Below are 72,089 nucleotides of genomic sequence, written 5' to 3' on the forward strand. Positions count from 1 at the left end.
GCCTCATTCACGAAGCCGGTCTATAAGGTGGGTATAAGGTTGTTGCCTATAAAATGGCGACTTAATGGGTGTATACTCTCACCCACCGCTTGCTTGATCGGTGGAGGGTCGTTAGCCGAACGGGTAGAACAACGACTTTAAATCCTCATTAAAAGTATAATGAATATTATAAAATAACTAAACTCTTTTAATTCCCAATCTTAGTTATTTTAGGAAAATGTGAACATGGTGCTAATCCATGGAATTCACACTTTGTACCTTACCAAGTCGTTAGTGGAGCGTGTGTGGTTAACCGGCACACTAATTAGACTAGTAAGGATCACGAAGGGTAACTTAATGTTGTCATAGATCAATGGAGCGTGTGTGGTTAACCGGCACATTGATTAGGTGATAATATTAGGAGTACCAAGTGAATTAGCATGGTTATTCACACCTTGTTTTGTGATCCTCGGCATCCCAGTCACAAAACTTGAAGGGCACAATCGAGATTGAAACATGCCATTGAAAAGTTCAATGAATCTCAAAAGAATCTAGGAATTTCAAATCCAATTAAACCTAATTAATCATTTCGTTTTCATGGTGGAAATTGGTGAATCGTCATTCGCCTACCTTTCAAATATATTATTACTTAGATTACGGCATCCCTCTTCTAAGTGTAATATATTGTGATTGGATCCTAGCCTTAATATTACATTTGGGTGTCTTATTAAGGATCCTGAATATCTAATCTAAACTTACTTTCTTCTTTCAGATGTCTTCCAACACTAATGCTTCAGGCTCTAACCCAACTGGTTCTTTCTCTCTCATGAATCTTTGTGGGAGGGTCATCTTTGATGGTTCCAACTTCATGGATTGGATTAGGAACATCAGGATGGTTACTCGTTACGAGGACAAGGAATATGTCCTCGATAAGGAGTTAAAAGAACTTGATGAGTCTACTGCTACTCCTGAGGAGATCGCTGAATTCAGGACTCATGAGAGAGATGCTACTAAGGTGGCATGTATCATGATGGCCACGATGACAGCCGAGCTCCAAAAGTCATATGAAGATTTCTACCCTTTTGAGATGCACCAAGACTTGATGGAAAGGTACCATCAGAGTGCTCGTCAGGAGCGGTATGAAATAATCTCCTCCATAATAACTACCCGCATGAAGGACGGTGAATCCGTCACGGGCCACATGCAAAAGATGCAAAGGTATGTGGACCGTTTGCTGAAGCTGAATGTTAACATCCCCGAGGAGTTAGCAATTGACATCATTTTGCACTCCTTGCCTTCTTGTTATGATCATTTTCGAATGACATATCATATGAACAAGGAGGAAGTTACCCTCAGCAAGCTTCAAGGACTCTTGAAGACCGCTGAAACCGGTCTTAAGGGTAAAGCGGTTGTTACCTCTACTACTCCTACTCCAACTTCTACCCCTGTTTTAGCTATTGGGCAAGGCAAAGGGAAAAAGAGGAAACACCCTTCGAAGGGTACCAAGGGAAAGTCTCTTGAAGGCTCCTCATCCAAGACTAAGAACGGTTCTGTCACTCCTTCTGCCATTCCAAAGGATGCTGAATGCTTTTATTGCCATGAAAAGGCACACTGGAAGCGAAACTGCCCTAAGTACTTGCAGGATCTAAAGGATGGGAAAGTGAAACCCACCTATGCAGGTATTTACACTATATTGTCTAATTACTCAACATATTCTAACTCTTGGGTGCTTGATACAGGATGTGGTATTCACATATGTTCTGATTTGCAGGGCCTAAGAAGAAGTGAGGATGTGGAGCACGGGAAGATAAACTTAATCATGGGGAATAGGAAGGCTTCACCTGTTTCCAAGATTGGAGTTTATACTTTGTTGCTTAATAATGGGTTAAAATTAGATTTGAATAAATGTGTATACTCGTCTGAAATGGCGAGGAATATTATTTCTTTTCATGCTTTGTACAAACAAGGTTTTACCTTTTCGTTTGATAATGAATGTGGTGGTATTAATGCTTTCTTTAATAATGTGTTTTATTTTAAAGCATTACCTTGTGATGGCGTGTATGAAACTGTGTCGATTGTAGACAACTTAGGAAATAATGTGTTGTATATTGATTCTTCTGCTAGCCTAGATAAAGCATCATTGTGGCATTGTCGTCTTGGACATGTAAACAAGAAACGCATAGACCAACTCCAAAAGAGTGGAGTCTTGGAATCATTTGACCTCAAATCAGATGATAGTTGTGAATCTTGTCTACTTGGAAAAATGACAAAATCACCCTTCACTGGAACTTGTGAGAGGGGTGAAGGTTTGTTGGACCTAATACATACTGATGTATGTGGGCCATTCAAAACCGCCACAAGGGACGCTAATCGGTATTATGTGACTTTTATTGATGATTATAGTAGATATGGGTATGTCTACTTGATCAAACACAAGTCCGAAACCTTTGAAAGGTTTAAGGAATTCAAACAGGAAGTAGAAAATCAATTGGGCAGGAACATTAAGATGCTTCGATCCGATCGAGGTGGTGAGTATCTTAGTACCGAGTTCCTTGACTATCTTAAGGAGTGTGGGATTGTCTCACAATTGACTCCTCCCAGGACACCACAGCTGAATGGTGTAGCTGAGAGGCGTAATCGTACCTTGTTGGACATGGTTCGCTCTATGATGAGTCGAGTTTCGTTACCAATCTCTTTTTGGGGGTATGCCTTAGAGACTGCCGCCCATATCCTTAATCTAGTCCCTACAAAGAAGGTTACCAAAACACCTCATGAGATGTGGACTGGGAAGGTTCCCAATTTGGACCACATCAAAATTTGGGGTTGCGAAGCCTTCGTGAGGCGTGAAACTCATGATAAGCTTGAACCCCGAAGTGAAAGGTGTATTTTCATCGGCTACCCACAGAAATCCTTCGGTTACCTTTTCTACAGACCCAGTGAGAATGTGGTCTTTGTAGCACGAAGAGGGATCTTTCGCGAGAAAGAATTTATAAGCCAAGGAGACAGTGGGAGGCAGATTGATCTTGAAGAAATTCAAGAATCAATTGGTGAAGGAACCTCAGACACTAGCAATCAACCTGAGGTAGAAACTCCTGTTGATCCAGCTGACGAGTCTGTACCTCCGAGACGTTCCACACGGGTTAGGAACACACCTTCGTTTTATTATGGTTTTCATATTACTACGGAAGGTGATACGTTTATTAGTGATAGTACACTAGTAAATTTGGATGAACCTAGCAGTGTTAAGGAAGCCATGGCAGGCCCGGAGTCTGCTAAATGGAAGGAGGCTATGGACAGCGAGATACAGTCCATGTATGACAATCAAGTTTGGAACTTGGTTGACAATGTACCAGGCCGTAAAACAGTCGGGTGCAAATGGATCTTCAAAAAGAAGACCGACATGGAAGGAAAAGTGCATACTTATAAGGCTCGACTGGTTGCGAAGGGTTTTACTCAAACTCAAGGTATTGATTATGATGAAACCTTCTCGCCGGTGGCCAAGATTAAGTCTATTAGGGTTATGTTAGCCATTGCAGCATTTCATGATTATGAAATATGGCAAATGGATGTCAAAACCGCTTTCCTTAATGGAAAGTTGGTTGAGGATGTGTACATGAATCAGCCAGAGGGTTTTGTCAATGCAGAGTACCCTAATAGAGTATGCAAGCTTAAGAAATCCATTTATGGATTAAAACAAGCATCTCGTAGCTGGAATCTTTGTTTTGATGAGAAGGTAAAAGAGTTTGGCTTCTTGAGAAGCGAAGATGAGTCTTGCGTGTATGTCAGAGCTAGTGGGAGTATAGTTAGCTTCTTGGTACTGTATGTGGATGACATACTACTCATAGGAAATGACATCCCAACCTTGCAGGAGGTTAAGTCCTGGCTTGGGAAGTGCTTTGCTATGAAGGACCTAGGGGAGGCTACCTATATCCTAGGGATAAGGATATTAAGAGAAAGGAGTAGAAGACTAATTGGACTTAGTCAGAGTATCTACTTGGATAAGGTGTTGAAAAGGTTCAACATGGAGAATTCCAAGAAAGGAGATTTACCGATCCAAAGCAATACCAAACTGAGTAAGACTCAGAGTCCGAGTACAGAGGCTGAGATAGCTGAGATGAGCCAATTACCATATGCTTCCGCAGTTGGCTCGATCATGTATGCTATGACTTGTACCCGTCCTGATGTGGCATTTGCTTTGAGCATGGTCAGCAGGTATCAGGGGAACCCTGGCAAGGCTCATTGGACCGCGGTAAAGAACATTCTCAAGTACCTGCGGAGGACTAAGGATTGGGTCCTTACCCTTGGTGGCAGTGATGACTTAAGAATATTAGGGTATAGTGATGCTGGTTTTCAGACTGATAGGGATAATTTCCGCTCTCAGTCGGGCTGGATCTTTACCTTAAATGGAGGGGCAATTTCTTGGAAGAGTTCCAAGCAGGAGACGGTGGCTGATTCGACTTGTGAATCAGAGTATATAGCAGCGAGTGAAGCAGCGAAGGAGGCGATATGGCTAAAGAACTTCATCGGAGACCTTGGAGTTGTACCAGCTATTAAGGAACCTATAGAAATTTTCTGTGACAACAATGCTGCGGTTATCTTAGCCAAGGAACCAAGAGATCATGGCAGATCCCGACACATTGACAGAAAATATCACTTCATAAGGCACAAGATTGAAGAAGGACTCCTTGTGACAAGGAGGATATCGTCAGATGAGAATCCTGCAGATCCCCTTACGAAGGGACTGACGAGGGTTAAGCATTTTCAGCATGCGAGACGCATCGGGCTGAGGGACGATATTAGTTTTACAGATTAGATAGTTTTCCTAAAACTTGTAAAATGTAATCGACGTTTGATGATGAATAAAATTTGTGATTTATTTATGAGTAAAGTGTTACTATCATTGTCAATTATTTACTATTGTTTCAGTTTTGCATGTTTTGACTTCCAGAATAATTAATTTGTTCAAACCTCCACAATCGATCATACGTCGGAAGTAGGTATGAATCAAGATTGTCATGAATTGGGTTTGTAGATGCCTTAAAGGTGTTTAGGCATGGCAATGGTTGCTGCAACATTCATGAGTACTCATAAGTTATGAGTATTGGTATAAACCCACGCTCACTTGTATCACTTCATGGAATTTATCTCGAGTGATCGTGAGACGATAACATCATATAAATCTTTAAACCTAGAGATATGAGTTGTTACCTATGAGTTGGTTGTGCATTGATTGCACGTAAACGCATCAGTAACTTGATGTTATAAAACGTGCTTTTGTGTACAATTCAATAAGTAGTAGAACAAGCATATCAGTCGAAGTTTATCTGTTCCTTCTAGAAATAGAAGCGATATCCGGGCCCCTCGATGATTTTGTGTTGATCCATATACCAGGCCTGGTCAGAACTAAACCGATGTGTTCAGTGAAGTTCTTCGTCAAACAAATCGGATAATCGAGAAACAACTGCTAGACAATAAGCAAGACATAGTTCCATGTGTTTGTCCGGCTGATATCATGAGAACAGAGGATTATGTGATCACTTATCTAAAATGGCGCTTCATAGTTCGACAGAGTCTTCATTGTTCGAGGGAGTTTTCGAGAGCTACGATTGTTGGTTGGTTCCTGAAGTTATAGGCAAATATAGTTATTAGACTTATCCAAGTGGGAGTCTGTTGGATAAGGTGTCTAAGTCCATAACTTATTTGGTATATACTTGACCCGACCGGCATGGTCCATTTGGGTTGCATCTCATCCAAACTATTATGGATAATTTTATGAGAGTTATACACATATGTTTATTAATATATTATGAGTTATAATATATTAATATGAAGTTACGTTATTTAATTAGTTTTAGTCTTAAATTAATTATGGATTAATTTAGAGATTAAAAGGAATACTAATTAAATTATGGGCTATTTGTTTTATATAGTGTGGGCTAATACTCATTTGTTAATGGGCTAGGCTTATGTGGAAGTCCATGGATGATCCATGGAGCTTTTAACCCATGGATCCTTGGAATAGGAAAAGACATGGGTTATTAGGGTTTCACCCTAACCATGCATACTATATAAGCATGCTTATGGAGCATGAAAGATAGCCTAAGATAGCCTAAGAGAAAGCTAGTGTTCTAGTGTGTGTGTGCATGTGTGTGGCCGAAAATACAAGAGTGTGTATACTCTCTCAAAGTTTTCCAAGAGTTTGTGGTGTTTGTGATTCCATTTGAGGCATTCACACTATTGGTGCTTGGCCCTCAAACTCCTAAGAACCCAACACAACAAAGGTATGTAATCTCTTCTAACTCTTTTATGTTGAAATGTTCCCCATGCCATGTTAGATAGGTTATAAACCTTGGAAAATTATTATTTTGCATGTATTTAGACAAACATAGATCCAAGGTTTATTAGGGTTGCATGCACACTTAGGAAGTGTTAGATTGCTCAAAACCCAACAAACCCTAATAGACTTAATCTTGGCCAGTGGTGAAAAGGTTTCATCATAATCAACTCTCGGAGTTTGAGAATAACCCTTTGCAACCAGTAGTGCCTTGTAAGTGTGTACATTACCATCCATGTCGGTCTTCTTCTTGAAGATCCATTTGCACCCAACTGTTTTACGATCAGGTACATTGTCAACCAAGTTCCAAACTTGATTGTCATACACGGACTGTATCTCTTCCTCTTTCCATTTAGCAGCCGCAGGACCTGCCATGGCTTCCGTGTAGCTTTTAGGCTCATCCAGATTTACCAGTGTGTTATCACTGATAAATGTCTCACCTTCTGCAGTAATATGAAAAATGCTCATGTGCATACTTAACTCTGGTGGAACGCCTCAGAGGTATAGATTCTTCAGTCGGCTCAATAAGAGTTTCCTCCTCAGGTTGAGGGCTAGAGATTGAGGTTCCTTCACCACTTGACTCTTGAATTTACTCAAGATCAATTTGCCTCCTACCGTCTCCTTGGCTTATGAATTCTCTCTCTCTCTCGAAAGAATCCTCTTCTTGCTACAAAAACCACATTATCATTGGGTCTATAGAAGATGTAAGCAAAGGATTTTTGTGGGTAGCCGATGAAAAGACACCACTCACTTCGAGGTTCGATCTTATCGTGAGTCTCGCGTCTCACGAAAGCCTTACAACCCCAAATCTTGATGTGGTCTAGATTAGGAACTTTTCCAGTCCACACCTCATGAGATGTTTTGGCAACCTTCTTTGTAGGGACTAGATTAAGGAGATGGGCGGCGGTCTCTAAGGCATACCCCCCAAAATGGGATTGGTAGCGAAGCTTGACTCATCATGGAACGAACCATGTCCAACAAGGTCCAATTGCGCCTCTCAGCTACACCATTCAACTGAGGTGTCCCAGGAGGTGTCAATTGTGATATAATCCCACATTCCTTGAGATAGTCGAGGAACTCTGAACTAAGATACTCACCACCTTGATCAGATTGAAGCATCTTAATGTTCCTGCCCAACTGATTCTCCACTCTTTGCTTAAACTCTTTGAATTTTTCAAAGGCTTCTGACTTATGCTTGATTAAGTAGACATAACCATATCTACTAAAATCATCAGTAAAAGTCACATAGAAGCGATTAGCATCTCTTGTGGCGGTTCTGAAGGGTTCACACACATCTGTGTGTATAAGTTCCAACAAACCTTCACCTCTAGCACAAGTGCCAGTAAAAGGTGACTTTGTCATTTTACCAAGCAAACAAGATTCACAACTATCATCTGACTTTAGGTCAAATGACTCCAAGACTCCATCCTTTTGGAGGTGGCCTATGCGTTTCTTGCTTACATGTCCAAGACGACAATGCCATAAAGATGCTTTATCTAAGCTAGTGGAAGAGTCAATACACAATACATTATTTCCTAGGTTATCTACAACAGATACAGTTTCATACACACCATCACAAGGTAATGCTTTAAAATAAAGAACATTATTAAAGAAAGCATCAATACTACGTACCATTATTATTATCAAAATAAAAGATAAAACCTTGTTTATACAATGCATGAAAGGAAATAACATTTCTTGCCATTTTTGGCGAATAATAACATTTATTAGAATCTAATGTAAACCCACTATTTAGCACTAAGGAATAAACTAGTATCTTGGCGACAGGTGAAGCTTTCCTGTTTCCCATGATCAAGTTTATCTTTCCCTGCTCCACATTCTCACTTCTTCTTAGTCCCTACAAATCAGAACATATGTGAATACCACAACCTGTATCAAGGACCCCAAGACTTAGAATGCGGTGAGTTATTAGACAATATAGTGTGTATACCTGCATGGTTGGGTTTCACTTTCCCATCCTTCAAATCTTGCTTATACTTTGGACAATTTCGCTTCCAGTGCACCTTTTCATGGAAATAGAAGCACTCAGCCTCATTACGGTGAGCAGAAGGTGTGAAAAAACCTTTCTTGGTTTTGCTTGAAGAGGATCCTTCAAGGGTATTACCCTTGGTACCCTTAGAAGGGTTATTTCTCTTCTTCCCTTTGCCATTCCCGATTGCCAAGACATTGGCCGTAGTTGGAGTTAGATTAGGAGTAGTAACAACCAACTTACCCTTTAGACCACTTTCGGCGGTCTTCAAGAGTCCTTGAAGTTTGCTGAGGGTGACTTATTCCTTGTTCATGTGATATGTCATGCATAATTGATCATAACATGATGGTAAGGAGTGCAAAATGATGTCTATTGCTAACTCCTCGGGGAAGTTCACATTCAGCTTCAGTAGACGGTCCACATACCTTTGCATTTTTTGCATGTGGCCCATGATGGGTTCACCATCCTTCATTTGGGTTGTTATCATGGAGGAGATTATTTAATATCGCTCTTGACGAGCACTTTGATGGTAGCGGTCCATCAAGTCCTGGTGCATCTCAAAAGGATAATAGTCCTCATAGGACTTTTGGAGCTCGGCTGTCATGGTGGCCATCATGATGCATGCCACTTTTGTAGCATCTCCTTCATGTACCTCATATTCAGCAAGCTCTTCAGGAGTAGCAGTTTGCTTGGGTACCTTCAACTCCTTGTCGAGAACATATTCTTTGTTCTCATACCGAGTGACAATCTTGATGTTTCTGATCCAATCTGTAAAGTTGGATCCATCAAAGATGACTCTCCCACAAAGATTCATGAGGGAGAAGGAGCCAGTAGGGTTTAATCCAGAAGCATTGTTATTGGAAGACATTTGAAAAGAAGAGGGAATAGATTAGATTAGATATAGAGGTAGTCCTTAATAAAACACCCAAATGAAATATTAAAGCTAGGACCCAACACAATATTTTATAACTTAGAAGAGTGATGTCGTAATCTAAGTTATAAGTGTAGCACCTAGTTCTTGGTACGTATTCCTTTTATTTTTATATCGAAGTGTTTTGCATTTTTTGCCTTGGACTCGGCGAGTCGAAGGACCAACTTGCCGAGTAGAAGCGGGACAGAATGCGGGACTTAAGTGATGGACTCGACGAGTCGGGTCCTGGACTCGACAAGTAGGCCCTGGCTGGATAAAAACCCTAATATGAGGGTTTGCACCCTATTTAAGCAACCTTATACAGCCTCCATCGTCCCATATGCATCCAGAAACCCTCTATAGAAAACCCTAGCCGTTGTTGAAGCAATCTAAGTCATTTTGGTGGATTTTGGTGTTGGTGATCTTAAGAAGGGAGGAGAAGAGCTTGAGGAAACAAGAGTAGACCAGAGGGGTTCGAGTTTGTGCTTCATTTTTAGTCTTCAGAAGGTATAAAGTTGCTAACTTGCTTGTTCAAATTGCTATACCCCATTTTGTGGAGATTTAGGGCTTTTATAAGCCATTTTAGGTAGCCAACCATGAATGCAAGCATGGTTGGGGACAAGGCTTCGGATCTAGGACCTTTGAGGGGTCTCAAGGCAGAAAGTGGGTGCTTTTCCACCCAAAGAAGACTCCATGCAACCCAAGAGCTTGTTTTAGGGCCTTTTGGACTCAAAGTCCCATGCATGCACGTAAATTTTGTAACTTTACGTGCTAGAACGATTGTAGGAGCCTAGATCTACCCTTTGGTCATGAGTGAAGGGTTATGGTCATAAGACATCCTATGTGCTCATACAAACCCTAAAGCTTGGATCTAGGCTTCTCTATTGTACATACTTTGAATCCAAGACTTTGAACCCTAATTCTAGCATATGGAAATCAGAATTCACATGTAAATAGGTTTAAGAACATACCTTGATTGTTATATAGCAATAACAATCCAATTCCTCCTTGAATTGACCTTGGAAAGCAGAGAGTCACAAGTGTCACTCCTCTAATGGCTTACAAACACCATAAGCAAGTGGAGAAGGTATAAAGAGAGAGGAGAGAGGTTAGAATTCGTCCTTAGGACCTCTTGGGAAGGGTTGGACGAATTCCTATGCCTTAGGGGGTTTATATAGGTGTAAAGATTAGGGTTTTAGTCCTTATCCTTATCTAGTTGCTTGTCCACCAAGCAACCATAAGATAAGTCCTAGAAATCCTTATCCTAATCGAATTCTAAGAGATTTACACCTCAAATTCGTTCACCATATATATAAGATAATCCTTACCTTATTTTGTAACTATCACATAATTACAATTCAGCCCCTCTAGTTTAATTAATTACACTTGATCATAAAATTAATTCTTAATTAATTATTGACCAATATTAATTAAACAAATATGATTTCTCCTTTAATATATTATTCTTATAACATATTAATAAATCATATTATCCTCTCTCTCTATATATTTCTCCAATCAAGTTGCTTTGGTGAAGGCAACCCAAAAGGACCATGCACCATCGGGTCAAGTACATACCAAAATAGTTATGGACTTAGACACTAATCCAACAATGAGCTGTTCATCAAAAGTCGAGGATTTAGGGTGTGGACGTGACCAACTCGGCGAGTCCATTCTTGGGACTCGACGAGTCCAAGGCTTTGAGTCCCATATCTGTTGAGGGTCAAAAGAACCCAGTTAGGTGTTAGAAGGGTTGTAGCAGGACAAAAAGAGTGACCCAACGCATTGGACTTAGTGATGGAACTAGAATTCATGGGGCTCGACGAGTGCTAGAATAGACTCGGCGAGTCCAAGGCAATCTTCTTATGTTTGAAGATGAACTTGACGAGTTTCTCATACAACGCCGCGAGTCAAGGTCAGGACTTGTTCATCAGATGAAGGTGAACTCGACGAGTGTTCATACAACTTGGCGAGTCGGATGAGTTTCATATGATATTCATATGTGAGAGGAACTCTTCGAGTCGATGCCAAACTCGACGAGTCGAGACGTGGTTAAGGATGAGTAAAGGGTGAGGGACTCGACGAGTTGACGGCCCAACTCGGTGAGTCGGGTCAACTTGAAGTTGACTTTGACTGACCTTGTTTAGGGTTGTATGTGTTGTGTGTTGACTTGAAGGTTGTCGTGTAGGGATTGAGGAGTCGTAGGGAGTCGACTTGTGCGCTGAGGATAATTCAAACACTGCACCACATTGAGGTGAGTTACCTTCCAGTAGGAGTGGGTCTACGGCCACAATGCCGGCCCACCAAAAAGGGGTACCTAGAAGATGATTGTCTTTGTGATAACTATCTTGGTTTGGTTATGTGTTTCGATTATGAGATTTAACTGTATGACATGTTATGTATGTAGTAGGGATTAGTTTCCCTGACAGTGGTCCTTAGGACCTAAGGGTAGGTCAGTACCCAGATATGCCTGACTGTATGCTTATATCTGTTGTTGCATGCTAGTGGTAGGGGGTGAAATAGTCCCTAGTTACCGGTTGAAAGATACCGACGACAGTTACCGGTTGAAAGATATCGATGATGGTTACCGGTTGAAAGATACCGATGAAGGTTACCGTTTGAAAGATACCGACGATATTGTATGGTATGTGGTATGATGGGGGAACTCACTAAGCTTTGTGCTTACAGTTTTGGTTTTGGTTTCAGGTACCTCTTCGTCGAAGGGGAAGGAGTCGGCGGGGTAGCAGCGCATCACACACACACACATGGTTTCCGCATTGAGTTTATGAGACTGTACTCTGATTTTCATTACTTTTGATGCTATGGTTTGGGACACAACATTATGATTTTGTAATGTGATGTTTTATCGACAATGTTTTTGGTAAAATGTTTATTAAATATAGTAGTTCAAAAATGAAATTTTTGGGCTTGAATTTTGGGTCGTTACAATAAGATATTTGAAGGTAGGTGAATGACGATTCACCAATTTCCACCATGAAAAATGAAATATTTAATTAGGTTTTAATTGGTTTAGAAACTCCTAGATTCTTTCAGATTCATTGAGCTTTTTCAACAGCATGTTTCAATCTCGAGTGTGCCCTTCAAGTTTTGTGACTAGGATTTTGAGGATCGCAAAACAAGGTGTGAAGTAACCATGTAAATTACTTGTTACCCTTAATGTATTACCCCTTAATCAATGTGTCGGTTAACCACACACGCTACATCGATACTATGATAAACATTAAGTCACCCTTTGCCTACCTTGACAAGTACAAGTTAGTGTGTTGGTTAACCACACACGCTCTACTAACGACTTAATCAAAGTGCAAAGTGTAATTTCATGGATTAGCACCTTATTCATATTTTCCTAAAGTAACTAAGATTGGGAATTTAATAAGGTTTAGTTACTTTAGTATATTCATCATACTTAAATGAGAATTATAGTCCTTGTCCTACCTTTTCGGCTAACGACCCTCCACCGATCAAGGAAGCGGAATGGACACCCATTAAGTTGCCATTTTATAGGCAACAACCTTATACCCACCTTATAGACCGGCTTCGTGAATGAGGCCTACTAATGGTAAGATGACTTTGTTCTTATACATACATACATATATATATATATATATATATATATATATATATATATATATATATATATATATATATATATATATATATATTATTAACTTATAATATTATAAAGTATAAGGGTTGAATTTTAATAATTAAAATTCTAAGGGTTGGAACTAAAGTTTTAATATGACTTTACTTGTTCCAAAACTTGAGGGCAAGTTTTGTAAACTTTCAAAACTTCACATTTCTCATAACTTATGAGTTAATTGAGTATTAAAATGAAGACTCCTCATTTTTATAACTCATGTGTTCTTATAATGGTTTTTAATTAAAGTGTGACCTTTGGTTTTCCATAACTTGAGGACAAGTTATGGACTCCATTAGAACACATAATGATCAAGAATTAAACTACCAAGGAGGTTACAAATAGTTCCTATGATCATCTAATCTCATAAGTTCAAGAAAATCATTATCAATAATTTCAAGAATCATAAATAACTTATATAAAACTTGTAATTTTTGATAATAGCCATTGTAAATGGATTAGCATGAGCATTACACCATCTAAAACAAGTTTCAAAACACCAAAGCAGTTTAGGGTAATGTTTCTAATCCATTTCTAGCAGCAAAACTCAAAAAAATGGACACTGCAGCCTCTACTCGTCGAGTGCATGAAGAGAATCGAAGAGTAGCATGCATTTCTTCATGGACTCATCGAGCCCCCCCCCCCCCCCCCCCCCCCATGCACTCGGCGAGTTCATACGTGCGGTGAACAAAAAATTCAATTTTCAAGCTATTTGCATCAAGTATCAAGTAAACAAGCCTAGGCTTTGATACCACTGATGGATTTTGAGCATTCTAACACTCCTATGGTGTACATGCAACCCTAGAAACCTTGGATCTATGTTTAACTAAGATACATGCAAATAATTATTTTTCCAAGGTTCTTACCCTATTTAGCATGGCATGGGGAGCTTGAATCAAATAAAGCTAGTAGAATTACTTACCTTGTAGTTGTATTTGATTGCTCGGAGTTTGAGAGCCTAAAACCAATAATGTGGATGCCTCAAATGGAAGTCACAAGTCACCACAAACTTGGAAACTTGAGAGAATAGTCACAACCTTCTTGAAATTGGCCCTCTTAGTTTACACACATCAACTAGTGTCATTTCATGAACTAAAGCCTCCTTTATATAGTGTGATGGATTAGGGTTACATCCATGTAAACCTTAATACCCATGTCTTTTCATTTCCATGAGATCCATGGGTTAAAACTCCATGGAGTATCCATGGACTTTCCATGCAAGCCTAGCCCATTCGAAATAAGCATTAGCCCACACTATATAAATACAAGAGCCCATATTTAATTAGTCATACTTTTGATCTCTAAATTAATTCTAGATTAAATAAAAGATCAAAACTAATTAAATAATATGATTTTATATAATATATTAGAACTTATAATATATTAATAAATCATAACTTATACTATTCTCAAAAGATTATCCATAAATTGTTCGGGTGAAGTGCAACCCAAATGGACCATGTCGGGTCGGGTCAAGTACATACCTAAAATAGTTATGGACTTAGACACTATATCCAACAGTTCTCAAGTCCATGGGGAACTGTGGTCTGGAACCATAGAGTCTTCTGATATTGAAGACATTCCCTCCATTGTAGCTGCTGATCATCTGCAACCCCATCTACATGTATGGACGAGAGACAACCCACCAGGTCAAATTATCGGCAACCCATCCGCAGGAATCCAGACTCGATCATCCAAGGATTTATCCGATCACTGTCACTACACAATGTTTCTGTCCTCGGTCGAACCCCGGACGATCAAAGAAGCATTACTTGAACCAGATTGGATATCCGCAATGCAAGAAGATCTAGAAGAATTCAAAAGGAACATGGTATGGCAGCTCATTCCAAAACCGCAAGGCCACACCATTGTTGGCACTAGATGGGTGTACAAGAATAAGTTGGATGAATCTGGTGCGGTCGTCAGAAACAAGGCAAGACTCGTTGCCAAGGGATATAGTCAACTTGAAGGTATTGACTATGATGAAACGTATGCTTCGGTAGCACGAATGGAAGCCATCCGGATCTTCTTGGCATACTCAGCACACAAGAACATCAAGGTCCATCAAATGGATGTAAAAAGTTCTTTTCTCAATGGCGAATTAAAAGAGGAGGTTTATCTTCAGCAACCTTCGGGCTTCGAAAGTCTTGAATTTCCAGACCATTGCTACAAGCTTCAAAAAGTAGCCTACGGTCTAAAACAAGCCCCAAGAGCATGGTACGGGACTCTCTCTGAATTTCTCGTATTTTCCGGATATAAACGAGGAGTGATTGATCCCACTTTATTTAGAAAAGCAAATGGTGATCATCTAATGCTTGTACAAATATATGTGGATGGTATCATTTTCGGCTAAACTGATCAAAAGATGGTGAATGAATTCGCTAAGCTCATGACCAACACGTTCCAAATGAGCATGAATAGAGAGATTAACTTCTTTCTAGGACTTCAATTGAAACAAGTTCCTCAAGGGATATTCATTCATCAAGAGAAATATACCTCAGAACTATTAAAGAAATATTCAATGGACAACTGTTCTTCGGCTAAGGTCCCCATGGCCTTCGGATATATGATATCTGCTGATCCCTCAGGCGAATCTGTTGATCACAAAACCTATAGAGGTATTATTGGCTCATTGATGTACTTCACCGCAAGTCGACCAGATATAGTCTTTGCAACGGGTGTACGCGCAAGGTACCAGGTTGACCCAAAAGTGTCACACATGACCGCAACCAAGAAAATTCTATAATACTTAAAGGGTAGCAAGAATCTTAGCTTATGGTACCCTGCAGGGAACGATTTCAGTCTTCAAGCATTCACAGATGTGGATCATGCCGGATGTAAACTTGATCGCAAAAGCACCTCAGGTGGATGTCAATTTATGGGTGGAAGACTCGTCAGCTGGTCATCAAGGAAAAAAAATTGTGTATCATTGTCTACCGCAAAAGCTGAATATGTGGTCGCAGCCAGCTGTTGTTCACAAGTCTTATGGATGAAAACATAACTACTGGACTACGGATACAGAATGCTGCGAATATCAATCTATTGTGACTCTGAAAGTGCTATAGCGATTTCTCACAATCCTATTCAACACTCCAAGACCAAGCATATTGAACTACGGTATCACTTCATCAAAGACCACATCCTGAAAGGTAACATTGAACTAATTTTTGTCCATACTCATGAAGAGATTGCTGATGTATTCACAAAGGCACTTGATTCTTCAAAACTCAATAGCTTCTTACAAATGTTAGGAATGATGAATCCGGACCCACAATTCTTTTTGAATTGATAGGTACCGCAGACCATCCTTGGTCTCTATAGTTGAAGTTATCTATGATAGATGGTTTTGATATATTCTATGTACCGCAACCATATATCATACTTATACTTCAATGGTCCTTATTGTTTGTTATTACTAATCTTTGTTCAAGTGTTCTCCTCAGTTCTTCTACCGCAGTCATCCATCAGATGGAAAATGATCCATCCGCAATGAAGTTTCAATCCGTAGTCACCTTAATTGATTTTCAAACTGTTACATTTAAAAAAAAAACATGGTGTGCTATTTAATGATCCTTCATTAAATAGAGAAAACATTAAAAAAAACATGTTTTGTGTAACTGTCTCATTCTGTTTTAATAAACCTCATGTCAGACCTATTTTAGGTATGATGACAAAAAGAGAGATTTCCCAAAATCAAGTCCTTTTAATCTGTCTCTTCCTATTACCCCAAAATGTCTAATTCGTTTCAACTTCCCTTTTACCCTATAGATTACTCCCTCCCTCACCACACGTTCTACAGACGTGGTTTTTGAGCCTGACATTTCATTAAATGCAAACCCTTTTTGGTAAATCTCAATATATATATATATATATATATATATATATATATATATATATATATATATATATATATATATATATTAAACCTTTTTCTTAATCTGTGGCTAAGATTATTTCTTTTAATCCAAGAAAAACACCCAAACGTTTTACCCAAATTCACTTAGCGTAAAATCGTTTCCTGCTCCAATAAGCCACTATAAAACCCCCTTCTTCTTCCCCAAGAAAATTTTACGCTTTCTTAACTTCAAACCTTTTTCTTGCACTCTGTTTTTCTCTAGAAAAGCTTCTTCAACCTCCTACAATGGTGAAATCAGGCGTCTCCAAGAAACACTCCAAGGCATCTGGATCAGTAAACTCTACTGGTTCAGACTCTGCTTCAAGACATCCAACGCCTACGATTGCCTCAAGCAATTTCAGGGCTGTGTTCGAAGAGCATTCCTTCAACAATGCTCCAACAAAGTTGATGATCAAGTTTCTGTCCAATCACCCTCTGTTTGGACCCTTTGATTCATTCACCGATATAGTTCCTCTTTCAACCCTATTCAAATGTGCCTTCTCAGCATATCGACCACTCGAGAATCCTCAAGAAGTGCATCTGAACCTAGTTAACGATTCTTTGGTCATTCTGACTAAAAAGAGTTTCTCACTGCCATTAACCTCCTTGTTCATCCTTCAATCAAGGTTTTCACTCAAAGCATGATGGACATCATTTCTGCACTTTACCAGATGGGTTATCAAAAGAAGATCAAAGGCATTGGAGAATTCAAGAAAAATCAACTGCCTGGGGTTTGGCAATTTGTTTGCCACTTTGTGATCCGCAGTCTGTCCGGTAGAATCGGAGGCACGGATAATATGAGACTCAAGCTCCTAGAGTTGGTGTGGAGTATCTTCACTGACCATGACGTCAACTACGGTCAGATACTATGGGCAACGACATCAATCTCTTTGTCACCAAAGATCTCAAAAGGTATAATCCCTCATCTGATCAATCTATTTTTGGACCCATTAGAATACTACCAGTCCACATTCTCTCTACTCTTGGTCTTAAAACTGCTGATGTCTCAGACCATATTGAGGCTACGGAAGGTATTGCCCCATACCTTCCTACCCCGCCTCTACAAACCCCATCCGTAATCACTGCCCCTAGTAGTACCGCAGTCCCATCTTCCACCACTCTTTCCAACCTGTCTTTATCACAAAGACGCAAAAAGTTAGCCTCTGCTCATCAAGGCCCCCGCCACACCAAGAAACAAGGCACTCCTAAGAAAAAGGATGCTCCCAAACAAGCTAATCCTTCAAAGAAAAGAAAGATCATCCCAACTGTGCCAACAAATGACGAACCAAGCAAACATCAATCTTCCTCTCCCTATAGTAGTGATTCTGATGAGGACGATCAACCCATATCAATCCTCAAGAAAAGAAAAACCAATCCCACAGGCCAAATGCGTGACCGGACTGATACCACAACCTCTTAAAAGGCTCCGGTAGTCCTTGGGGTGGCCGCACACCCATTCGAATCAACCATCCAATACCACTCAAACGCAGATGGTGTGTCTGCTTCACCGCAACGTGGAGATTCACCCCCAGGTCAATCCCAAGAGGATGGAACTGGATCCTTCCCTAAGATCTCCAGGGCTTCCCGTATACATTTCTTTTCCCCAAAGGAGTTGAAATCCATATTGTTGTCTGTTACCCAAACACTTCAAACACCTTCCCAACCGCAAGGCGATTCTTCAGCCTTTGCTAGAACTGAGCCGAGGCCAGACTTAAACCTAGGTCAAGGAGACCGAGGAAGCTCAGGAAATGCTACTCTTCTTACATCTGTAACAGATGGTTTAGGCATGGTGAGCACCAATGTGCAAGGATCCGTGAAACCGAGAGACACCTCGGTGCAATACCAAGGAATTCACGAAATTGACCTCAATGATTCATGGAGCAAGTATCAACCATCAAATGAAGCCGAAGCCAAGAAATATGCCGCTTTCCGTAGGGCATTCCAAGCAAGAAAGGCACGACAAACAAAGCAGCTTCAACAGAAACAACAAGAAATCCAGTTCGTAGCGAAGTATTGAGCAGACGCAATCAATAATGCCAATACCGTATCTACTATCTGCAAAGTTCAAGCTTTGATGGACAACATGGCTGATACAATTCGCAAAGCTCAAGATGCGACTGCTGATCAAACTCCTTCAAAGCCCTCTCCATCTCTAACTGCCAAAGACTCTCAAGATGCAGGCACCGAAATAGAAGTCAGCTCTACTCCCACCTTCGGTTTTGATGACGTTGATCTAAATGAGGTTAATCAGCCCAGTCATTCAGATGATGACCTCATGATGTTTGATGAAGAAGAGGAATCGAGTGGTTCTCAACACTCAACCTATAAGCCCAATGAGAAAAAGAAAAAGAAGAAGATGATCGTTTCAAGAAAAGAATTCTTAAGTCTACAATCCAAAGTAGATCAAATTCTTGTCGTAGTCAAGTCAACTCAACCGCAATCAGAAGACCATCCGATACCACAGTCCTTGATCGAAAGGATTGAAAGATTGGAGACTAGGGAACGTCTAGCTGCTGAGAGAATCTCTCTCAAAGTAGAAATGGGAATTCGGTCCCTTGACAACAATCGCCAAGTAGATCACAAGGAATTCATGGCTGTTGCGGAGCGCCTCATCTCTGAGGTATCCGCAATCAAAGACAAACTGCAAACAACCATTACGGACCAATCCTCTCTTTCCTATAAACTGATAGCTGAGTCTCATACTGCTTATGAATCCACTATCTCAGTCCTTCATGCAACCATCAACAGACTCCAACAATCCCTATCTTCAAATTTCCATGGCCCTGAAATTCTCCAACTGAAAAGGAGATTCATCGGCTACTCTTCAACACCACCATCCCTGACAATCAGCAACTGGCTGATGTTCTCAAAGCTCATTTTCAGGAGGTGTGTGCCAAGGTCGATGGTCTCAAACAATGGCTTGAGGAGGCTCCGGTTCTAAACTCCTCAAGAGGGGGAAGTGAAGAAGATCATCATGAAGAAGAACACTATGAAGAAGATCATCAATCCAACAGTTCTTCTTAGTAAATTCCTTCACCGCAACCGTCACCGCAACCATCTCCTTACAAGAGTCCAAGCAATCAGTCACCTCCACTGCAACAAAAAATTGTTCCCTCTCCTGAACGACCTGAGACTCCCCCCCCCCCCCACTTCAAGAATCTAGCTTCAGACATGTCATCTCCAAGCTCAAATAACTCTCCCATCACCAAACAGAAGAAAGCTGACTGGAAAGCAGCTAAACTTGCTGAGCTCATATGGAGAGAATGCAGTTTCAACACTTTCATGGATGAATCCTTGATAAACTCTTGGATCAATCCCCACCGCAGACTGTTGGACGATGACTACAAACCATACCTCACCTATGCTGAGCCCCCCTCTCATGGCTACTGGGATGTTCCAATCTCCCCAAATGCTAAATACTTCATAGTATTTGAGCAGTTTGACCGTAGCCTACCGGATCACAAAAGACTGCCCATGGAATTCAAGAGACTCAATCGATTCTATGCCAAACATGCCTCTCCCATAGATAAAATTTGGTCTAACGATAGACCATCCGCAGTCAAGAACTTCAAGCCCCAAAAATTTATGAAGGCTGATTTCATTCAATACACACTCACAAGAAGGAATCAGGACTATGTCCGCACCCAAGCTGACTTTCCCTGTATGAACCCAGAAGAAGTATTTCTTATAGCAAACATGTTCCAAAACAAGTGTGAAAAGTATCCTAAAATGAAGATAGCACTTGAAAGGGCAAGCATTTTTTTAAGGAAACCGTCTGTGACTTCGCAAAGATTGATGCGGACATCCACCCAACTATTGCCAAGAAGTTCGATCTACCACCACTAGATCCTGCACCGATGCCTACCGAAGGTTATCAAGAAAGATCCCTAGGTGAAACAAACTTCCATGAACTTGGAGTCATCTTCAAAAGGAAGACCGATCATGTCAAATACTTCATTCCCATGACCTCCATGAATCGTCTTTCAAATAAGCAACTTGAAATCTGTCGAATTGCAGTAGAAAAATCGAAACACATGACTGCCGAAGTCAAGTTCGAGATTTTAAGAAGGACCACCTGGTTGGAAAATATCAGGAAGTTTTGGTGGATTCTGATCAAGTTCCTTAAACTTGATAGGTGAAGAAAAAGTTAAAGAGGTCACTTAGGGGGAAATTGTTGAAACATGAAGTGACCCTCTTAACGTAATCTACCGCAGCCCACAAGGATCCGCAGTCAAGCTCTCATCAGCAGCCTTATCCGAAGTCATCTATCCAACCGCAGTCTTACTTAATTTACTTAGTTTAATTTTATCTATCTTTTCTGTAATACTCTCTATTGTCCAGTATGCCTTGCATGGCTACTCTTAGAGAGTTGAACAAATGTAATTCTTGAGTCTCTATATATAGAGCTCATTCTTTCACAGTTTATAATCAATCTTTCACATCTATCAATTTGAACTATCTTCAAGTATATCAATTACATTTCTATTATGCATCTCATATCTTTCTTACTCTCTAAATCCTCTCGAACCTAACTGATAATTACTTCTCTTCGGAGCAAGTCATTCATGACTTTATCACTAAGCTTGATCTCACTCACTAACTTGGTTTGAATGCATTCCATGTTATGAATCAACTTATGTGTTTACTTGATATATCACCTGTTGTCATTTATGCTTCCTTACATTTCCACAACTAACTATCTAACTATCTAACTCGTTAACTTATTAAATTTGAGCTTTTAGATCCTTTGAGATTAACTAATTCTGCAACTATACTTGTTCTAACATTTGTTCAAATGTGTCTCAAGTTTTTCTCTCAACATGAATTATATGATAATATATACATTTATTATAACTGCATAATCTCAATCATTTGAATGACTTCTACCCACATGTTATACATGAATAAAATTAAATATAATATATGGTTTAATGTTATTTATAGTTGTTGTTATTGTTAATTACTTTTTTAAAATTTATTTATGTTGACACTGTAATGTTATATTTAAATTAACAATTTAAGTATTTTGTCCAAATTGTTCAAAAGTTGTAGCTTTAAACTGATAATGGTTTACATACAACAACATATTAAATCTAATATGTTAAAAGTTAAAGACATAACTTTATAAGTAGAAGTAAAGATATTATATTAAAATTGAAATTTAGTATATTTATGATTACACTTTAGGTTTGATATTTATTTAACCTTATTAACCAACTTATAATCATTATTAGAAAGACACTACGATTAATCACTTTTAACTATTTACAAAATGTTATTTGGGTTGTTTAAGTTAAACTAAAATTTATATTTAAGTTGACCCCGTAATGTTATATTCAAATTAATAATATAAGTATTTTATACAAATTGTTCCAAAATCATATCTTTAAAATGGTAATGGTTTACACCCAACAATATATTAAAACTAATAAATTAAATATAAAATGTTAAAAGTTAAAAAAACAAAACTTTATAAGTAGAAGTAAGATATTATTTTAGTATTGAAATTTAGTTTATATATGATTACACTTTAGGTTTGATATTTATTTAACCATATTAAACAACTTATAATTATTATTAGAAAGAAACTGAAAAGTCATGAGAGTTTCAAATGAATGTGGTGAAAGGAAAAATGTTTTCTAAATTAATAATTTAAGTATTTTATACAAATTATTCCAAAATTGTATCTTTAAAATGATAATGGTTTACATCCAACAATATATTAAAACTAATAAATTAAGTATAATATGCGAAAAGTTAAAAAACAAAACTTTATAAGTAGAAGTAAAGATATTATTTTGATTTTGAAATTTAGTTTATATATGATTACATTTTAGGTTTGATATTTATTTAACTTTATTAACCAACTTATAATTCTTATTAGAAAGAAATTGAAAAGTGATGGGAGTTCAAATGAATGTGGTGAAAGGAAAAATACATGTGAGTTTCAAATTAATGTGATGAAAGAAAAAATGTTTCTTTTATAATATAGTATGATGATATGATATGATATGATGATATGATACTTTATGAAGTAGCGATCATGAAACTCCTAGCAAGCAATGGACAAGCATTAAGATAGTTTGACCATGTAACAAGGTTCAAATACAATCATAAGGAGAAGAGGAATACATAAAACATGTAACTGGTGCCACAAGAATGAGCATGCCCGTCTCAATTTTCCATCTTTGTTGCCGTAATAGATATGTATATTTACAAAATATAGACAAAAATAGCAACTGCAATAATAATTACCAAAGTTGTCAAAATCGCGATCTTGATCGTAGGATCGTACGACCTTATGACCCTAGGTATGAAAAACGAGTCAAATCGTATTTGGGGTAGTATTGCAAGTAAGATCGTAGAATCATAGATAGGATCGTAGAACTGGGATCCGATCTGATCTAACCCTCCCTTTCTTTTACAAAAAATCAAACAAAAATAAAAAAGAAATAAATAAATAAATTGAATTTACCACTTTACGACTTTTGCTCTTTACCGGTCTACCATTTACCTTTTTGTTGACTAGTTTTTTGATGTTTTATAGGTTTTTAACGATAACAAAATTTTAGAGATATTTTCCATGTGTTGAATTTATAAGTTAAAATTATGTTTTTTTTTGTAGGATCTTAAAATTTGGATCCCGATCTTATAAACCTAAAAACAATCCAACATAAGATCCATATTTTAACGAACTTGGTAATTACTATAAAAATTAAATTAAATATTATAAATTTATACCATGCAAATAAGAATAAATGTTACTATTTTTTGTATTTAAAAAAAAAAAAGGAAGAAAAAAAAAAAGTTATTGGCCCATTGTTGAAAGGTACGTTACGTAGAAGGAAAACAAAGATAATATCTTTTTAATATCCCGTAAATACCCTCAACACCAAAATATAATCTGTTCTCTTTCCTTTTTGTAGTTCACGCATACCTGCATACACAATAGGTAAGTATCTAATATATATGCATGTTGAGTTTTGACCATCCAAACTTCAAAAACGTTACATTTTCATGACTAAGGGAACTCTTTGGGATTGTTTATTTATCGCAAATATTTTCTTTTTGATAAAAGTTTATGAGGAAATAAAAATGATTTTTTAATATATATATATATATATATATATATATATATATATATATATATATATATATATATATTAGTTTTTTGGGATTGATTTTTTACTATATATATATATATATATATATATATATATATATATATATATATATATATATATATATATATATATATATATATATATATATATATATATATATATATATATATATATATTAGTTTATATGGTAGCCTACAAGTTTGGTAAATATATTTTTTTTTAAAACATATGTTTGGATTAGTTTATATATGTATTATAGACTTACATTGTGAAGAAATCATAAGTTATATTTCAAAAATAATAAACATAAACATGTGGCCTTTTTAAAACGCATTTTTAAGGTAGCAAAAGAGTTGTTTAACAAAACACGTTTTCTATTTTCAAACAATCTTTTAATCTTATTTAAAAACCTAATAATTCAATAAACATTTTTTTAAACTCAATCTCAAACGCCCCATATATCCAACTGATAACAAATAAACTAAGAGGATGTTGCTATTGTGTACGAAGATAGGTCTTAATACCCACCTAATTTTTAATTTCATTTTTGATATTTATATAAGAAAGTTTTATGGTCTACCTTGAAAAAAACTTAGTCCCTATCTTATAGTATTATGCAAAACAAGAAACAGATAAATAAGATTTATATTAAAATTTGAAAAGCGAATGATTAATGTTTATCAAAACCTATATCATATCAAAGCTAAAAAGTAAAAAGAGATGTAATTGTTATACAGAAAAGATATATAGTTCTTTGATTTTATAAATGAATAGTAAATGGTTATAAAAGAAACGTAAAAATCAATATATCTCCTCTGACATTGTTGGTTGTACAAAATTATTATCGTAAGTGACCTCTTTAGAAGAAAAAAAACTGAGTCGTGCAAAGTAATTAGTTTTGCAAAATTCATGCATTATGGGTCAAGTAGGCTGGTTTTTACTGGGTTTTCAAGCGTTCGATCAATCCGATTAAACCTGATTTTTTGCAAACAGATCGGCTTTTACTGGCTCGATTCAACCCAACCCGACTAAAGTATTATTGACTTTTTTAGTTTTTATGAATTTCACTTAATTAAAGAATCATGTACTTTTTTATTCCAGATGTAAACTAGTATTTTATTTTCTACAAAACTTGATCATTTTTAATATTTTAACTAAAAGCTTACAATGTTAAAGAATTTCGTAGCAATCACATTTAAAATGCTTTTAAGCATAAGTATAATTTGTCATGGCCTTTTTGTCATTCATATTAGCTTTAGCCACTGAAATCAATAAGCATGACTAGTTCTGGTTAGGAAGCAGAAAAGCATTACTAAATCATGATCGTTACCATAAGGATTAATAACGACTTTTGGTCATTATTTTCCATCAGGTCATATGTACTACTTGCTAATTATAGTCTTTACATGACGACATCAAATCTTTGTCTACAAAGTAACATGTACATTATGTGAGAGCTCCTAGTTCTTAACAACATATCACTACACTCTACAAAAAGTCTATCTTTAGCGACTAAACTTTTGGAAAGTCTTCTCGAAAAAAAATATTATTCGGTTGGGTTTGCTGTATAGGATTTAAATTATTTGAATTTTTTGATATTTGTCAAGGACATGTGATCGACAAATAAGGGGATATTTCACCCCAATAAATGTTTGACTGTGAATTATAGATGACTATTAAGACAGGATGGTATGTATGCGAGAAGGGTGAAAAAAAGTGGAAACCGTATCCAGGAACACCACACCCTGGGTGCGGTTTAGTGCATACGGTTTAGGGGTGAGAGGTATCTTCTCCGCTCCCTCTCTATTCATTTCATTGGCCGGCGATATATATATATATATATATATATATATATATATATATATATATATATATATATATATATATATATATATATATATATATATGCGAATTATTTTGAGAACTTAAAGATTTGCGAGAAGTCGAGAACTTCAAATTCGCTCATCATTTTCCAAAACCAATACTACTATTAGTCTTCAAATGGTACGTCTAAGTCATATATCTGCTCAAGATAGTATTTTGATAGAGTACCTTATGATATGAAGAAGATAATATGCAAAAAAAGAATTATATCCATTATATACACACATTAGTTGGTTGAATTAGGTTACTTTAGGCCAAAAGTTTTGTTTGTTCCAACTTACACGTGTTTTTTTTATGGGAAAATAAACAAACGGATACATTTGTTGAATCATGTTTCAGTAGGATCACTCCCCCCCTCTCCCCCCCCCCCCCCCCACACCCCCCCCCCCCCCCCGAAGGGTGACCCCTTGGTAGCACAACTGTGGCCATGAGCTCTGCCTATGTGACCCTGCCAAAGGTGATGTCCATTGGAACCTTACTAGGGGTGTTGCCTCCAGACCCCCCATGTTGCCAAGTTCATTTTAGCTTAGAGTGCACTATGCACCTTCAATCTCGGGTTATAACTACAGATGAACTTATCATGTCTCGAGTTAATCACGACTATACTGAAATGATTGATGACACTAAAATCACTAATATTCCTCCGTCATTTAGTATAATCCTTGATTAACTTAAATGTGTTGTGTAGAGAGCAAGGTGTCAGGAACACGTGATTTGACTTAGTCAAACTGCATAACACGCAGATAGCCATAATAAGGTTGTCTTCGTCAAAGTGTTGCAATTTTGAGAGTCTCTTAGGGTTTCTGCAACTATAACTACAACCATCCTAGAACCGTATTCAAAAATCCCTAAACCGAGAATTCTCCTTACTTTCCCTTTTGTGACTCTGCATTCTTTGAAAAAATGATAATATGTATCGGTTCATCTATAGCTATTGGAAAAATAATAATATGTATTGGTTCATCTATAGCTATTGGAAAGAATACTAATATGTATTAAATCTTGGGTTTTAAGCTGAACGCTTATTTTCTTTGATATACATTAAAACATTTAAGAACACGAGTTCTTCCATGTAGTTTTACAATGCAATAATACGTGACTTCAAGTTGGTTTTAATCTTATGTCTCATTGTTAATTGTAATGATAATGTTACAAGCTTCTTCTATCTTTCTTATAATCAGAGTCAATATGATTAATAAATGAAACTTGATAATTTAATAATAATAATAATATGATTTATTGTTAGCTACAATTCGATATTTAGTTCTTAATATCATTTTCTCGAATTGTTTGCTTTGATATTAATAACGATTTGATATTAGTTTACAATACTAATTCGATTATTTATTTTTCAAAGTTAAAATACAACACGAAAAAAAAATATTTTTATGTTAAATATTCCATCAAATCTAAAGGGATGATTTCTTGTCTTTAATCCCCTAGCACATCCTTATGGTTGAGCACAAATGAGAGTTAGCGTTGTTGGAGAAAGCAATTGACTAGAAAAATTGTAAAAGGGCAGAAGAATTTATGTATGATTTTTTATAATTATTTGAACAACCATACCTTCTAGCCTATTTTGTTTACTCGTTGATTGGAGGGAGGGAAGGAAAGATGATGTAAGGATAAAACATAGGTTGGTGGAGGAGATGAGTATGGACGGCTAGTGGGAGGGAGGAGCTGTCCACGTCGGACGATGGTCGGCAGTAATTTTTTTGCAATCATAGGGTGGACCTACTCATTGTCACTATTCATTTTATATACGATTTCTTTGTCCCCACCACCACAATCCCCCTCCTCGTTTGCTGGTGTTTAATTCTTCCTACCACGTGTCTGACGGTCGTAGATCGTTACAGCAAACCACATATGTAGTTAAAAGTGTTTTAGTTGCTTATCCTTTGTAATAAATAAAAATAATTTTGTCATATATTGGATAAATGTTATTTTTTGATATTTTTGAATAATTATTTTTTTTATTTATCATTTTCTCATTTTTTTTTCTATTTTCTTAATTAACACATCATATTTACACCTCAATTAATAATTGTCTTAATTGGAAATAAACAACAAATACAATATTAATACTCATATAGTATTTAATATGTATCCTTTTAAATTCAAATTTTAAATTTTAAATTTCAAATTTAAATAAAATTTTATTTAAATACATGTTAAAATTTTTGTTTTGTCAAACCCGTATAACATACGGGTGTCAAACCTAGTTGATTAATATAGGGGTTTTCTATAAGTATCACATTTCTTTTCCAATTCCACCATTGATTTGATTTTTTGTCTTTTGTTGTTTTTTTTGTTTTTTTTTTTCCTAATTTGTTTTTTTTTTTTTGCTGTTTTTAATTCTTTTATTATTATTATTATTATTATTATTATTATTATTATTATTATTATTATTATTATTATTACTATAAATTTCGCACAAAATTTTAACATTCGGACGATATTATAAATTCAAACGGCTATATAAAATCGGTTTTTAAATATTTTTTTATATTTTTTAATTACGGACAAAAAAGTCGTTCGAATTTTATAATGTCGTGTGAATTTATAATGTTTACCGAATTTTAAAATGTCATCCGAAATTTAAAATGTTGTTTGAATTTTTTATGATTATTGAAATTTATAATAATAATAATAATAATAATAATAATAATAATAATAATAATAATAATAAAATTATAAAATAAAAGGAAAAAATCAAAAAGAAAAAGAAAAAAAAAGATAAAGAAAAAAATAATGTCAAATCAAAAGTAAAAAGTTGATTTGATTGATGATAGAAGAGGTAAAATTGGTTAAGGGGGGTATTTATAGCACAATCCTTAATATATCATTTTTAAGTGATAGGTTTGTTAGTTAGTACTAGCTTGGCAGTAAGTTAGTAAGTTGTTGCAACTCATTTTTGTTTTAGGGCAAAAGGATATTTAGTGTCATATAGGTGTCACGTAGGAAGTAGTTACGTAGGGTGTGGTGTCATTTTTGTTTTAGGGCAAAAGGATATTTAGTGTCATATAGGTGCCACGTAGGAAGTAGTTACATAGGGTGTGGTGTCATTCGACTTTTCTCATCCCTTAGCAAATACTCATTCCTTTGCTAACGTTCCTCCTGTAACATCCGTAAATTTGGGTTAATCTTTTAAAATATTACTTATTTTATTGAAGAATCTAAAATCTTTGAATATGATAATTGCTAATATATAAATATGAATTCGTTGTATACGTTACGGACTATATAATATTTAAAGAAAATCTTATTATAAACTAGAGAGTTACATCCGCTTCGCGGGGGCAGAATGTCAAAATATTGTTTCCTTTAAGTTATAAGTTGTTTACAAAGTTATCATTTTTAAAATTTTTTTTGCATCTATTATAAAAGGGCCGAATTAATAGTTGGCTGCTACAAATTTCTCACAAACTGTTGTTGCAAGTTCAAAAGCTCTGAAACATATATAGTTCTTGCAAAAAGTAGGTTGTTATAAATGAGGAAACTTTATGAGTAGGTTGTTACTAATGCTTTATTCTCATCATTGATTTTTTTTATTTGAAGATTTTATATTACCAAAAAGGGTATTTTAGGTATTTGATGATGTACAAACAACAAGGTGCATAATTGTGAACAAACGAATACCAAGGGCATAACAATAAACATTACAACACCCTTGTATAGTTGGGAGTTTTTTTTTTAAAGTTGATTATTATTTCTGTTCAATGGATTATATCTTCTTATTACAACAATGTACTTTGGAAAAGATGTTACAGTCACTAATTTGTATAAACTAAAAGTACAATGCTACAATTGATCATACCCGATCTTTATAATACTCTCCATCTTATTATCATTTAAAACAAAAAACTTAATTTCAACATTTGCAAATTGTGAATGTATTGAATAACCTTAAAAACCAACATAATAATATTGTGTTAAATACTAATTATAAACTGTAAGAATCGAAGGTTTCTAGTATGCTAAGAATGTATCATAGGGAAATAATGGAGTTGATATAACTAAGTACCAAAATGGGTGGTCATATTAATAAATAGTGGTAAATGTAAGAAATAACATCCTTCTGATTAAAAATCAGAAAGATTAAACTTATAATCTCATCTTAAGAGCCTGTTATATATTTGATTGCATATGTTGCGTGTTGCAACAACACAGTACAACAAATAGAGAATGGAACAAATGGTACCATAAAATTTAGATACCGATCTCTGTGACAACAAAGAACATATAACCTAAAAAAACTCCAAAAACATACCAAATACAAAAAGAAAAACGTACACAATATGGACGATAGGAAAAAAGAAACTATACACCAAATAACAATATACTGTTAAACCATACCTCAGACAACATAAAGAACAAAAAGTACAATTCTTAAATGTGAATGACCCCAAGGAAATAATTTTCTAATATTACTAAAGAAAAATATTGTAATTCCTTTCACATTTGATTCACCCAACATGTATAAAAGACCCCTCTATGAATAACATGCTTCCCATGACAATATATGAGAGGTTATGCTAATTGTAACGACCCAATTTTTCAAAGAAATTTTTTGTTTTGAATAGTCAAATACATTTCCATATTTTAAGAAATCCAACCATAATTGTTTTCAAAACACATGTCAAATACAACTTTCATTTCAAACATCATAGTGTCCATAAAACTCCTAGGAGCGAGTGCACGCCGCGCCATCACACCTTACCTTTGCCCTTGGGATCTGAAGTATTTGAAATAAATCCACAACTTGTAAGTTAAATGCTTAGTGAGTTTCCCAGAGCATACCACACACACAATACGCATATCACACATCCTGTTAGCTATAAAAGCTACCTATAACACATAAGCCATGCATACATAAACATGTAAGGATATCATAGGCTCCCCTAGGGTCTTACACCTTCGTGTCATGGGCTACTCCACATGGTCTTTACCTAGAAATGTCATGGGCTACTCCACGTGGTCTTTACCTAGGAATGTCATGGGCTACCCAACATGGTCTTACATCCAACGTGCCATGGGCTACCCCACATGGTCTTTAGCTAGGAATGCCATGGGCTACCCCACATGGTCTTACATCCAATTGCCACGGGCTCCCCACGGGGTCTTCCATGCAATAACATACAATCACATAGCATATCAAATCACATAAATGACTAACACATATACCATAATCACATAATGGGCTGGCCTTGGTGTTGGGTTTTGTGCATTCTAACACTCCTAAGTGTACATACAACCCTAAATACCTTGGATCTATGTTTTCTCTATTATACATGCAAATATGAACATCCAAAGTATTATCCTAATCTAGCATACATAAACAATGAATATAACAAGATAGAATACATACCTCTTTGATGTAGAATGTATTCATGAAGCTTGAGTGCCTAGTGCCCCAAGTGTGACACCTCAAATGGTTCACATAACACCAAATACATTTGGAATAACTTGAGAGAATTCTACACTTCATGAAAATCGGCTAGCCCTCTCTAGAATGATACTAGTGCCGATTTTGGTCAAGAATAAGATGCATATATAGTTAGGGTTACACCATGTAAACCCTAATTGACATGGCCTTTCATTTCCATGATCCATGGGTACAAAAACACCATGGAGCATCCATGGAGCATCATATGGGTTTTAGCCCAACTAGATAATCCATGGAGCATTAGCCCACTATATAAGTATGGATGATTTACACAATCAACCCATATATTTAATTAGTCTTCTTTTGATCACTTAATTAATCCTAGATTAATTCTTGATCAATACTAATTAAATAATCTTATTAATATTATTAATATACTAGAACTTATAATATATTAATAACCATAAGTGTCTTATTTCTCTCATTTATTCTATCCAAGTGCATGATGCCATGCAACCCAAATGGACCATGCCGCGTCGGGTCAAGTCTTACCAATTATAGTTATGGACTTAGACATTAATCCATCAGTCTCCTACTTGGATAAGTCTAAAACTATTATTGCGTATGACTTCAGGAACCGATCAGCAATCATAGCTCTCAAATGCTTCTGTCGAACTCTGACCTTTGTCAATGACTTGTCCATTAGATAAGGTATCATATATTCCTCCATTCTAGATATAATATGGACTGAGACATGGATTATAATCATTCTCTCTGTCCATTTGTTGTTTCCCGATTTCCGATTTATGACGACTGACTAATTGAACAAATCAAATTAGTCCTGGCCCGGCCGAGCACTTCCACTTGTCATCATTAAATCATCGAGGGGCCCACAGATATCGCTTTTATCCCAAAGGTAAAAGGAATGGATAAACTTCTACTCATATGGCTTGTTCTACTACTTGTTGAATCATACACAAAGACACGTTTTATAACACCGAGTTACCGAATGCGTTTTCGTGCAATCAATGTACAACCAACTCATAGTAACAACTCATATCTCTAGGTTTGAAGAATATAAGATATTATCATCTCATGATCACTCGTGATAAAATCCATGAAGTGATTCCAATGAGCGCGGGTTGAATCCAATACTCAGACCTTATGAGCACTCATGAGTGTTGTAGCCCTTTGTCCAACATCTTAGACCTCTACAAGCCAACCCATGACAGTCTTAATTCATATCTAATTCCAACATATGATGGACTATGGATGGTTTGAATAACTTAGTCATTCAGAACAATGACCTAGTTATTCTGGAAGTTAAAACATGCAAATGAAACGCAATAATAATTGAATCCAATATGGTATCAAAACCTATGAACATAAATAAAACACCTTTTATTTATCACCATATGATTACAGATTATTCATTGTATACTGTTTCAGCTATCAACTTTATTCTTGAATTTAAAACAATAGTTGTCCCATGCTCCAAGCATGTACACTATGTTTTATAAACACTAATCATGCCATACACCAAGTATTCATACTATGTTTGTCTATGATCTTTACTTTGTGAATTAGATCAATTGAACATAACTCCAATGATCATCTTTTCACAGTCCCATATCCTTACTGCAAATGCAAGAATTCCAAATTCATGCCATTTACTGAAATTTGTTAGATTCTAAACTTCTATGCATTGATCCTCTTGTAATGATTATGCACAAAGTCAGAAAGACTTGACAACAATCATTACAGAGCATTCCAAAGGAGATCAACTCCTTGGAAAAATCCTTCTTGCATTAAGTTTCCTAATCTTACACAAATTGAATAATTTGAAACACTTCCATATTCCATTTTGACTACCACTTCTGAACAAGAGTTGTCTCCTTACAGATTATGTCAATATGGTCCTTCCAGAATTAACATTATACTTCTAACTGTCCTTGAGCAACCAATCTTTGGTACACCTTAGATTGTCCTCGACAATTGTTCAATCCTATTAGTCATATCCAATTCTAGACCTTTTCCCTTCTTAATTCTCCAGGCATTTGGAAAATTTTAGAAAGGATGAATGTAGCACATGTAATCGATCCTATATCCGAAGCATATGGGACACGATTCATGATGTCTCACATAAAGACTAAACCAGTCTTTTGCTATAACATTTCCATTTATATTTGCCAAGTTCTCATACTTCAGATTATGAAAAGGGATGCCGTAATCATAATTGAATTTTAGAACGCAAATAATGGACCCATATATAGAATTTCCTTATGTTGAGCCATTCCAATATGAAATTCATATATATATATATATATATATATATATATATTTATATCCTTGACTAAATGATTAAAACCTCATGATCTAAGCTTATAGATTTGAGATGACGTATAATTTCATCTCCCTTAATTATAGCAAAACAACTCTTTCCCAATTGAAACTTTTGTTTTTCTATAATTAACATTGCTAACTTGCAATCTTTATCATAATTATCATGCTCCCACTAACATGATGATTATTAGCATAACACTTATGCTCCCACTAGCTTTGACATGTACTCAGAAATTAGCTGACTTTCTTACCAAAGTTCAGATTTCTGATACTAGATTGTTTTGATAAAACTTTATCAAAATCACACACCTTCCCTTAGATAGCTCATAGGTGTGTCTAAAAAATTATGAAGAGGGATGCCGTAATCATAATGGTTAGACCTTTTTGCCACTTCTCACAAGTCCAGGTTAGTGTGCCGGTTAACCACACACGCTCCACTAACGACTTTGAGAATGCAAATATCGCAATTGCTATCTAGCTAAAATCTACTTAGTGAAAGTGTTTCCTCACCATCATTTTCATGAATCGGAGAGAAACCTTATGACACTTAGATTTTTATGGTGTATGAGTTCCTACCCATATGAATTTGTCAAAACCATAATCACAAGACAAGGATAATGACAAATACAAACTCATATGGATTGAACTCAATCTTAATTTCTTGCCACCTGGCAGCTCAAGGGCCTGCCATTGCTTCCAAGTTGTTGTGCAACCAATTGAGAACTCTAAGAACTCATATGCAAAGACAACTTTAACTGGAATGGGCACCGAATATGTCAACATGATAGGTTATAAACCTCAAGTCGTGTGCTAGTGAAGAACTTCAGGTGTTATTCTTGATTAGTTCTTGAGACTTTCAAGACCTTTAAGACTCCCACTGTCCTCTTGACATATAAGACTATCTTGTCAGATATTCAAGAGATAATGTGGATTCTAATCAAGACAAACACTTCACACAATTGGCCTTAGTTGGTCTTTGTTTTATCCAAAACATCACAACTTACCAATTTCAAATGTACAAGAGTAGAAAACATTTACTCTTACATTTGACAAGTGTTTTAAACCTTCTCTAAGACATGTCACTCAAGTTCAATCTTAGAGTATAACTCTAAGAATTGTTTTTGGAACGAAGTATGACTCATCTCCTTGATTTAACCATTTCAACAATTCAAGTTCCTCTTCTTAGTCATAAGAATGCACTAAGATTCCCTTAGAGAAATAATTGTGCTATGGTTTATTAATCATTAAGATGATCACAAAACTGATACTAAAGTACTCTCCCATCTTTTCAGATTTGAGAAACTTTTATCTTTCTGCCTAAGTTGATTCTTCTTATTCGCTCTGCCTTACATTAGAGCCTTTTCCAATGTCTTAGAGTTATACTTAAGCTTGTAAGTATAATCATATTTACTGAGCTTTAATAAACTATGACGAATAGTCTTATCGATCTTTTGTGGTGGACTTGGCCAGTGCACAAGAATGTGTACTCGATCCCTTAGTCCTTCACTTGACTCACACATCCATGTGAACAAGTAATTAGTCTTAATTTTCCAATACTTGAAAGTTCTCATTCCTCATGCTATACAACTTGCATGATTCCAAGTTCCGGTCCAATTAAAACTTGGGTGATGAGAATCTTTCCTTATTTGGTAAATTTAGACATTACCACAAATGAAAGAATCAATTTCATATTTCCACTCTTGCTATTAATGGAATCATATAAGCAACAATTTTTTCTCAAATGCCATTGTAAGGATATTTTAAAATAAATAAAATCATCATTTTTCCTTTTATTTTAAAAACTTTGCGGAAAAACTTATCCTTACAATCCATATGAAAACTTGTATTTATCTATTCCTAAGCAATAGCTCATAACTCCTAAGATGTAGCCTAAGAATCCGTTCTTCAAACTATGCGATAGAAATCCATCTACGCGATCAGATTCAACATATTCTTTCTTTAAGTTTCTTCAATTTTCTTTGATTCTTAAAACATCACCATGTGATCTAGTCACATCATGTATCAAGAATCTCAGAATAGAAACTTAGCAGAGTTAGATAGTGGACTTTACCTGAAATAGAGTCAAACTTATTGACTTTAACATCCTTATGTAAATTTGGCAGCTTCGCAACTAACGCCCCTTCCTTTGGCAATATAAACATATGGATCATTTGGTAATGCTACACGGGACTATCACAGACTTAGTTTTTCTCTTTACCATTTGGTCAACCGAGTTGACTATGGCCGGTCCCTTTCCATTGGGAAGAGAGAGCTTTACTGGATATCCAATGTCATCATTGTCAATGTCCATAAAGTTTTAGGAAGTTGATCTTAGAAAATAGATAAGATCATTAAGGGTCTTTTCATAATCTGGTTCATAGGAGTCCCAAAGGAGCTCACTATGTGACTTAGAAAGTGATTGAAACACCAACTTTCTCAAGACTTTGACACCCAACTCTCCCGGTTTGTCAATATGTGACTACATCTCCAAGATGTGACCACACATAGACCTTTACTTGCCAATAGGGCTTGAGTGACCTTAAACTTTTCAAGAATTTGTGGGTTAGGGAGAATAATCAGAGGAGGTGGAAGAAGTATGATTTCCATGGGACATCATCTTCATTTAGGAAAGCTTGCTTCAAGAGATTTGGGAAGATCATAAATGTCTAAACCATACATCTTTTTGGGAGATATTCAAGATAGTTGATTTAAAGTCCTTAATATGACACCCAATATTAAGGTCAGGACCCAACAAACTATTTTATAACTTAGAAGAGGGTTGCCGTAACCCAAGCTATAAAATATTCGAAGGTAGGTGAATGGCGATTCACCAATTTCCACCAAGATAAACGAAATGTATTATTAGGTTTTCATTGGTTTTTGAAACCCCTAGATCTTTGAGATTCATTGAACTTTTCAATGGCATGTTTCAATCTCGAGTGTGCCCTTCAGGTTTTGTGACTGGGATGCCGAGGATCACAAAACAAGGTGTAAAGTAACCATGCAAATTACTTGGTACCCTTAAGTGTTTACCCCTCAATCGATGTGCTGGTTAACCACATACGCTCCATCGATACTATGATAAACATTAAGTTACCCTTTGCCTACCTTGTTAAATACGAGTTAGAGTGTCGGTTAACCACACACGATCCACTAACCGACTTAAACAAAGTGCAAAGTGTAATTTCATGGATTAGCACCTTATTCACATTTTCCTAAGTAGCTAAGATGGGGTATTTATAAGAGTTTAGTTACTTAGTATTTATCATTAATACTTTTAATAAAGGGAGAATTCTAGTCTTTGTCCTACCCGTTCGGCTAACGACCCTCCACCGGTCAAGGAAGCGGTGGGTGAGAGTGGACACCCATTAAACTGCCATTTTATAGGCAGTAACCTTATACCCCCCTTATAGACCGACTTCGTGAATGAGGCCTACTAACGGTAAGACTGACTTTACTCTTATACATATATATATATATAAATATTGTTAACTTATAATATTATAAAGTATAAGGGTTGAATTTAACTTTTAAAATTCTAAGGGCTAACTTGGAATTAATGTATTCATGGGGAAAACTTTACAAATTCGAAAACTTGAGGGCAAGTTTTGAAACTATTCAAAACTCTTGGATTTTCATAACTTATGAGTTTAATTAAAGTTTTAAAAACTTTAATGAAGTGACTCTTGAACATCCATAACTTGAGGACAAGTTATGGAGTCATAAAACAATTTAATGAGGAAAAAGACTCTTCATTTTGTAACCTATGGCAACTTTTATGAGTTTTAAGATTCATAAATGTGACTTATAAGTTACATAAACACATTTTATGAACTTCTTTTAGATTAATTTGGATTAAAACCAACTATCACATAATTTTATTCATTATTATAAATTCACTCATAAAACAAGATAACACAAAAAACTTTTGGTGATCCATAACTTATTCTTAAGTTATGGAATCCTTTAAAACATTAACACCAAATTTTGTAACTCCATAAAAACTTTGAATCAATTTTTTTTAAAACTTTTTCATATCCGTAACTCTTGGAGGTTTCAAAAAATAAAACTCTTTAGATCAAACTTTTAAAACTAATAAAATAATCATATCATTTTATCTTTTATTAAATTTGACCTAATTCAACTAATAAAGCAAATTATTCAAATTTTACAAATAATTAGTTTTTCACAAGAACAAGTAATTATCTTAAAATTTAACAAACTTCATGGTTTTTTTTCCTTTTTTTTCAACTTTGAAAATAAAATATTTGCATCAATATAACAGAAAACAACATGTGTCTCTGATAACACTGTTGGGTTTTGTGCATTCTGACACTCCTAAGTGTACATGCAACCCTAAATACCTTGGATCTATGTTTTCTCTATTATACATGCAAATATGAACATCCAAGGTATTATCCTAATCTAGCATACATAAACAATGAATATAACAAGATAGAATACATACCTCTTTGATGTAGAATGTCTTCATGAAGCTTGAGTGTCTAGTGCCCCAAGTGTGACACCTCAAATGGTTCACATAACACCAAATACACTTGGAATAACTTGAGAGAATTCTACACTTCATGAAAATCGGCTAGCCCTCTCTAGAATGATACTAGTGCCGATTTTGGTCAAGAATAAGATGCATATATAGTTAGGGTTACACCATGTAAATCCTAATTGACATGGCCTTTCAATTCCATGATCCATGGGTACAAAAACACCATGGAGCATCCATGGAGCATCATATGGGTTTTAGCCCAACTAGATAATCCATGGAGCATTAGCCCACTATATAAGTGTGGATGATTTACACAATCAACCCATATATTTAATTAGTCTTCTTTTGATCACTTAATTAATCCTAGATTAATTCTTGATCAATACTAATTAAATAATCTTATTAATATCATTAATATACTAGAACTTATAATATATTAATAACCATAGGTGTCTTATTTCTCTCATTTAGTCTATCCAAGTGCATGATGCCATGCAACCCAAATGGACCATGTCGGGTCGGGTCAAGTATTACCAATTATAGTTATGGACTTAGACATTAATCCAACACTTGGTGCCTTTGACCTAAGGGTATGGTGAGAAGACTCACCTATGTCCGAAGAATACGAAACTGCTCTCCTAACTGTGTTTAACCTCCCGTGCTGAATAATAATATTAACCCATGTTAGGACATCACGTAATCAAAGGGAAACCCAAATCCCAAGTCCTTCCATGAAAGCCAAATAACCTTTCTTTGTTAATGGGCCCAAAGCCCATGACCAAAAATCATTAATGGGCCTTTTGGCCCAATAAGGCCCTACCATAACCTCAATGACCCAAAACAGATAAAATTGCCCATTATTCCCAAATTACAACAAGGTCAAATAACCAAATGAGGCCCAACAGCTCAAATGCCCAAACAGATCCAAGCCCATCTATGGTGCGTACGCGTAGCGTACTGGGTCTCTGGGACTTACGCGTAGCGTACGCTATTTTACACCCAACGTACTAAAAGATTAAGCACTTTCTCCATTAAGTTCTTAACACTCGATTCCCTTACGTCCAAAAGTCATATCTAAGCTTATTAAGACGACTTAGGGCATAAAGTTGGCAACTTTATGCCTTTGCATGTCTCATATGCTCCCAACACCCCCATTAAAACCTTTCTAAGGTTCTTAACCCATGCATGAGGTCAAAATACCCACCAAGACTCCTTTTTTATGTTGCAACCGGACCAAAGGACCTCAGATCTGACATTTCCATCCTCTAGAGTTACTCAACTCACAAGAGAAGGTCCAAAATCAACTAAGGGGACCAAACTAGAAAACCCTAGCTAAATATAGAGATTAAGATGGAAAGGTCCAAGCTTTATACCTCTAGAAGCTCCTCAAGGTCGACTATATGCAGATTCTTGAAGCCAAATGACACTCCAAGCTTCCTTGACAACTTCTCCTTCTTGAATGAACATTTAAAGGACCACAAATGCACTCTTAAAGCTCAAAATGCACTCACAAATGGTATTAGGGTTTTCAGAGACGTTTAAAGGTGAAGGAGACTGTTTAAGGTGAGGCTCCAATGAGTTAAGGGTGTTTATATAGGTCTCAAGTTCGGAAATTAGGGTTTGGACATCTGGAACGTACGCCCATCGTACTCCTGGTACGCCCAGCATACGTGCTAACCCTCCACGATCCTTCATGCCAAGTACGCTAAGCCTACTCATAAGTACGCCCAACGTACTTAAGGGCTTCTTATGACATATTTGAAATACTTCAAGGGCTACAAGGTCATACCTGATTTGGAGTGTTACACTAATGATGGTACATAGTACGTAACAGTGAAAAAATGTCTTACAAAGGTAATAAAATAAACATAAATAATGGTAGCATCATATACTTACGGTTGTAGAATGTCGTTCAGTTAAGCTTTTGCATTTCTAGAGCTCCTTGTTGAGTTTACTTCTAACATCGTAGTCCAAAATCAGGTAAACCCTTTGTTGTTGAAATTATTATCTATGTATTAGAATTATAAAATAGCCACTATTGATGACATCAAGGTAAGGGTATATAAGTAAATTGTACCTTATCAATAATGCATATTGCAAATGTTTTTCAGTACTCACCAATGCAGAGTCTTCCAACTACTTTTGTACCCCCAATGGATGTTTTAACAACAGGAATAACATCAGCCAATTCAAACTCAAAGATGCTGCGAACCAACATCTAAACTCTTGTAAACTTTGTTTATAAATAAGAGATTTCAACAACAATTACAAGAAAAAACATGTATAAACTTTCAGAGCCTTCATTTGGTACCAAGCAGTAAGCATTTGTCAACTTTGTGATAACTCCAATTTTACATAAGTTTTGAAACCTTAGCCCTGAAAAAAATACATACATATTTAAGATATTTGTTTCAAACATAATAGAAAATATGAGAATTGTGTTTTATTTTGTAACATTTACAAAAATTCCTTTTAAATTGAAAAACTTCTTGTTTTTATTGAATTGAAGCATGATCTGTGCAATTTTTTTCAAAAAAATAACAAAAATTAAAGGTAGACCATGTAATTTTAATTGAAAATGTGAAATTAAATCAACGAAAATTAAAAAGTGTATCATCTTTTTTCATCATAATTGTTGTACATGTGTTTCATCTTTTGCGTATGAGCATGTGTATATGCGCTCAAATCAGAACTGGAGTTAATCCAAATTTAGAAACATAAAACAAAACAAAAAAGCAATCAGAATACGGAGTTTTGTTTACTTTGATCCATAATTGTAGAAATGAGACTTGATGAGGTTGATGATTCCAAAAACCTTTTGGTCTTGTATCTTCTTTAAATTTCCCACTAGTACAATCAACCATGAAAAATAGGGTTAAATACGGAAAATGGAAACATTTGTAATAGTTTCACCAAATATCAATTAAGAATAGAAAAAATCAAAGAAATGTTGAAGGAAAGAAGATTGGATGTACACGGCACCTTGGGGCCATTTGGTAGGTGAAAAGGGACAAAAAGGTTTCATTTCTTTATATAACAGATGGAAGAATTCACGTGTCCCAGTTGCACAACAACAACAATAATCAAACCCAAACATCCTTTTGTTAGTGATACAAAGTATTTAGAGAAGAAGAATACAGTATTTTAAGTCGCTTTAAATGCACGATTTGTGGTGGGATTGGACCAATCAACTTATTGTTGTGAAGATCCCTGAGAACAAAAAGTAAGTAAGATAAAAAAAAAATACATATCCAAACAAAGTAAATTTGTATTATTGAACAATAAAGAAACAAAAAGAAGAGCAGTAAGTTATTAGGATAGAGATTTGTACAGCCTAGTAAGATCCAGTAGATTGGTTACAGTTGTAGGAAAGGGTCCCACAATTAAAACTGCATATACCTCCATGAAATGATTATATAATGTTAGAAAATGTAAGATTGGTTCCACAATTTCAATATTCAAGGATACATACATGATGAAGTAAGACTTATAGTTGAGTAACTACTCTATAATCACCTTGTGTGGAGCATGTGACACCAGACCAAGCTGGTAAATCACCATCTCCACATAGATCATCTCCAACCCATGCATTCACCACTCCACCCAAGAGATGCTTTAATTTCGTTAAGAGCTTTCACTGCAAGTGATGAAAGATTTTATTGTTTCCCTCAAGAACACAGATGAATCATGCATCGATTTTCATTACTTTCAAATCGGATTCTCATTAATAAAACATCAATAGAAACAATTATCAGGGTTCCTAGAACCAAATGAAGGAAGTATCAAGACACCAATACAACAATTTCTAGAGGAATGTCAAGATATAAAACCAACTTTAAAGTTTATTGAAGTTATGGAGCTTAATTTCAAGCATAAAAGCATGATTGGATTAAGTTCAGTTTAAACTTCGAATCACTAAGTAATCATCCAAAATTTTAAAAAAACTATTCCAAATATCCCTAAAATAGAGAGATCAAAGAGCAATTGACGAAAGTCAGACTAACCAACAAATTCATAGATACTTGTGCTAAATTCATAGATATTTGTGCATCTTCTGAATACAGAGTACAGACAATACCATGTATGATATATGGCCATGTGTCCTGCAAAATGATAAACAACTTACCGTCTCTTTTTAGCGTTTTCCAGTGCACAGAAATGCTGAGAAGGCAAAAAAAAGTAATATGATCGATGAAAATCCTGTAGATACTCTGAGACGCAACATTGGTAGAATAAGATAAGTAAAAGAAAAGAAAGTTAGCGATGATTTTTGAACGAGATCCAAAATATAGAATACGCATCTAACCTTCTTCCTTATATGATTAAAAATTGGGTGAAACCAAAAAACAATAGAAACAGTGACGAAGTCTGGAGGGAAGTTACAACAAAATCAAACTCTAAGGTACTTCAAATCCAAAATTAGAGGTGACATACCTGGAATTTGCAAGTCGACCTTGAAACCCCTTTCAAATTTGTCGAAACCTACATAAGAATGAAATGAAATTAGACACAGCCAACCTGTGCAAAACCAAAACGAAGCAGAGAGTGTTGTAAGGGATGATAGGTATGCGGTGGAGCGGTGGGGGTTATATCAAGTAGATCCTGTCCAAAACATTTTTCCCAAGAAATCCATGATAGAAGGGATGGCGATGAATTTATAGAGAGATAGATGGTTTTAGTGAAGCATTGGGAAGCATCGAAAGGAGGCTATTGGATGACAGAAACATTGGAGGGGTCGACTCGCCGACCTGACCGGGAGGCCTAGAATTCCAGTGATGGTGAGATTATTTGAGGCGGAGGCAGGGACGGTGGTGCTTTTCTATAAGAAGCAGAGGCGAAACAATAACAATGGAGAACCGAGGGGAGACGATGAAGAAAGAGATGTGTATGATTTGGAGCAGAGAGATAAAAGGAAGACGATGGAAGGATCGGGAAGAAACAACGTAACCACTGTGGTAACCCGAGGAACAGTACCCTGGCCAGGTACTGTTCCTAACTATGAACAACTTTAATATATATATATATATATATATATATATATATATATATATATATATATATATATATATATATTATCGTTGAACGATAAAATAATATTTATAGATAGAAGATTATTTAGGATAAATAATCTTAACGCAAGTTATAGCAATCATGATTACGAACTCGTGAATATACAGAACATCAAAATATGACTTAATATGAGCAAGGTATGCTTTTTCGAAGTTTTGTGTTCAACCCAATACAAAAATATGTGTCATAAAAGATGAAACGAAGTTCGGTTGCTTGTTAGCCAAAACAATCTAAACGAAAGTTGATTTCCTTATAAATATGAATTCGTCGATATAAAGAACGTTGAGAGCAGAGCTTGTATGAAAAAGTTATGAATTTCGCAGTATCTTTTATAGTGTAACCTTCATTAACTGTAAAATGAAAACCAGATTGTGAATTAACTGACAGAGTCTAAGTGAAAGTGGTAGTAATCGTCGATATGAAACCGGGGATATAAAGAACCTTCAAAACGTAGGTCGTATGCGAAAGATATGATTTTTTGAAAATCCGAAGTTTACCTACGAACCTAATGACGTGGACCACCACGATATGGACACGAGACACCACCAGACGTGCAACACATGTTGCAACTAGAATATCTCCTTTCCTCCCTACGTAAGAGACATGTGACATCAGGAGATGTGGCCACATCACCATGCGTGGCGTGCCCTCCTGAGTTTTCAATAAATTGCTTCGATTTTGCTCATTTTACTCCACAATTCTCTTCCATTTTCATTGAAACTCTTCCCTCTACTCGAGGCCCGACTTTAGGAGTTTTCAAGTGTTAGCAGCGAAGCTCTAGAGCATCAGATAGCCTGGCGAAATAGAGCTTTCAATATCGAAGTTCTACCCGCACATTTTCCAGGTTTTTTTTCGCTAGAAAACATGTAAGTTGAGTTATACTTATCGTGCTTTAAGTGTAACTTGCGTAGTCATTATACTGAACTTATAAATAAGATTTATCATTAATAATAATCGTTATGCTGATTGATCTACTTACGGGAGTGATGTCTAGGCTAGATCCGTGAGGTGTTTAAAGTGGATTTTCCAAACAATCTATCTTTTTTATCGAACAAATCCTACCTCCAAAATGATCTTACCTGGTCATTCCTTATCTGATAGAGATTAATAATGAAGTCGAGAATTTTTTAATATAACTTTATATATACAAACGAATACTGAAGTGTAGTAATATTCATATTTAGGTCGTTTAAAAGGGAAAAGCTAAAGTGTTAGTCAATGAGCTAACTTTTTCACAAATCTTCCACATCAATCAGGTGAGTGCCTAGTTACTTTCAAGAACACAATTTAATATAAATATTGAATATTTAAAAGATTAAATATATGTTGAAAGCTTTTTATTTGTATTCTATGTTGATAGTATACTTATATGTGAATTAAATGCCTATTATCTAGAATTGTTAATACTACATAACATACACTCTGCAAGCAAGGTATGATTATATATATGCAAAAAGTATTTTGGCAACACTGCGTAACAATCTTAATACAAGTATTATTACTTAAAAATATTAAAGTTATACCAAATACATATCATTGGAATTTTGTGCTAAAAGTATATCTGTAGTATGTAAGTATTTCATAAACATGAAAATGGTTTTGGAAATTGATTATAGGTATTGTGGTTTGGCCTATTGATACACTAAGTCTTGTGAAGGATACTTACTTCAAAGTTAGTTGAATAAGTTCTTAGTTATACACTATAATGCAATGATATTGCATAAAACATGAAAAAAAATGTATTGTTGAATCATTGCACTATAAATATTATCTTCAAATAATATATTTTATATCGCTACTTTGCTCACTCAAAATATTAGATATTACAATCTATCATTATCCTGCCAAAATTTTAGATAAATATTATACACAATAGTTACTCTGCATAGTTTTAACTGTTAAGTAATGATATTATGCGTAGTTGTTATACTGGCCAAGTTCCAAGGATAACCTTACCCCTAGTCGTTATGATGACCCATTTTCTAAGTGATAATTATACGTCATCGTCACTCTGTCCACATAAATACTGAAATTTAGTATACACCGTTGTCACTCTGCCCATATAAATAGTGATCTTTAGTTTACGTCATCGTCACTCTGCCCTATATAAATAGTGATATTTAGTATATGTCGTTGTCACTCTGTCTGTATAACACTCAATAAATATTATAGACCGTCGTCACTCAGCCCGTATAATTAGTGATATATAGTATACGTCGTCGTTGCTCTGGCCGAACCTCTAGAGCAACATTATACCCAGCCGTAGTACTAGCCAAATTTAGGATAAGACACGATACGTAGTTGTTACTCTGCCATAAGTATCTTGTTTTGCATTACAATAAAATATACAAACACTCTATTAGAAGTATCTAAGGGGCATATTTCTTGAATAAAAGATCTAATCACTTTAATAGAAGTATCCAAGGGGCATACTTCTGGATTAAAAGATATAATCACTCTCAATAGAAGTATTTCTTTATATAAGCATACTTTTGGGATAAAGGATGATAATAGAAGTATCCAAGGGGCAAACTTCTTTGGATACTTCTAAAATATATAGTATAAGTGGTATGTGTCTATAAGATAATAATACTACATATAAGATTATATTATACTCCATTTGATAGGAGAAAGCCTAAAGAGAATGGTAGTATGTGATAAAAAATAAAGCGTTAAAAGTTTAGTATCTAGAAATTGTAAAATACTATTAAAAGATACCTTAAAAATATAAATCAAAATACTTTTTTAACTTAATAAGGTTACACATAAAAAGTATTTTCAAATACATAACAATCAAACTTGTGAGCTCGCCAACATTATGTTAACATTTTCAAAATCTCATATGTTCCTAGGAAATCGTGAGACTGAAGACTGCACTCCCGGAAGCAGCAGTTGATCGAGGAAGCAGCTGGAAGACTTCTATCATTTATCGTCATGCCTACCTATTAAGGGACCTTTGTATTAAGAATTCTAATAATCCAATGTAATCTTTTATCTATCAATAAAAGTGACATTTATGTTTTATATTGTTTTGTACTGTTCAATGTATGTTCAATGATTGTGATCCAATATCCCTACGTCGCACAGCTCGACGTTCCCACCACCGACTGTGGGTTTGACATATTGATATCTAATTTTTGGCTATAGCGAACTTGTACTTCCTTAGGAAATACGACTATAGCCTAGGGGCTTATACTCCGATTAGGCATGTCCTCAAACCTATAAATAAAAAGTATTATTATTAATTACCCTACTAATAGACTACTTATGGGAGAGATGCCTAGGCTGGAAATTATCGCTTTGGGTTGCTAGATTTCAAAACGGATATATGCCAAAATGGTCCTTCCCTCCGACTTTTCCTACCTGGTCGGTCCTTACTTTTTACTCTTGAAGTACAAAATAAGAATTAATAAAACACACAAACAAAACTTTAGTTAAAGAGTTTTATAAACTTAGTCCCTCGATAAGAAACCACCTAAATATATACAACCAAAATCTATAGGAACCCAATCAAAGAGGAGATCATCACCATTGTTCTTCCTTCTCTTTTCTGTCAAATGAAGCAACCAAAACCTTCCCTGTTCTTCTCCTTTGTTTTCTTGCCAAAGAACACCACTAGAGATGGGTAAATTCCCAGTAATCAAGAAAGCAACAACCCTCTCTTGGTCATCCTTGCTCATCACCGATTCCACAAGCAAAAGCCACTGATTTCTTGCTTCCATTACCATTAAAAATTAAACAAAAAAAAGATGAAGAATGAAGGGGCTGCAGAAACAGCCCCCTGCTCACCTGTTTCACTGCAACTCCCCCTTCCCCTTTCTATTTCAATGGTCAATAGCCCTATTTTCATGTTCTCTTCCTTGTAAAAACAACAAACCCAAACACCCATTTTTTCCATCTATTGATTTCTGTCTAAAACAAGTAAAAAAAACATAAACAAACCTCAAAAAAGCAGTCGGAAATGCCGACTGCCACCACCCTAGACGACCCACTGCTGCCTTACAACTCGCATCTGCACCCACCGAAGGCCACCGCAGCTTCGTTGCTTTTTCCTTCGATCTAGCCAAACCCCAGAGGTCTTCCCTTTTCCCCTCGTTTTCTTCCTTCTTTGCTGTTCCCATCGACCACAAAGCCCGGAGACCACATCGACTTGCGAAGCCAACCAACGAACCTTTGTTGCTCCGGCGATTGATGTTCGCGTCGCTTCTTCAGAGCTTTTTCATCTTCATTCCTTCACACCTAGCAGCCGACCGAGAAGAGTGCATCGTTGCTCACCTTCGAAGGAAACCCACCATTCGTCGATCACCGGCGTCCGTTGTCGCTGCTACGGTGCCTCCGTTGCTACTACTGTTGCTACCGACCGGTTACAAATCCAAGCCACCCTTCTTCTTCTATTTCGTTAGGGTTGCGTTATCATGATCAGATGAAGATGAAGAGCATTTACCCCATCATTTATTTTTGGATGATCAGTGAGGGGTTTTCGAACACTGAAAGCGTCGATGTTAGGGCTTTATCGGGTGGGAGATTGAAGACGCGCTTATTTATTTAGGTTATAAGTCAATACCAAGATTATAGGGATTATTTTTGGAACTTACTAAACAAATTACTAAATTACCCTGATTTATTTATTTATTTAATTTTTTATTTAATATTGATTGGCCCATATTTATGGATACAATAACACAATAATTACTTTAAACACCAGAACCTATCTCTCTCTCTCTCTCTCTCTCTATATATATATATATATATATATATATATATATATATATATATATATATATATATATATATATATATATATATATATATATATATCTCAACATATTATAAAAATATAAAGTTTCATATAAAAAAAATAGGAAAAATCAACCAAATTATCCGTAAGTCGTAAAAATTAGTGTGCCGAAGCACATATATTTTTTATATACTTTAAATGTACACGTCTTCATGATCCCAAAAATACAAATTTCGTAAAAATCTGAGTTCATACAAAGGATATATGAAATTTATAAGATATAATAATCAGTCGCATAGTTAAAAACTATTAACGTGAAAAGGTTGGAGAGAATGGTTGAATTTTGTGTAAATTCCCTAAAAAATAATCATGGTACTCTTTAAATTATGAATTTTGATAAAAAGAACGCCAAAATCGGAGTCCGTACTAGAGAGTTATGTTTTTTGCAAAATTAATAAATCATATAAAAATAAGGTCTAAAAATAAAAGTCAGAATTAGCCAATACAACCTAAAGGAAAGTTGTAGTACCCGTTGAGAGCTATGCATGGAAATAATAAATGTAAAAAACGGAGCTCGTATGAAGAAGTTATGGATTTTTGAAAATTTCCGAAATGTGTTAGGGGTAAGAGACATGCCTGTCGCGCACATGCTTGCACCAGTAGAAAATAGACAGTGTCAAACAAGCACTGGAGCTATTTCGCAAGGGCGCGACATACACTCCTAGTATAAATAGAGCGTCGTTGCTGACTTTATTCCTCACAATCCACCTCTATTTCTTCATTCTCTCTCGATTGCTTCTGTTCTTCCTTGAAATTCCTTATAAAATTCTTATAAAATCCCTTGGAAATATTTAGTCATTGTTGTTATTATTATACTCTCAATTCCGGTCGATCCTGAGGCGATCTTCAAGTCCCGAATCCTGATTATACCCTACATCAGCGGTATCAAGCTTCAAGGGTGAGTTTCACGCCCCCATATTACTATTTTAAAGGTTTTCAGGATGGGGGATACATGTTATTTTATTACAAATTGTTATACCGTTGTGCTATAAATATTATTTTCAAATAATATATTTTATATCGCTACTTCGCTCACTCAAAATATTAGATATTACACTCTATCATTATCCTGCCAAAATATTAGATAATATCATGCCTGGTAGTTACTATGCCTAGTTTTAAGTAATGATATTATGCCTAGTTGTTATACTGGAAAAGTTCCTAGGATAACCTTACCGCTAGTCGTTATGATGGCCCATTTTCTAAGTGATAATTATACACCATCGTCACTCCGCCCATATAAGTAGCAATATTTTGTATACGCTATTGTTACTATGCCCATATCTATAGTGATATTTAGTATATGGTATCGTCACTTTGCCGATATAAATAGTGATATTTAGTATATGCCATTGTTACTCTGTCCGTATAACACTCAATAAATATTATACATCGTCGTCACTCTGTCCGTATAAATAGTGACATATAGTATATGTCACAATTACTTTGGCCGAACCTCTAGAGCAACATTATACCCAGTCGTAGCACTAGCCAAATTTAGGATAAGGCACCGTACCTAGTTGTTACCCTGCCATAAGTATCCCGTTTAACTTTAAAATAAAATATATAATCACTCTAATAGAAGTATCCAAGGGGCATACTTATGGAATAGAAGATATAATCACTCTAATAGAAGTATCCATGGGACATACTTCTAGAATAAAAGATATAATCACTCTTAATAGAAGTATTGCTTTATACAAGCATACTTTTGGGATAACGGATGGTAATAGATGTATCCAAGAGGCATACTTCTGAATTATAAAGTATAAGCAATATGTGTCCATATGATAATAATACTACATATAATATTATATTATACTCAATTTGTTAGGAGAAAACCTAAAGAGAATGGTAGTATGTGATAAAAAGTAAATCGTTAAAGTTTAGTATCTAAAAATAGTATAATACTATTAGAAGATACCTTAACAATATAAATCAAAATACTTTTATAACTTAATAAAGTTACGCATAAAAAGTATTTTCAAAGACATAACACTCAAACCTGTGAGCTCTCCAATATTATGTTGACATTTTCAAAATCTCATATATTCCTAGGAAATCATGAGACTGAAGCTTGCACTCCCGGAAGTAGCAGTTGATCGAGGAAGCAAGTAGAAGACTTCTATCATTTATCGTTATGTCTACCTGTTAAGGTACCTTTGTATTAGGGATTCTAATAATCCAGTGTAATCTTTTATCTATCAATAAAAGTGACATTTATGTTTGATGTGCACAAAAGTACCCACTAATTTTAATATTTATAACCTAACAAACTTAGACTATCTATGCACTTATAGGCAGTGTACCTAGTCAGATTACAGTATAGCTTAGGTAAGTCGGGTGTCGATCACAGGGAACGGTGGATTAATTTAATATATTTGATTATAGGTTACAGGTTACACGAAAATAATAAATAAAATGGTTTAATAAATCTCAAACTAGCAACTCTCGATAAACTAACAGGAAAGCACATCTCTTCAGGTACTTTGGTTTAGATAAATTACACTTTAAAAACATAGACAATTGCATACACAAATTCATTTATTCATGTTCACCGATTCCTAAAATGATTAGATTCGCGTTCACTATAACTAATCCTTTAGCAAACAAGTCAATTCAAACAGTGATCAGTTGATTAAACTAACATGTTTCCTAGTGTTCAGTTCGTATCAAGCAAGACTTGTAAATATAGTTAATCAATGTAGACATTTAATCAACCTCTTGTTGATGGTCATCAAACAAGGCTCACACATTAACTTACTTATTCTCAAATTAATCCTAGTTTCACATTCGTTATTTCTAGTCTTATAATCTCGATGGTCATCAAAAATCATAAGAGACAAGCAAATCAAGCAGATGTTCAAGCAACTCAATTCACTTAACAATTAACAGAAAATAATCATCATTAACACATGAGGATCTTTAAACAAGCTTGGCAAGATAAATTAAACACAAATAAACTATTTAATATAGCAATTAGTCTAATAATCAAAGCTTCATTCAATCATAAACACAAAGTAAAAGGTTTTTACACCCAAATGAGAAACTAAATACAGAAAAGTACCACAATGGAATGCTAAACATGGTCACGTCAGCAATCCATATGATAATCGACATGTATCCGCTCTCCAATCCTTCCGATCTCCGCTCCCGTTAGCTTAACGGCCTTCCGGCCGCCTTCTAGACCCTCAAAACGGCTTAACAGAAGTTAATTGTCGACTAAATTAGGTTAGAAGTCGAATCCCCCTTCTGGTTAGCTAAAAATTGACATTTATAATCTTTGTGGCCGACCTAAGTACGCTGGGCGTACTTAGGATTACGCAGCGCGTACTCAAGATAATCACGCGATCAAGTTTATCCGGTGCAAGCGTGTACGCGGCGCGTACTATTACCTTACGCGGGGCGTAAGTTGCTTTGGTCATTACGCTGGGCGTAATCACTCTGGAGGCGGGGCGTAAGTCACTCCTTCAGCATTTTTGATTTCTTTAAGCTTCTAAGCCCGGTTTCTGCTTCAGTCTTTTCTTTTGTGGTTCATCGGCAACGAATAGCTGCAAAACATAATTCAAAGTATTATGAGTACTTTTTAGTTCTAAAATAGAATAAATAAGGCCAAAATATTAAGATAAAGTGTATAAAAATATATATAAAAATACACATATCAATGTTTTATATTGTTTTGTAATGCTCAATGTATATTCAATGATTGTGATCCAATATCCCTACGTCGCACAGCTCGGTGTTTCTTCCGCATGCCGAGTGTGTGACATTATGGGATAAGATATGAGATTAAAAACGGAGTGTAGTAGTCCTCATCTTTCTAGACAACTAGAAATGGTGAGTTGGTATCAGACAACGGGAGGGTATGTCTGGTCATCTATCAGAGGAAGATGACAACACTTGAGCATTCTAGACACTCTTGTGAATTACATTTCTAGTATTGACATATACCCTACATGCGTAGATGAAATCATATACCATATTTATCAAATTCTCTGTGGCTTGGGTTTGCTATATGAATTACACTAGCCAAGGAATCCCCTAGTTGTGTAGTCATACCAATTTCTAAACGATTCATCATGTAAAATGATTCTTTCAAGATGATCATGTATTAGCATTTGTGAGAATCGATTGGGCTAGATTTGTATGTGTGTAGTGTTTTATAGATATCTTCATTGGATTATATATCTATATTGTTTGGTAACAGTTTGTTTTGCAGGATTATTATTTATCGATTTTTATCATAATAATATCATGGAATTGAAAACCCTATGTGTCTCACAAGGTTTTCCCAAACCTGAACCACTCAAACTATATGCATCACATGTAGTAGCGTTAAAGCTGATGGAACTTCATAAGGGTGCCAAGTGATTAAGAGACACCATGTAATTGTTGGATTAGATGTCTAAGCCCATAACTATTATTGGTATGTACTCGACCCGAGTGTAGCATGGTCCATTTGGGTTGCATATCATCAGGGCAAGTTGTTAGGATGGACTTTTGAGAGAAGGTAATTTATGGTTTATTAATATATTATAAGTTATAATAAATTAACATGAAATCATATGTTTGAATTAGTATTGATCAAGAATTAATTTGGAATTAATTTAGTGATCAAAAGAGACTAATTAAATATATGGGGACTTATTATGATAATTAGTTATATTTATATGTGTTGGGCTTATGATCCATGTTGGACCAAGTTTATGTATGGATACATAAATAGTTGGGTCATATGAACCATGGATCATAAAACCCATGGGTATGAGATTCCAACTAAAAGCCAAATAGTGAAATTTAGTGAAAATATAAAATTTTAAATAAGTAAAATTTTATTATTGAAAGTTGTAGATAATCTTGTTAGAAATATGTAGGCGAAAACCTCGTCGAAATCCGAGTTATAACGAAGAAGTTATGACCGATCGAAGATCCACAACAAAACCGGCACGACGCTGAATGACGTAAAAAGTGAGTTTTTGATAAACTACTTTTTAGCCTTGGTGATCTAAATGGAAATCGTATTATTCGTTAAACCGAGAATTTTCATAAAAAGAACGCCAAAATCTGACTTCGTATGAAGAAGTTATGATTTTTCTAAGTTTCAGCTTAGTAGTAAACAACTAAAAACTCGAATTTTAGATCGACTAATTTTTAGCTAAAACAACCTAAACAAGAATTGAATATCTCGTCAATAGTAGTACAACGGTAAAAAGTCTGACGAAAACGGACTTTGGATGAAGAAGTTATGAATTTTTAATGGATTTTCGGGTCCAGGTCTGTTAAAAATAATAATATTAAAATTAATGTCAAAATTAGCTGACAAAGTCTAAACGAAAGTTGTAGAGCATAATTTTACCTACGCGTGCATATAAAGAACATAAAAAACGGAGTCCGTATGCAAAAGTTATGGATTTTAGAAGATTTGGGCACAAAATCCGAGGAATTTCGCATGCATGGCTCGGAATCAGCCACGTCACCTCGCCCAAGAACCCGCCTCGTGTCCGGCACGCGTCGTTGTCTGATTGGACCGAATCCGAGGCCTATCCCCATCCGGCGCACAGCTGCTTCCGACGTCGCGTTGTAGGCTCCGAACTCGGACGCGTGGCCTCGCATGCGAGATGTGTCCGACGCGTGCCTTCCTTCGGATCCGACCACCTGGCCTTCGCTGCTGCTGACGCGTGGCTCCCTTCTCGGTCGAACCTTTGCACCCTTACCCTATAAATACAATGCTTGCGAGCCTTCTCAGGTAATTTGGAGAAATTGCCATTTTCACCCCTTTTTCAATATTTTCACTATTTTGACATCCCCCGAAGCCCCGGTATCAATTTTAGCACCCGAAACACGTCCCGAATTGCCTGGAGACCCCGAGAAATTTATCTTTTCAGTTTGAAGCTCAACCTTCGCAAAGTCCGGTTTTCAATATTTCTCCCAGTTTTTTATAGAAGAAAGCTATTTATAGTAACGAAGTGCTGCACAAATTACTATTTTAACCCCCAGTTATTTCAAGGTGAGTTTAATATATAGGAACAATTGTATGTTATATGTTATATGTGCTATGTGCTTTTCTGTGTTATTATTCCGGGTTATTTTCCTGTGTTATTTTTATTCGCTATTTTTAATAGCAAAGAAATACCTTTGACCATGTGATTAGTGAAAGCACTTAGATTCACATTGGTACTGGTATGTAGCCTCTGGCCATGTAGAACATGTCTCCGTAAGAGAATGATTTCTACTCTATGATACAGGCAGAAGGTTAGACAGGGCTATAAGCCTGAAATCTACCAAAATGTTAATCTAAAGTTGTATGTCTTCTGTGCCATTTGGGCCAAAGCTTTATTGATGTATATCAAGTATGGAAATTGTTATGTCGCATTGATTGTATATCTTTGAATCAAATCAATGATTGATATGGAAAGTTTGTCACATGATTCACATATGCCCTTGTTGTTCCTTGTTCCTCTTTGCTTCTGCCATATTGAAGTATATATATGGCATAACATTATATAGTTTCTATTATTGAACTCACTAAGCGTCACCGCTTACCCTCTGAATGTTAAACAAATTTGCAGGAGATAAGTAACCAGTATGGTTATATACTATCAGAAGATGTAGAATTGTTTTTACTATTACTTTTGTACTTCAGTTTATGTATGTATAAAATTACAATATCCTGGGTAGTTATGTAAAATATTAAAACATAGTCGGTTTGTATCCACTCTTTTGTAATCACTTTATCAATGTAAATATTATTTTATAAATATGCATGTAGCATGTTTTGGAGTAACTATATTGTCAAGTATGAAAGTTTGGGTCTTTTAGAAATATGAAAGTGAGGGTCTTTTAATCATGGTATCAGAGCAATAGTTTAAGTGAACTAAATACCACATATTGGTATTTAGACTTAAAATGTTGGAAGTTCAATATATGAACTGGATTCATAATAATTATATGGATACAAACCATAGGAAATGCTTAAGTGGGGTATTGGGTAATGATAAACCCTAGTATTCTAAGATATTAAGTTACTTCAAAATTTTCAGAGAATTAGTTTAAGTGAACTAGGAATTTTGAGAATTTCTAGACTTAAACATGAATTGTTAAGTGAAGATGATACGATTTGTATCTGGTATATTTTAGGTTGAATACCTAAATAGAGACAAGCACTAGAATATTAAGAGGAGATATGCCTTATATTCTAATATGTGCTAAATGATAAATGAATATAGTATGCCTTAGAATGCTTATCTATAATTGCTATTATTTGAGAAAGTTTAAGGTCGGTTGCCGACCTTGGTTTAGAAGAGAAGATTTTTATGTTTAGAATTCCAAGAATTTCCGTATTAGAATTTACATGAAACTTTTCGAAGTGATAAAGAGACTTATGATAGTCGACATCGATAAGTTTGTATATAAACGATCGAGGGATATCGTAAAATAATATTTACCAAGTGAAATCGTAAATAGTGTATTAATACCAATAGAGTGGTGTTGTACATTCAAAGTATAAATTTGATGAAATAATAACATCTTTAGAAGAATGATGTACGTTTGCAACACATTTGGGCGAGATAAATGTGTTGGTACAAATCCATGAAGTTGTTCTACCACTGTCCAGATTGAAGTAGTGATTGTTTATAGAGTCGAAAGAACCGAAGATGGTGATAAATACTTTGACAATATTGAAATTAATGTGGTACAAGATTTAGAAGAATTAAATGAAGATCAAAGGAATGGCTAATGAATTTTTTAGACTCAATAGGCCAAGAATTTGTGATGTAGTATGTAGTTCAAGTAGTAACATTATACATGATGCTCAGACTTAGTATTTAATAATACTGAGTGATGATTGACTTCTATCACATCCTTATGGAAGTCCCATTGTGTGTTAAGCCGACTTTAACATACATGATTATGATGGTGAATTAAGTCATTTAGTAGTAAGAGGTTAAGCAACTTACTTGTTTATGTAAGGTAGAATACTTAGTTGAAGAAGCAATACACCCATAGTATTGTATGAGAAGAAATGTTGTAGTTAGGAATGAGAGAGAACCAAGTTGAAGCTAGTAGATCTTGCTGAGATGCAGTTATAATGCAGACTTCTTAGGATAGACTCCTATGAAGTAGTCTTAAAAGATACAACCATGAGAAGAAAACTTACTCAGATATAGGAATGACGATGTCATGGAAGGATAATGAAATGAAAAAATGTGCATGGTGAATTACATGAGTTAGAAGATGATGCAAGTAGTTGAAAACCGTTTGTCTCTACACTGCTAGAGTAAATTTTAGGTGTAGTATGTCTTGCAGAGTAGACACTACCCGAGAAAGAATTTATATGAAGAATTGGAAGTAAAATTCTATCGATCTATGAAAAAGTATTAGAATATGCTAGATCGAGCATATGCGTGAGAAGAGTCTTAGAAGGCGAGTATAAGTAATCCAAGATATGTTTGATAGAAACGTGAAACCCCTAGTTGAGTCTAGGAGAAATTGTTGTATGTATTTGTTTGAATGCATTCATGTGTGATAAGTTGTTTTGTGATTTTGAATGGTGACTTGGAAAATTGCAAGAAAATTCTTGGGACGAGTATGAGTAGGTGTGAATGGTAGTAGAGGCCTATACTATCGGAAGCACATGACTCACGCTTGGATCAGGGAAAGTCATAAGGTTACCAAGAAGCTAGTAAATGATTCGGTTTTATTCATGTGTGTCGTTACCTTCGTTTCGGTAATGACTAAGAAGATAATTATCGTTCAAATATTAATGTCATAAAGAGTGGAGTCTGATTAATATAAATCTACAAAGATAAAGTTGATTGGTTTAGAAAGCCATGTATTGAGTAATGAAGAAACTTCTGTCAAGAAGGAGATGGTCGAGATGGTCGATAGAAATATAACGATCTTCATTAAAGAATTGAGCAACCATTAACTAGAGATGTTACCTATTATGAAGGCGATGAAGAATTTAGTTATTCATGGAAGGATTACAGTATGAAATCCGTGATTTCGTAATCAATCGAAATATTCTTTCATTTGACAAAATTGATGTGTATGTATGAAAGCACGAATTGTAGATACGTGGTGCTACTCTTTCTGTTCCGAAGCATCCACATGTTAATCAAACTCTTTTTGTTTTCTCTATTCCATCAGGTCGATTTATTCGATCTGATTCTAATACAAGAGTTTGGTTCGTTATGTGTCTTGTGCATTATAAAATCTAATGTCATTAGAATATGACCATTCGAGTTGTTGTTATAACAAAAGTAAAGACCTTATCTTGGGTTTAGTCTATAAACCAAGAAGGAGCAGGAGTCTGCAATGAGAATTCAGTTTTAACTCAAAGATTAGGATCGAAGCCCCAATAGAGAATGAAGAGTGAGTGCGGGTTTGAGCACCGCTCTTAACTAAGAAGTTTGAAGAGTTTGACAATAGTTTGGCAAATCAAAAGTTAAAGATCTTACATTTTAGATTACCATAGAGGAGGTAAGTTAGGACTCGAATGTTGTGACTAGTACTTTTCTCGTAAACTCTAGATCTGCTCACACCTTATTTGATTTCGATGCCTCAGATTCTTTCGTGCCTTATAACTTCGCACATTCATTTCAAATTGCTTGTCACGCATTTGTCAAATCATTTCATATACATACCATAGGAAGTATACATTACTTGCTAATAAAGTTTATAGAGATTATGTTATAAGAATTGAAAGTTATAATCTTCTTGCTAATATCTCCTTGTTCAACTTTGTTATTATCCTCGGCATGGATTAGTTGTCTAAGAGCCATGCAGAACTCTTGTGCTATGAAGAGATAGTATGCATCCCTATCGAAGAAGAGGAGTCTATTTATGTCTACGTTGAAAATAATAACTTCTTTCTTAAAAACTCGTAAATTTATATCGAAGGGATATTTTACTTATCCGGCTAATGCAGTTGATATCTCAAGAGAGGGGAAGAAAATTGTAAATGATGTTTCCATTATTAATGAAAATCTTGATGATCTTCCCGATGAATTGCATGGACTACCCCAAATAGGCAAGTAGAATTCCAAATTGACCTTATGCCTGGTGTTACTCTAATTGCGAAAGACTGCTATATAGAATAATAGCATTTGGGTAATTTTCGACCAGCTGACTAAGAGTGCATATTTTCTCGCCATACGTACAATGGTTCTAATGGAGAAATACGCACAAGTCTACTTAGACGAAATCATCGCAAGACATGGTGTGCCATTAAAGATTATTTCCGATCGTGATACTCGCTTCACTTCTCACTTTTGGGCTAGTATGAAACGTGAATTGGGATCTCGGGTAGCTCTCAACACAGCTTATCCTCCCCAGACAGATGGTCAGACAGAGAGAACAATCCAAACTGTAGAAGATATGCTTCGTACACGTGTTTTGGAGTGCGGTGGTAACTGGGACAAGTAATTGTTCTTGTAGAATTTTCATATAATAATAGTTACTACACTTCAATCAAAATGCCATGTCCCGAAGTGCCCGAAGACTCCAAGAAATTTATCTTTTCGGTTTGAAGCTCAACCTTCTCAAAGCCCGGTTTTCAATATATCTCCCGGTTTTTATAGAAGAAAGCTATTTATAGTAACGAAGTGCTGCACAAATTACTATTTTAACCCCCGGTTATTTCAAGGCGAGTTTAATATATAGGAACAATTGTATGTTATGTGTTATATGTGCTATGTGCTTTTCAGCGTTATTATTCCGAGTTATTTTCCCGTGTTATTTTTATTCGCTATTTTTAATAGCAAAGAAATACCTTTGACCATGTGATCAGTAAAAGGACTTAGATTCACATTGGTACTGCTTTGTAGCCTCTGGCCATGTAGAACATGTCTCCGTAAGAGAATGATTTCTATTCTATGGTATTGGCAGAAGGTTAGACAGGGCTATAAGCCTGAAATCTACCAAAATGTTAATATACAGTTGTATGTCTTCTTTTCCATTTGGGCCAAAGCTTTATTGGTGTATATCAAGTATGGAAATTGTTATGTCTCATTGATTGTATATCTTTGAATCAAACCAATGATTGATATGGAAAGTTTGTCACATGATTCACATATGCCCTTGTTGTTCCTTGTTCCTCTTTGCTTCTGCCATGTTGAAGTATATATATGGCATAACGTTATATTGTATCTATTATTGAACTCACTAAGTGTCACTGCTTACCCTCTTAATGTTTAACAAATTTGCAGGAGATAAGTAACCAGTATGGTTATATACTGTCGGGAGATGTAGAATAGTTTTTACTATTACTTTTGTACTTCGGTTTATGTATGTATAAAATTACAATATCCTGGGTAGTTATGTAAAATATTAAAACATAGTCGGTTTGTATCCACTCTTTTGTAATCACTTTATCAATGTAAAATATTATTTTATAAGTATGCATGTAGCATGTTTTGGAGTAACTATATTGTCAAGTATGATAGTTTGGGTCTTTCAGAAATACAAAAGTGAGGGTCTTTCAATTTCCCGCAAACATAGCTAATATGGTTTGAAAGCTTAAAGAAAAGCTTTTTTTTAAAAAAATAGGGTATGTTACACCTCCTTTTGACCAAACTCACAAAAGATTCCTCAAACATTTTGATATTTTTTTTAAAACCAAACATTTATACCAACTCCTCAAGAGCTACATAACCTCTATTTTCGATAGTGAAAAGATGACTGATCCCGATGTACAACTACTGAAACAGGTGACATCCCTAATTTTTCGGTCCAAAAAGACTATTTCTTTATGCTTATTTTAAAGCAAAGTAATACTAACAAATGCAGAGTTTGTCCTATAGAAACTATTTCCGAACAATTTGTTTTTGTTAATCATTAAAAACATGAGATATCATAACTGATACAAAAACATAACCATAAACTTGTCTTAACAGACCCTATAACATCTTAGACTAATGGCATACTTATCCTTGAATCCCTCAGCAAATATGTATGCAATTATCCAAGTACCTTCGTACCGCTACTTCTGATACAAAGAAACTGAGTGGCTTGGGTTGGAAAACCTACTAAGTACATAGGCTTTTCAACCCACAATAATTAAGTTCTTTAATTATAATATTCATATCGACAGTTAACCCAATTACCCATTCATGTTTTCTTATATATTCATCACTATTGACCTATCCTAAGAATCATAGCCAACATCACATTTTCTTAAATTGCTGAGGACCTCTTCTAAGGATCATCGCTAACATCGCATAGAAAGTACTGCTTCTGGGATTGCTCTGCAATACATATCAGTATGGGTAGAGTACATCGCATGAATAAGTAGTTATTTATCTACAGGTTGTGAACATGTCAGTGTTCCATTGGACCATCTAGAATAGTCTATGGTCGTCATCTATACTCTTGTTAGATGACTACATCACAATCATCCCAAGTAAAACTCATGGCATCTCGTAATCATCTCTGATCGCTCATCACTACCTGATATATATATATATATATATATATATATATATATATATATATATATATATATATATATATAAGTACAAAAATACTTATATAATTAAATCAAATAAAATCATGTCATATAGGTTCATGTAACACATAATGCAGATAATAGGCAAATATAACATTTAATCATATAAATACTTCATATCTTTGTGTAAGATGAAAGTAACTAGGCACTTACTTAATAAAAGTGGATGACTCGAAATTAGGGCGGCGCTTCGACTTAGCAGTTATTTTTCCTTTGATGTGACCTAGGTACATAACACTAAGTCTTTGTCTCATATTCTTCGTGACTAATGATAGCCTAAAATTTCTCAATAATCTCAATGTGTACATCAAGATCTGTCAAGTAGGAGCAACCAGGTAAGATCATATTGGAGGCAGAGTCCGTTTAGCATACAAAGTATATTGTTTTGAAATGTCACTTTAAACACCTCACTAAATCTAGCCTAAACATCATCCCCCCCCCCCCGGTAAGTAGATCAGTCATTATAACGACATGGAATTATTGATAAATCTTATTTATAAACTCATAACAACGACTATTAATATAAATATAAATTACACTGAATGCGATATAAGTGTAGCTTAACTTACAAATATTTTCCTGAAAAAAGTCTGGAAATTGTACTGGCAGAACTCCGACTCGAGAGCTTCTAATTTCCGGCCTCACCGACACCTCCAGGCTTCGCTAAGACTTCTAAAATATAGACAAATGTTGGATTTAAGAGTGGAAATTCGAGAGAGAGAGAGAGAGAGAGAGAGAGAGAGAGAGAGAGTGTGTGTGTGTGTGTGTGTGTTTGGAAGGTATATAGACGTGAAAGGAGCTGTTGTAGTATTTATATGGCAAAATTTGAGGAGGTGCGTTATGCCCTAGCTCTGATTGGCTACTCTCCTCGCAACATGTGGCATGTATCTGCTAGTTCGACGTGGACCCCTTCTAGATGCACGCGTCATGCCTCCTGCGTGTGGCACTTTTCACAAAATATTAAAAATTTGTATCTTTCTCATACGAGCTCCATTTTCAATGTTCTTTATATCCGCATGTAGCTAGAGAGAAGTACTACAACTTTCATTTAGACTTTGTTGGCTAATTCTCACTCTATTTTTAAAGTTATACTTTTAACAGACATAGACTGTTAAAGTACATTGATACGTGGAATATATACTAGTTTTAATCCTAACTAATTTAGACAAAACATACAGACGATAGGTAGTGTACCCAATCGAATAGTAGCTTAGTGCAGGTAAGTAGGGTATTGAACACAAGGAACAGTAATGATAATTAAAATTACTACTAATGTTGAGTAATTTAAACAATAATTAAAAAGTGGTTTTTTCTTTAGTTTTACAAGACTAGAAACTTAGATAATCACTTAAACACTTAGCAAGGAATCAATTAACAACTAATTAAGGAAAAAAAGACGATTAGAATCAAAATATTAAAGAGACTTCCATTTAGATACAATTCACTTACTCCTATGGTTGATTTCGTGGAAAGTGCAATGGATTCATGGGTCATCAATTACCGATTTCTAATGTGATTAGGTTAATTGTCACTAGACTAATCCTTTAGCAAAAAAATCAATCCAAATAGTGATCAATTGATTAAACTAATAAGTTTACTTGTATTAAATTCGAATCATGCAAGACTTGTAATGGTGGTTAATTCAATTGGTTGATTAAATTAACTCATATGTGGCCGGTCATCATATATAGCTTACACATCAGTTTACTTATTTTCTTATTAATCCTATGTTTTGTTCAAAACATCAGTCTTACAATCTTGATGGTCACAAAACTATAAGATTTAAGCAATCAAGAAAGATTGTCATACAATCTCAGTTAACATAGTAATTAACAGAAAAATAATTCCCATTAACATATAAGGTTCTTTTAACAAGCTAGCATGATAAATAATCAATTCAACATAATCCAAAACCACAAAATCAACACATAGTTGTAAGATCCTCTACTCTAAACGAAAGTAGGGTTTTTAGCCCTTGACTTTAGCAAATACAAGCATAAAAACGAAATTCGCTATTGCAAACATGGTGTAAACAAAGGAATTAGGTAAAGTAAAGATGATTTGCCTTAGATCTCAATCGAATCTGCAATCCACAGCTCCTAAGGGATGTCTTTGGCCTCCAAAAGTCGATAAAAACTTCTAACATACGTTAGGGTTATGAAGTGAAACGATCCATAAATAGATTTTGAAAAATGGTGAAACACGACATGGCTAAGGACCAACACGTCGTGTTCTTCATTAAAAACACGTATCCGACAATGCAAATTCCATTACGATTCTTCAATACTTCACGCCGTGTTCGATGTAAACACGTCGTGGTCTTGCTAAAGTTATTCTTCTTCTTGAAATTCCAAGATCCTAGCTTCCATTCACCAATTCCACTTCATTTTCCTTCCGAGCATGTCTTGGCCGCTGCAAATAAATTTTCAACCAATTAAGTAGCTTTTGTTCAATAACTGACATAAATGCAACATAAAATATTAAGATAATGCATGAAATATATGAGTAAATATATACATATCATACATATAAAAATTATAACTCTCTCATATGACCTCCTTTCTTGACTGTCTTTATATCTACGAATAGGTATTGTCGAGATCTTCAACTCTCATTTAGATTGTATTTCATAACAATCAAGCAATCTTAATTTTGATTGTTGTGTTGCACACTGCTTCACTGAAACTTCTAAAAATCATAACTTCCTCATATGAAGTCAGATTTGGACGTTCTCTATAGGCACTAGTTCGCTTTTACGATTACTATGACTTTTGTTTAGATTACTTAGGCTAGTAAGAAACCTATCTCTGATTCACTTTTTATGACACGCATAACCGTGTCGGGTAATCACCGAACTTTGAAGAAGCATAACTTCTTCATACGAAGTCGGATTTCAGAGTTCTTTATATGTACGAAATCCATGTCACATCAACTATAACTTTGGTTAAGGTTATTTATTCGAAATAATCATCTATCAAAGTCATCTATATATCCCTCGCATGGCAAATAAGTATTACTTATTATATCTTAACTGTCTAGCCCAAATATGTGGACGTTACAATTATCTCCCCCTTAGGATGATCACATACCAGAATCATTAGCAAAACAGGGTTGCATAACGATCCCACGAGTGACTTTTCCATCCTAAGCAATAACAGTACTTCCTATGTCTTTCCCAATGGGTACCAAACCCTTGGGCTTCTTAACTGCTAGCGGTACTCAAACTTGCATTCGTTCTTCATTATCTGTCGTACCTTCAGCCCTAACTTTTGAATTACAAATTATTTTTTATTGGAGACTCCTGCTCTTTCTCAAACGGACTCGATCTATGATAAGGTATTTACTTTATCTATCATAACAGACCGATGGGTCATGCTCTAATGACCTTCCACCACATGATGTAATGGCTAGACTAATTCCTTGTTGAGTCGTACTCTAGCAGGAAAGATACCTTCATTCATGTTCTAATGTGATATAATCACATCATAGCAGGTAGCATTTCTCGCTACGGGCTGCTTAGTCTTTAACGATGGTTGCGATACTTCTACCGATCACTTTAATTATTTTTTCTTCAAACTATTGACTAAATTTAGACACAAAGAACATGGTTCACTGAACCGAATAATTTACATTGCAGTTTATATCTTAGTCGGACTCGATTTGCTCTGACCGCTAAGGTTAGAATAACATTCATTGGAAATTGGAAATTGACATAAAAACATAGGTAAATCGTAATTTCTAACATATTTTAATAACATAGTTGTTATCATCTGCAACGTGCGGGAATTCACTTAGGCTGGAAGGAGTGTAGTCGGAATGGACAATGAAAAACAAACTTGCACCTCGAAACACTAAACCGAGGGTGTAGGAAAGGTGGTGCGGGAAGGAGGTAAGGGGAATGCTCCCGGCATCCTCTCTTCTTTTACCTACCCACTAACTTAATCATAGGAGTATTTTTTTTCCATAAAACATTTTGAACTTAATTTTTTTTTTCTATATATGAAGTAGCCTGGTTACAAGGTACACTACTAGAAAAAAGGTTTTCCATGAGAGACAATGTATGTCATAAATGCATATACATGACAGACAAATGTCTGTCATTGAAAGCCATGTCATAAATGAAAATGACAGACATTTGGCCTGTCATAAAATTTATGATAGACCTTCATGATCGACATTTATAACTGACTGTGTATGTCGTACTCCATAACATTTTTGTAAGTCTTGACATACATTTATGACCTAAAATTATGACGGATATTTTGTACGACATGACTTTTGACATAATTTTACGACATACATTCGTATGTCATGATTTTGCATTTATCTCTCTCTCTCTCTCTCTCTCTCTCTATCTATCTATCTCTTTTTCCTTTTGTGTGTGTGTGTGTAAAATACAAAATAAAATATCATACATGTACAAAAAGACAATCTATTACACAAATCAAAGTGTCAAATAAAAAAAATATGTTCCAAATTTATTATCAAATACATATCACTGGTAAAGAAAGGTTGTGACATAAGTAGCTTATTGTTCATGCACCTTATCAAGCTCGATGTTTGTATATATTGATTCATCCCCCTAAAACTGAGACAAAAAATAATATATTAGTCATTATAAAACAATAAAACAATTATATATATGAAAATTACACAACGCTTTAAGCCTATCAATTAACTAATATAGTTGCTACTTCTTATTTTTCCTTATTATTGCATTTTACTTTCATATTCTACATTTAGCATCGTACTTTTATAGTCTAACATGCAACAATAGACATGAATGCCTTTAATTGAGAAAAATCTACAAAAATTATTTAGGCATGTGCTAGTTTAGTTGTATGATGGAATCAATGTTGCAATGAAAATGGTTCACACATTCAATTTAAATCATGTTGTTTTGCCAGCTGGAATGGAATTGACCATTCTTTAAGGCATGTGATTCCTTTCATATTTTTCAATTTCATTCCAACGTGTAATGGAATGCAACCTATTATTCAAGATTTAATGACCTAAATAATTATAGCAATGTACATTGCTATTTCCTCCAACTTGACAAAGATGATATGTATAAAAAGAGTAAATTATGTTTTTATTTCCCAACTCAAATTAAAGTATGTTGGTATTTCTTGAATTTTAACCAAAAAATACCAAAATACAAGAAATAGCAACTTACTTATACTTATTTGTGGTTAACAACCTTAAAATGCAAGAAATACGAAAGTACATTGCTATTTCTTGCATTTGGAACATAAATGATTTGTGTAATAAAAAGAGTAAATTATGTTTTTTCCGAAGTCAAATAAATTGCAGTATGTTGCTATTTCTTCAATTTTAACCAAAAAAGGCATAAATGAAGGAAATAACAACTTACTTATACTTATTTGTGGTAAAGGAACCTTGAATTGCAATAAATGGCAAAGTACATTGCTATTCTTCCACTAGGGACTGACATGATTTACTTAACTCTTAATAATATCCTGTTTCGGGTCGTTAGTGGTTAGGGTTCGTGGGCTGCAACCCGGACATGAGGATGTCCCGGGGTTGCGACGAGTTACTAGAAGCGTAAGGCATCTCGTCACCTTTCTGTGGGTATGAGGTTCTTTGGAAACAGAGTCATAACGAGGAAGCGTTGGAAGTTTGAAGTGTTGGCAGGAGAAGTCCCTTAATTTGAGAAAGGTGGCAGCTGAGTACGCTAGGCGTACGTGTGTGTACGCTAGCGTACTCATGTGCGTGGTTTTAAGCGGAACCACCTAGTATGCTGGGCGTACTGGGCACAGAGTGAAAACCCTAACTTTGGGTGTGCCCCTATATAAAGAATGAGATGGCCTCATTCATGGCCACCACCCTTAGATTTCAAACCCTCCTAAATCGTAAACCTTCGTTCATGGAGTTTGTGGATGCATTTGAGAGCCTTTGAGTGTTTTAAGTGTTCTTGTGAGATTTTTGGAGTGGAGAAGGAACATGGAATAGAATAGAGTTGGAGTCCAGCCTTTGGATTTGGGTTTTTCTGTGGATAGAACATCATTTGAAGGTATAAAGCTTAAAGCTTTCCCATCCTTTTGATTTGTGCATGTTATGGTCCATTTTAGGGTTTTTGGTCGCAAAGCTTGAAGCTTTATGAGTTGTTGCACTCCAAAGCCTAATGTTTGTCCTTTAAAGTGTTTCTAGTGAAGAGGATCCATAAAAATGAGGTCTTGGACGTTGGAATCAAACCATGCATGAGTAATGAGCTTTTTGAGATAAGAGAGTGAGTAATTTGGGTGTTGTGACCTCCTCAGCCATGCAAAGGCTTAAAGTCACTGACTTATTGAGTAAGAGCCATTAGGGAGTCCAAATTTGGGATTTGAGTTGATGTCTTAACTGATTAAGACCAAATGAGTAGAAAGAGTAAATCTGGGAAGTACGCTGAGCGTAATTCCTGTACGCCCCGCGTACTGCCCCAGTGCCCCCAATGGCCAATCTGGATTCGTGAGTACGCTAAGCGTACCAAGAGAGGTATGCCCCGCGTAACCTCACAGTGGACTTATGGGCTAAGTCTCATTTTGGGCCTTGAGTGTTGGGCCTGGAGTTTGGGCTTGTTGAAATACAGTTTTGGACCAGGGGGTTATGTATAGGTGCGTTGGGCCCTAGAGTTGGGCTTGCCTTTTAGACATGAGAGTTGGGCCTCGGGAGAGCCCATTTATTATTTGGCCTTGGTGGTCCTAATGGGTTTTAGTTTGTTGATGTTCTGGTTAGTGGACCTCCTGTTGACCTAATGAGTGAGAGTCTGGACTTAGTTCCTAATTGAATAACTTGTGGATTTGGATCAGAGTTAGAAGTCAGTACGTGGTAGCAGTGTTTTAGGGGTTGTTCATCATTCAAGGTGAGTCTTCTCACTATAGTTACCATGAGTGGTATCCTTGTGTGACTGAGATGTCTTATGTGCTTATTTGTGTGTTGTGATATTCTGCATTATGTATCTGTGATTTATGTTGAGTATTGTTATTATGAGCTTATTAAGTTAGGACCGGAGGGTCCACCTAAGTTATAGGACCAGAGGGTCCACCTAAGTTATCGGATCGGAGGGTCCCACTGAGACACATTGACCGAAGGGTCTTATCTGAGTATAGTTATGAGAAGCTACTGAGATGTGTGTGGTATTTTGGGGAACTCACTAAGCTTCGTGCTTACTGTGTTATGTGTTATGTGTTTCATGGTTTTCTCAGGATCGCACGAAGGCACCGACTCGATTGTACACACCAGGGAAAGAGTTATGTTTTGAAGATCCTGGATTATTAAACAAAAAATTATGGAGATGCATTTTGTAAACTAAATAAATGAGATTTTGTGAAATGCGTTATGAGATTTATATGAATTTAAAATGAAAATTTTGTTTGGAAATTTATGGTGTTACAAGTTGGTATCAGTGCCTTGGTTTGAGGGATTCACCTTCGGGTAAATCTGGACTCAAACTGAGGATTTGAGAAAAAAATTTCAAAAGAAACAATTTTCTAAAAACTAGCAAGAGTTTCTAAGAGAAAAACGAGAAGGAGCAGTGTGTACATTCAGCCAGAGCCCGAACGGTGGTTTCCCAAATATTCCCTTACTTATTTGTGTTGTGAATTATTATTGAGATATTAGTGATGCATGCTAGATGATAGGCTAGGTATTTCATATTCTAGGCTAAAGTTGCCTGATTTGTGATGCCTTATCCTAGGAATTTTTCTATCTGTGATGTGCTTTGAATATGTGTTGAGTATTAGAGGAGCCTACTGAGAGAGTAGTTAGATATCGGCGAGGGGGTAAAGTTGCTTGAGTTCGATGATACCTTTTAAGTGTAAGTGGAGTGGTAACCTAGAGTGGTTTTATGTGTTTGTAGAGATTATTCGATGCCCGAATGTTGCTTCCTTTGTGCTTTGTGGAACTCTTGATGATGGGTATCGGCTACTAAGTAAATATGACAATATTCAGGACGTAGATGGCCGGCATAATAAGGGGTTCTTCAGCAGCTGATGGCAGAGAAGTGAGGGAACCTAGGAAGAGCCTAGGAATGGCCTTAGTCAGATGAGTACACTGATAGAAGAGAGTATTCGTTGGGAAGCGACCAGGTTTAACGGGATTGGTGATCGAGAAGGTTGAGGAGCTACTTAGGAATTCTGGGACGATTCGTGTGGAAAATATGGGTAGATGTGGCAGGTAGTATGGGCCCGTACTACTAAAAGCAGAGGACCCGTACTCAAAACAGGGAGAATACCAGAGGTTCTAAGTAGCAGATTGAGAGGAGATAACATGGTTCGAGTAACATGATTCATAGCAGATTGAGAGGAGATAACATGGTTCGGGTACCATGATTCATAGTAGATTGAGGGGTGATCACATGGTTCGAGTACCATGATTCTGATGGGTTTTAGCCACAAGAACATCCTATGTGCTCATGCAAACCCTAATGCTTGGATCTAGGTTTCTCTATTGTACATGCAATTCATCCAAGACTTTAAACCCTAGATCTAGCATACAATTAATCATATTAACATAAGAATGGGTTTTAGATCTTACCTTGATTGTTATGTAGCAATAACAATCTCAAATCCTCCTTGTAATGACTTTAGAAAGCTTAGAGTCACAAATGTCACTCCTCTAATGGTTCACAAACACCAAGGCAAGAGGATGAAGAATAAGGAGAGGGGAGGCTACCCAAAACGTGTGGAAACCCTAAGGAATAAGTTCACCTCGTTTTTGAGTCTCAAGGGTCCTTTAAATAGTGAGGCTATTAGGGTTATCTAACAAAGAAACCCTAATTTGGATGCTTAGGCCCTAAGCAACCCATGGACTCCCTCCTTAGAGGCCTAGGACGATTTCTAATGGGTTTCCCCATAGAATTCGTCCACCCCTCTAATATGGAGTCCATTAGCCCAATATTCAACTATCACACAATTGACAGTTCTAGTCCCTTAAGTTTAACTAATGTCTTTTAGCCACAAACTTAATTCTTATTAATTCTTGACTAATATTAATTAAACAATATGATTTATCCTTTAATATATCATTCTCATAATATATTAATAGATCATAATTAATCCTTTCTCTCCATAATTCATCCTATCAAGTTGCTTTGGTGAAGGCAACCCAAAAGGACCATGCACCATCGGGTCAAGTACATACCAAAATAGTTATGGACTTAGACACTAATCCAAAAGATTCGTGGCAGTTAGTACTTCTGGTTTTACCAGTCGTCCCGTGGTGGTTGATTAGTCTGAGATCAGGTGATAGAGTGTGGGGCCAGAGGGCCATGTTGAGCAAGTTTTAATGGAGTATACCTTGAAAGGGAAATTGAGTTTGATTCCGAGAGATTTTATTGGTGAGATGCCGGTTGGAGCCGCAAGGCTCAGGGATGAGTAGATATGATGCTTTTTGGAGGAACGGGGTTTGAGTCGAGCCAACGGTTGCTGGATGAGACGTCACTTTCTGTGGAAAGAGTTGCGTTGTTCCCGTTTCCTGGGAGAAGAGAAGGAGATATCGAGTTTCCGGTTTCAGAGTTTGGACGTAAACCCCGTGGGGTAGCATTGTGATGGGTTTTATACAAACAATCCTATGGGTGCATGCAACCCTAGATACGAATCTATGTTTTTACTATTAGCCATACAACACTATGAGCACAAAAGGAAACCTAGAATGCATCTACTATTTTCGAAATTGACATAGAAGAATAGAATACATACCTTTTGTTGTTATATAGTAATAACAATTAATTCCTTGAGTTTCCTTAGCTCATGAAAGCATGTACCACAAGTGTAGTACCTCTAATGGCTCATAAACACACTTTGAGTGAGAGAATGAATATGAGAGAGAGGAGGAAGGTACTAAGCTCCAAAATTCGGCCCTAGTAGGGTTTTCCCAAGGAGTGGTCAAATTCTAGTGCCTTAGGGTGCTATTTATACTTGAGGCTAGCTAGGGTTTCATGGTGGAAACCCTAATCTCTTAGCTTAGGGCCTAAGCAAGTCCATGGACTCCTTTCCTTAAGCCCTTGGACGAAAACTCCTAGATCCTTCTAGGATTTTCCTTCAAGCCTTAATAAAGGTGATCCAATAGCCCAAAGTCTCAACTATCAAATAATTACAAAACAACCCCTGTACTTTTAATTAATTCCTTTAATCCCAAAATTAATTCCTAATTAATTTCTGATTAAATACTAATTAATAATATGATTCCAAATTAATTTATTATTCATATAATATATTAACAAATCATATTTATACCCCAATTTATTATTCTTAACAATAAACCAGCCTCTCTCCTCAACTGTCATCCTGTCTAGTCACTAGTGTGAATGTAACCCAAAAGGACCATGCTCACAATCTGGTCAAGTACATACCAAAATAGTTATGGACTTAGACACTAATCCAACAGTCTCCCGCTTGGATAAGTCTAATAACTATTATGCGTATGACTTTAGAACCTGATCAACAATCGTAGCTTTCAAAAGCCGCTGTCAACTCTGATCTTATCACAAGCGTGTCCTTTAGATAAGGGATCATGTATTCCTCCATTCTAGATATCATATAGACATGAGACATGGATTATAATCATTCTCTCAGTCTATGTGTTGTTTCCCGATTTTCGATTTATGACGACTGATAACAGACTACAATTGAACACATCAACTTAGTCTCGGCTTGGCCAAGCGCTTTGGTGTCATCACTAAATCATCGAGGGGTCCACAGATATCGCTTTTATCCACTTTGGGTAAAAGGAACAGATAAACTTCAACTCAATGCTCTCTTGTACTCACTCACTGAATCACACACAACAATATGTTTTATAACACCAAGTTACTGGTGCATTACATATTATCAATGTGTAACTGACTCGCAAGATACAACTTACACATCTCGGTTTCAATAATATAAGATTTTATTGTCTCACCAATCACTCGTGATAAAATCCAAGAAAGCGATCCAAGTGAGCGTGGGTTTAATCCAATACTCTAATATTATAGCATCACTCATGAACCCTGCAGTAAACTTTTGCTATGTCTAAAACACTTTAGATAATCTACAGTCAGATTCATGACAATCTTCTTTCATTCCTACTTCCAAAGAATGAGCGACTGTGGAGGGTTTGAATAATCTTATTATTCGGGAAGTCAAAACATGCAAAGTGAAACACAAGAATAATACTAATCCCATATGGCTCCAAAATTTGGGTATAAATAAAACATTTTATTTAATCACCATATTGATTACTCATTATTTGTTGTTTTAGGTAATCAACTTCTTACTTGAATTATAACAACAGTTGTCCCATGCTCTTAGCATGCACACTATGTTTACCTATGGTCCTTACTTTGTGAAATAGTATAATTGAATAACATTTTCAATCACCCTCATTTCACAATTCCTAATCCATTATTGTAAGAATACAAAATTCTCGCCACTACTAGAATATGTTAGATTCTAACATTTTATGCAACGGTCATTTCGTAATGTCACGGCACAAAAGTCACCAAGACTCGGCCAATAAAATTACAAAATACTCTATTGGAGATTGTTACAAGACAATTCCACAGTCATGAAGTCTCACATTCAAAGTACATTACTTTTAACATCCTTCTCGCATAAAAGTTTCTAATCTAGACATTGATTCTCGATATTCAACTCCCAATATGGAAACATTTCCATATTTGCCAAATGACAACTCATTCTGAATAGAATCTTCTCTATT

The 72,089-nt window shown here is 35.6% G+C and overlaps 1 protein-coding gene across 12 annotated transcripts; it reads right to left on the reverse strand.

Moving 5' to 3' along the window:
* Positions 1–30,173: 30,173 nt before the first annotated feature.
* Positions 30,174–42,960, reverse strand: LOC111913320 (somatic embryogenesis receptor kinase 1-like). Of its 12 annotated transcripts, XR_008230298.1 has the most exons (10): positions 42,445–42,958; positions 42,317–42,378; positions 42,137–42,221; positions 41,483–41,647; positions 41,342–41,409; positions 41,149–41,220; positions 40,773–40,857; positions 40,088–40,386; positions 39,907–39,997; positions 30,174–30,512 (listed from the first exon to the last, which is right to left on the reverse strand). XR_008230298.1 is itself a non-coding variant. In XM_023909037.3 (6 exons), the coding sequence occupies exons 2-6, from the start codon at positions 41,599–41,601 to the stop codon at positions 40,381–40,383; spliced, it is 306 nt and encodes a 101-aa protein (XP_023764805.1). In that variant the 5' UTR covers positions 41,602–41,647; positions 42,137–42,953; the 3' UTR covers positions 40,072–40,380. The 12 variants fall into 12 exon arrangements, 6 of the variants coding, with proteins under 6 accessions (XP_023764805.1, XP_042755188.2, XP_052624450.1 ...); XR_008230301.1 differs by lacking the exons at positions 42,137–42,221; positions 42,317–42,378 and adding an exon at positions 42,015–42,113 and having other exon boundaries at positions 42,445–42,960; XR_008230299.1 differs by having other exon boundaries at positions 40,088–40,214; positions 40,322–40,386; positions 42,137–42,959.
* Positions 42,961–72,089: the final 29,129 nt, after the last annotated feature.

This window comes from Lactuca sativa, chromosome 2, assembly GCF_002870075.4.
Source record: "Lactuca sativa cultivar Salinas chromosome 2, Lsat_Salinas_v11, whole genome shotgun sequence".
In the NCBI taxonomy this organism is placed as follows: domain Eukaryota; kingdom Viridiplantae; phylum Streptophyta; class Magnoliopsida; order Asterales; family Asteraceae; genus Lactuca; species Lactuca sativa.

Coding starts and splice junctions, on each gene's coding strand:
- LOC111913320 (XM_042899254.2), bottom strand. CDS start 41,601: ATGCATGGGTTGGAGATGATCTATGTGGAGATGGTGATTTACCAGCTT. Junction 41,410..41,526: donor TGTCACATGCTCCACACAAG/GTGATTATAGAG, acceptor CATTTCATGGAG/GTATATGCAGTTTTAATTGT. Junction 40,858..41,148: donor TTAAAGCGACTTAAAATACT/GTATTCTTCTTC, acceptor TGATTGTACTAG/TGGGAAATTTAAAGAAGATA.